Here is a 72,089-nt window from a genome sequence, read left to right on the forward strand (position 1 = left end):
TAGTACTATATATATATATATGCATGTGTATTATTATTTATTTATTTGTTTACGAATGCTTTGTATCTTACATAGTTGTTTTCATACACAGTAGATATTAAGGTTACAATAAATTAGTATATGTATATATTTAATGTCTTACAACCCTTATATATATATACACATATATTTTGTTTCTTTGGATTTGTATTTTCCAAAGACTACATGAGGCTCGTTTTTTTTTTTATTGCTTATTTTTAATGCCTTTTATACTCAAATTCACTTTCAAGAACACTTATTTTGTAGAATGGGAGTAAAAAGCATTGTTTGGTCAAAGTACTGTAATCTGATACGACATTCGAACGAAATATGAACTTGAAATAAATGGAAATTAGTATTTTTAAAGTGCTAATTAATTCGTTTTTATTCAAATGATGTAATACATGTTTTTTTATATAATTTATTTTATGCAATTGCCGATAGTCAATTTATTTTCGATTTGTGCTTTTGACAACACCGAGGAGGAGATATTTCTCATATAAAGGAGAAATAAATGGGATAGCCTTCCCATTGGAGAAAGTACAAATCTCGTGATTTCTTTTCGAATTAAGGATTATTCCCTAATAAATAATTCGAAACAAATTAATCAATGTTCAATAAATGGATCATAATTTAATTTTCTATTCGAATTTTAATTTCCATCATTACGACAACGTGTAAGCGACTAAGTACCAATTTTGGGCGCTCTGGGTACTAATCCTTCCCCACGCGTAATCGACTCTCGAACCCGTTAAATCGGATTTTTGGTAAACGCAGACCAATTTTTGTCTTAAAACAATTTTTTTCTTAAAATTGTTTTAAAAATACATTTTTTGGTATTCGACCTACCTAGCTCAAAGGTTGATGGAGACTCCTATTCAATTTAATTCAAATTAATTCAAATTTGTCATTTTTCAAAATAAAGTCATAATTGTTTTTTAATTTAATTGTTAAAAAATTGTTATGACAGTTTGACGACTCCGCTGGAGACTTTCTTTAGAGAGTCAGGCTGTAAGTCGCTTACACATTGTCGTTGTGGTGGAAATTATGAGTTTCAGTCTATAGTTAAGTTATGATCCATTTATTGAAGCTTTTCTAGTTTTTTTCTTTGAATTATCATACAAATGTTTTAATTTATGTTTTCAGCTTTGTCAAGGTTTTTGTCAAGTTTTTTCATTTTCCTTTTATGTCAAAGGTTTGTGTGTTTCTCCTCACACATATCACAAGCATTTACATGACATGAGCTCTAGACCCGAGCTTTATCCCAAGTAAGTGGGGGTGAACGCTTTACTTGTAAGAATTTATTCTTCGTATGAGTTTTAACAAATAACCCCTGGGGTACACATAACTTATACCTTCGTAGGAATTTATTCCTCGCATGGGTATAAGGAAGTGAATCCCCTTGAATTGAACTCGATCCATTTATGCCTATAATGGGTTAGGATTGAGGGTTTGGCAACCCAATGGGGCTCCAAAATCAAGGACAATTCGAGTACCCTTTCCTCATAGAGCCGAAACCATGCATATAGTGAACCGTAGAACGGTCACCCTAGGTTTAGCCACACCGAACCTCTATTCGTTAGTAGGTGCCAAAATAGGTGTACACGAAGGAGAAACGACTCTAAACCTTTAATTTTTGCTTTAAGTTCGTAGTATATATATTTATTCTTTTTTGAATAAAAGCATACAAACTAGATACCATGTGGCTTGGATCAATTTCTTGAAAACAAATCACTTTGGGTAGAAAACATGTACGTGTAGGATTGCTATCTAATGAAAGCATGCTCGGATATATATCATGATTGGGTAGGTGTTATATTTGTCTTTAAATAGCATATATTAACTCTATTGATTGTCTTTCCTATACTAACTACTTTCTTCTCTTTTGTTTGTGTTATTTTCACCTTTTGTTTACATTGCATTTCATTTGCATGACATAATGTGAAAGTGTTGGTCCGCAAGAGAATATTTAAGTGAAAATTTTCATAATGAGATATTGTAACATCCCAAATTACACGTTAGTGACTAAATTGTAAAACTTAAGAATTTGGTTATTAAAGTAGAATAATTGAATAGTTATATGATTTATTTGAAAATATTCATGAAGGGTTTTTAGTAATTATTAAAGGAATTAAAGGGAAAAATGGTCATTTTACCTAGAAATAAATTAAAAATAGGATATGATAAGGATATATATGTATGTGGGGATAAGGATAAGCAGAGATTTCTCCAGAACTTCTTATTCTTCATACGAGAAAGAGAGCCAAGCAAAGATAAGTTTTCTGATTAGTTGATTATTTGTTGATTTTAAGTATGAGTTTTGATCCTTAGGTGCTAGTTAAGCTTAAGGAAAGCTTAAGTTGTCTTATAATCAAAAGATGAAGAAGTTGTGAGAGATTAAAGATAAGAGGTTTCTAAATGAATTTCTGAAAAAAGAGTTGATAAAGGAATTTGGAGATGGAATTTGACTTGTCATCAACTTAATTAAGAGATATGAAGTGATAAAATTGGATTTATAACATCTTGGAAAATTGGTATGATTATTGATTTCTATATGGAGAATAGGATTTTGAGATTTAAGATGTGATAAATGAATATAAATTGGTTTAAGTATGTGTACTTGAGTTAATAACGTTAAAGGGGAAGAAACATGAAGTGTAGAAGTTGAAAAGAGTGAATTTTCGTGCGTAAATTGGAATTTTGGGCTAGTGTGCATCGGTACACATTCAACATGTACCGATGCATCAAGGGTAAGTTTCCAGAAATTATTCAGTGTGTATCAATGCACAGGAAGTGTAGCGATGCACCTCTTAAAATGAAAACATCGAATGCAATTTGTGTATCGATGCATAGTTAGTGCATCGATACACATGTTAAGGAATGTACCGATGCACTACAGAGTGTACCGATGCCTACCTTAAATAAAAGATGTAATCAACCTTTCTTTTAGTCTAAGGAGTGAACAATTAGAGTATTCAATTAGAATACTGATATGGATCCATGTATTATTGTGTAGATATAGAACGTAATCTTGTTCCGGAACCATCGAAGAATTAGGATCGACCAAAGTAAACAAGGCTAAGGTGAGTGCAATTTAATTTGTACTTATGTTATTGAATAAATATTGGCTTGCGATGAGCCCGTAATGGAGTTACTATAGTAAGAAGTGACTTCTAAAATATTATTTGATTGGTGATCGATGTGATTATTATGTGTGCATGAGTACATGAAAATGAGTATATGTTATTATATGTGACATGATCTACATGAATATGCAATATGTGATACATGTTATATGATATGAGATAGATGTTTACACATACATGTGGTATGTGATAGAACAAAAGAAATATGTGATCATAAGAGTAATGATATGAATCATAATGTTAGTGTCCATGTTATGTGATATGAGAGCTAGGTGTATAGTTGGCATGCCAAGAGTCGAGGGTTACCTATGTTCTTCGGGACATATGGACTGATTACCTATGTTCTTCAGGACATATAAACTGTTTACCTATGTTCTTCGGAACGTATGGACTGATTACCTATGTTCTTCGGAACATATGGACTGATTACCTATGTTCTTCGGAACATATGGACTGGTCCTTTGGGACATCGATTGAGCTGTGATGACAACATAATAGTGCACAACCTCAATGTACTCTCATACCTTAAGTTCTCAGTAATGTAAATGGGCTTACAAGAGGTATTAAAAGTGTTGTTATTGTTATATGTTATCATGTTATTACTCTTTACACTGAAGTACATGTGACATAATTGAATGATTTGATTATATGTTCATATTTATAGGAAACGCATTATTATTATATTTTATGCCTCACTAAGTCTATGACTTAGCGTGTAAGTGATTTACACATAGGTACTGAGAAGCAAGAGGGTAAAAGCTAAGTTCAAAGGAATAACATATCTCTGCTCAAAGATCAGATCAAAAGTAAATTACACAATATGTCTTGTTATGTGATAAATAGGTTGACATGTAAACAAAGTCGGTAAATTAAGTATGTATGCTCTGATCGAGTTTTGTAATGTTTTAAACGTATTTATGTAAATGGTAACTTTATAGTGATGAAAGTTTAAATTTTTATGAGTTTATGTATATTGGGCTGAAGTTACTGTAGCAGTGTATTGGTACACTGTAGCACTGCATCAATACACATTTTAAATTCGATGTTTTGTGCGTCGGTACTATTTACGGTACTATTTAAACAATATTAATACTATTTATACAGTAGAATACTATTCATAAAAACATCTTTTGTCTTAAATTTGTTATAACGAACATAACTCAACAGTATATTATCGTATTTTCTTAATATAAGTCCAAATATTCTGTTATTTTGTAAGAATATTGCTTTAAAAAGTTAATGTGACATCTTAAACTCGTATCCGGGTTGGGTACGGATTGGGGTATTACAGATATAAAAGTTTTCAATCAAGAAGTCGCGTACCCAGACATGCACCGAGGGCTAAAAGGAATTCAGAGAGTAGAAGAAGGAGACTTGATCGAAGATCATGCAATATTCGAGACTGGAAAGATGATCCATTGATTCAAGGAGTAATCCAACAGTAGAGTCTTATCTACGATCATTCCATTGCTAATAAAAAAGGAGTGACGCGTGACTTCAGCACCGCACAGGACATTAAAGGAGTAAGGTTACAGAATGCTTGAGGGGGATCATTTTCAAGGATGAAGATCCAAGACAAAACATTAACCCATTTTAGACTCAACATTTAAGCGAAAGCATGTCTGTAAATTGGACTATCTTCTACTGTGAAGGTTTTTATCTCTGATGAAAATTATTCTATGATATTCATCATTAGGATCAACACTTTTTCCATCTGCATTTCCATATTTACATTTTGCATTACATTTATTTAAACATTTTCACATGCATCATTCATGAAAACATGGGGATTATTTTATCAAGAATTCGATGAAAGTGGTCCTGATCACGTGACACCACATTGAGAATGGAAACAATATTCGAACAATTAAAGGAAGAAGTTGAAATCAGTACGGTGGGAGCCTATTCAACCTGTCATAAGATTGAGCCTTATAGGATGATTAGAGAAAAAAGACAATTTGATCCAATTCCAATGACCTATGAGGAATTACTTCTAACGCGGATTGAAAAGAATCTTATGACTTCGGTTCAGTCCAAGCTAAAAGAGTCCCCATATCCTGAGGGCTACAATGTTGATCCCGTATGAAGTTATCACATAGAAGTTCCAGATATTCCATTGAGAATTGTGGGGCATTGAAGCAAGGTCCAGAACCTGATTCAGAGGCATGGAAATTCGAAGAATAATGGGGCATTATGATGCTAATCAAGAAGAGATCTTTGCACCTACCAGAACGTTTTCTTGCAATTGTATTAAGAGCATTGTTTTGTTTAAACTCGTTTTTGTTATGTCTTTAATATTTGCTTAAATATTTTTAATCTTTTAATGATTAAATTTATGCTACTTTCTAAGGTTGAATAATTGAACAAGTTTTAATCTTGTAGTTCTTCGAATATCGAATGAATTACAGATTCTTTTAGTTCTTCAAGAATTATAGATTTTTGACATATGACACAATTATACCTTTTTTATACCATCTAAAACTAGAAATAAAATCTCTTGATTCTTTACCCGAAATAATTCATGGTCACTACCAAATGACCAAATTTTGACATTACCTTTCTTTGAGACTTTGAAATGTTGCCTTTATCTTTTTTGAGACAGAAAAAAGTCATACCCTTACCTTTCATTGAGCTAATAAAATCACACATCATCTTCTTAGACGCAAAACCGACATTTTTTCTACCAATAAAACCTAAAGGCATTGAGTACAAGATGTTCACTTGAACGTAAACCTTCCTACAAGAAGAAACAACTTGGAGCATCTCGAATCAATTTCCTGAAGATGAGACTGAATAATTAAGACATGCTAGAAGAAAGAAGAAGAAAAAAGAAAATTAATTCGAAATAATTCTATCATGCATTAATTATATTGTTTTCATGTGAATAAAATTAATCCTGAAAATATATCCCCATTGGGATACCTTTTCTGCAAGGACTTCTGTGTATGAAATGATAAACGAATTTATTTCATTATCCATTCACAAAAGGAGAAAATATATATCCCTTATGCCCCCATTTGAGCTTGAATTATATTTTCTTCTTATTCAACCCTAACCAAGGATCACCCTCCACACTGGGGGGCAAGGTGAAGAAAATCTGCTCGCATGAATGAAGACCATCAATCCATATAAGATACCAAAAGGTGAACAAAATGAAAAGTGTAAAGATCAAATCAAAGCAAAGAGAAAAAACAAAGAAATAAAGAAAAAAGCAAAGAAGAAAAAAAAGCAAAGAAAAAATAAAGAAAGAAAATATGACAAGAAGCACATGCAAAGAGTCCCTCGAGTCAAATGACGTATCGAGCTTCAAACCATAAGATCAATCAAGTACAATCATTCCGGAATCAGTTCACCAGAAGATCATAGAACATCAAGAGAAAATAAAAAACGTATACGAGCAAATTCAAAATAAGCAAGACAAGATTGAGAATAACATAACGAATTGATCATTGGTTTAATTACCCTTAAACACTTGTTTTATCCCTTTCTTTTGTAACCATGAACCATAACCTAGATTATGTGCCTTAAAAGTTCCTTCTAATCATACATGGATTTCTAAACAGACTATCTTCAGATTTCATCACGCCCATCAAGATTAATCTTTTATTTACAAAAGGTTTTAAAATCTTTAATGCATGAAAAAATGATAAATGTGGGTTCAAGACGTAAATTTTTGGATAACGTCTTGAAACCAAAGGAGGATTCGAGTTTAAAACTTGAAAAGATAGCTTGAATATGAAGATTGTGTGGCTATTGTACATGAGGCGATCTCACAAATCCCTTAATAAGGCATCACCCAACCCGAATGTGCTCAAGAGAGCTGAGAACCGGAGAATAATTCAAGTAGATGAGCACAGAAGCTACTCCATCAGGTCAATGAAACAAGAATGCCAGACTTTGTCCAAAAATAACATCATGAGACACCTTATTCTTTCCTTACTTAACCCTACCTCAAAGATAGCATTAATCTTGACACTTGTCAAATAGCTATAATTTTTTGAAGGATTAAAAGTGAAATTAATTCTTTGATATCCAATGAACTCTTGTTTTATAATTTGTCTTAATTTTGAAACCTAGAAAAGGGTAATATTTTTTTCAAAATTTTTTATTTAACATTTTTAAAATTCTTTTAATCGATATTTTTTCAAAATTTTGAAAATAAAAAGAAGAAGAAAAACGTTTTCAAACAAGACAATCTTTCTGGAGTGGGTATTAAGAATTGATACATGTCTCCCAAACACATTATCATCCAAAAGTACAACATCATTGAGTTGAGCGGACATCAATGAGTCAGAAAGGTGTGACGAATGAAAATGGTGAAGCATAGATAATGGATCTTATTGTATGTCTGTTTTGTCCATTGTCACAGCATACAATTGCATTGTTCTGGTGATTTCCCATACATTAATGCTGGCAAGACAAAGCGTCCCACTAATATTCCTATTGAGCTTTATTCTTTGATGTCCTTGCAACGCTATACAAAAGCCTTGAACACCATGAAAAGAGCTTCCCTCGTTGAAAAAGCTATATAGAAGCCACATAAAATAATGAATAAGTTGCCAAATGTTTGAGGACATCCAAACTTCCTGGAGCTCCACAGTTTCTCCTTTGTGTTTTACCTGATAAGAAAATTATGATCTCTATGATTCTTGTCGAGTTTAGCATAGTCACACAGTGTATGGCTCCAACTAGGGTCAATGATTATCACCTTACAAATTGGTTTCTAAAATCAATGCAAAGCTTGAAGGACTGAATTCGATGCTAGCAATTGAGTAAACACATTCAATTACAGTTGTTTCTAAGGTTCCAACTATCATCCTTGGCATATATATGTCTCACGGTTTTCTGGGGCAATCTGATATTCCATCAATTACTGTGGTGGTTAGCTCCAGGCAATGGTCTTTGATTTCCCGCTACAAGGCAGCTATGCGCACACAATCTTCGAAGCTTGAAATGATATATTCTCCTTTCAAACCATCTGGCGAGGATGATGAAGGCATCAGGAGCGAAGCTCTGTTGGATTTCTGCACAAATTCAGGCAAAGAAATCCAATTTTTATTAGGGGAAAACTTTGATGGGGAAAGAAGAAATTGCCACGAGTCAAGAATTGCAAGAATGCACGCTGATGCAAACAAAGAATAAAGACAATTGAATTAGGGACAGAACGAAAAATTGCTCCAGCATCCATCCCTGACCAACCATTGAATCAAAAAATATACAACAGCATATACATACATGTTACATGAAATTTGCATCTTTGCATCATACATTAATCATCACATTACAATAAAAAGATTTATCCTTCTCATAAGGATACTTTTATAAAACTAATTTCATGTTTTTCAAGATTCTTTTTCTAAAAACATAAATATAGTCTTTCTTAAGACTGTTTTTCCTAAAATTCTCATTTCATTTTCTCTCAAAGGCCATTTTTATCCTCTCACGAGACATCATCTAATTTTTTCTTTCTCAATATCAGTTTTCTCCTCACGATGACAAATTCAAAACGGTCATTTTTATCAAAATAAAAATCAAATCAAACACATACTTCATCTTAACATCCATAAAAACTTAATCATTCATAAATGCATAATTTTTATTGATATTTCAGGAAATAAAAGTTCGGTGATGACTAAACGTCCTCAACATGAAGGAACAATTTTGACATATTAAAGTCAATGATAAGATCTTTTAAAGGAATTTCCTCAACAGGCAGGAGCGGGTAGTCTATAAGCCTTTGATATTATCTTTCTTAAAACAAATTTCGTCTCGTTTGAGACAGTTTTCCACCAATTTTGAAATTCTTGAAACAAAGTTGATCTCACTTGAGATTGTTTTTCTCAGAACAAATTTTATCTCACTTTAGACATTCTTCCTTAAGACATGAACACTTGAGATTGTTTCTCTTAAAAAAATTTGTCTCACTTGAGACAGTTTCCCCTACGAATACAAATTTTGAAATTGTTTCACTTGAAACAAAATTTTCATCATTTGAGCTTGTTTCTCTCAAAACAAATTTTGTTTCGCTTGAGACAATCCTCCTTCGAAACACAAATTGTGAAATTTTTGCACCTAAAACAAAATTGATCTCACTTGAGATAGTCTTCCTAAAAAAGTGTTGTCTCGCTTGAGGCAGTTTCCCTAGAAACATAAACCTTTGAGATCGTTTCACTTGAAACAAATTTTTGTCTCTCTACAGACAGTTTCTCTTGAAACATAAACCTTTGAGATCATTTATCTTGAAACAAAGTTCTGTCTCCCTTGAGACAATTCTCCTGACACATAAAACCATTGAAATTATTTCTCTTGAAACAAATTTTGTCTCGTTTGAGACAGTTTCTCTTGAAACATAAACCTTTGAAATTGTTTCTATTGAAATAAAATTTGTCTCGCTTGAGACAGTTTCTCTTGAAACATAAACCTTTGAGATTGTTTCTCTCAAAAAAAAAGTTTTGTCTCGCTTGAGACAATTTCTCTTTAAACATAAACCTTTGAGATTGTTTCTCTTGAAACAAAGTTTTGTCTCACTTGAGACATTTTCTTTTGAAACATAAACCTTTGAGATTATTTCTCTCGAAACAAAGTTTTGTCTCGCTTGAGACAGTTTCTCTTAAAACATAAACCTTTGAGATTATTTCTCTCGAAATAAAATTTTGTCTCGTTTGAGACATTTTCTCTTGAAACATAAACCTTTGATATTGTTTCTCTTGAAATAATTTTTGTCTCGCTTGAGACAGTTTCTCTTGAAACATAAACCATTGAGATTGTTTCCTTTGAAACAAATTTTGTCTCGCTTGGGACAGTTTCTGTTGAAACAAAATTAATCTCACTTGAGATTGTTATCTCCAAATTATCCCTAAAGATGGCTAGACGTCCTCATCACATAGGAACAATATCGTCCACCGACCAAATCTCCTCAACGCGTAGGAGCAGTGTCATCCTCAAGCTATCAAACTTCCTCATCACTAGGAACCATGTTGTCTCTAAATTATCTCTAAATACGGCTAGACATCCTCATAACGTATGAACAATGTAGTCGACCGACCATATCTCCTCAACGTGTAGGAGCAGAGTCATCCTAAGATAACCAAAATTCCTCATCACGTAGGAACTGTGTTGTCTCCAAATTATCCCTAAAGACGGCTATACGTCCTCATCACGTAGAAACAATGTCGTCCAACGACCAGATCTCCTCAACGCGTATGAGCAGCTTCATCCTCAGATAACCAGACTTCCTCATCACATAGGAACCGAGTTATCTCCAAATTATCCCTAAAGATGGTTATATATCTTTATCGCGTAAGAACAATGTCATCCACCGACCAGATCTTCTCAACGCGTAGGAGCAGTTTCATTCTCAGACAATCAGACTTCCTCATCACGTAAGAACCGTGTTTTCACCAAATTATCTTCATATTGACCCGATTTCCTCAATGAGAATGAATAGCGTCATCTTCAACAAACAATTTATCTGAAAATAGCCAGATCTCTTCAATATGGATGAGCAGTGTCATCCTTAACATCAAGCTTTAATGCGAATAAGAAAACCGAATAAAATTTGTTATCTTGTTGTCTTTGCCCTATTCTTGTTAACAGAAGAATGTGCAAAGAGGGGCAGTTGTAGACACCCATTTTTGTTCGGGTTTTAACTTATTATTATTATTGTTATTATTATTATTATTTACAGATCCAACAAGGCCCGAACAGGTCAGGGCCCAGCTAATGGCCCAATGACTAAGGCTTACAAACCCACCAACCCGATACAACCGAATTGAAACCCGTTAGGGAGCCCAAACCCGGTTAGGGTTAGATACTTTAATCTAACACCATCTCTTAATCTCAGTTGTCTGATTGGGTTAAGGATCAATAGTCCAAATCATCTAGAATCTAGGGTTTAACCCTAACATATTACACCAGTTGCCGTCGCCAGAAATGAACAACCATCGACCGACGTGTGCGCTTCACTATCTATCACCCCAACCGTATGAGCCGCCACTAAAAGCTCCACGAGCCGCCATCATCATCAACAGTGATAGAAAACTGCACCAAATAATTCAAAAATCAAGCAAATTAGTCTAAAAACTCCATAAAAATGAACAAATCCAACTAAAATCCTGAGGAAATTGGGGTTATCAATCATGTTAAAATAGGGCACTCCAACCCTATCTTCTCAGTAGTAACAAAGCCATCATCAATTCTCACATGCAGGATAAAAGGAGAAAAGGAAAAAGAGATTTAAAGAAGAAAATTGGAACACAAAAGAAAAGAGAGGGAAAACTAGAGAGAAGCATACGAAAAAATAAAAAGGTAAATAAACTAAAAAAATAGAAAACCAAGAGGGAAGAGAGAAGGCTTACATATCTTGGCGCTCAACGGTCATCTCGAAGGTCACCGAAGGCAAGGAAACCGAAGATATTTTCCTATATCTACTTTTCTAGGGACCTTTTTCAGTTAAAAGAAGCCCAAATTCGTAACCACGATGGAGAGATGCTTCGAACTGCACTTTCCTCCCTCTTCCCCGACTCAAACGGTCGGTGGTTATCACCGGTCAATAGCGGCCAATACGACGGAGGTCCACCAGATTCTGGAATCCCATGGCTTCCAGTTGAAACTCATGAGAGTTTTCTCTCTCTCTCTCCCTTTCCTTTAGGTCAGGTGAAGAAGAAACAAATGAGGATGGCCGATATTTTTGCCTGGTTTTCAGCCATATATGGAAAACGAGAAATGACTACATTCCAAGGGGAGATTACGTGACTAGTCTAGGGTATAATCTTATCCGAAGTCCCTCGAGCTTTGTAATAGTTGTAATTTGGTCACTTAATGAAATTTCATCCTTCCATTTCGAGCTTTTTATCTTTTTTTTTGTTTCATTTTAGTCCTATCTATTAGTATTTTATCTATTTAAGTATTTAGATTTTGGTTGTTGATTTTGTGTAGTGTTCATTTTGGTCATCATTTAATGGTTTCTATTTGTTTCATTTTGGATTCAACATTTATTTCCATTTCGTTTTGATCACTAATTGTTCATTAATGTGTTTTAGGTAATTACTTTGTTTTGAGCCCTGATTTGCGATTTAGTTCATTCTAGTCATTCTTTATTTGCCTAAAAGATTATTATGTACTTTATGTTTTAGGTTCCAAATGTAGCTTTATGTCCATTTTAGTCACTATCTTAGTGCTTAATGTTTGGGGCTTATTGCCCACTTAATCCTCACTGTTCTGTTTTTTTATATTTTTTAAATCCTTGAGATTATTGCATGATATGTTTTGTGTTTTATTTTCTTTAATACTATATATATATATATATATATATATATATATATATATATATATTATTATTTATTTATTTGTGTACGAATGCTTTGTATCTTACATAGTTGTTTTCAAACACAGCAGATATTAATGTTACAATATATTAGTATATGTATATATTTAATGTCTTACAACCCTTATATATACACACACACGTATATTTTGTTTCTTTAGATTTGATATTTTCCAAAGACTACAAGAGGCTCGTTTTATTTGCTAATTTTTAGTGCTTTTTATACTCGAATTCACTTTCAATAACACTTATTTTGTAGAATGGGCGTGGAAAGTATTGTTTGGATGAAGTAGTGTGATCCGATACGACATTCGAACGAAATGTGAACTTGAAATAAATCGAAGTTAGGTTTTTTAAAGTGCTAAATAATTTGTTTTTATTCAAATGACGTAATACATGTTTTTTTATATAATTTATTTTATGCAATTACCGATAGTCAATTTATTTTCGATTTGTGCTTTTGACAACACTGAGGAGGGGACATTTCTCATATAAAGGAGATATAAATGGGATAATCTTCCCATTGGAGGATGTGTAAATCTTGTGATTTCTTCTCGAATTAAGGAATGTTTCCTAATAAATAATTCGAAACAAATTAATCAATGTTTAATAAATGGATCATAATTTAATTTTCTATTCGAATTTTAATTTCCACCATTACGACAACGTGTAAGCAACTAAGCACAAATTTTAGGCGCTCTGGGTACTAATCCTTCCCCACGCGTAATTGACTGTCGAACCTATTAAATTGGATTTTTGGTAAACGCAAACCAATTTTTATCTTAAAAATGTTTTTTCTAAATTTGTTTTAAAAAGACATTTTTAGGTATTCAACCTACCTAGCTTAAAGGTCGATGGTGACTCCTATTCAATTTAATTCAAAATTTTCATTTTTCAAAATAAATTCATAACTTTTTAAAAAAAAATTAATTGTTAAAAAAGGGTTATCACATGTGAGTTAAGCTATTTTCTTGGGATTGAAGTGAAGCTATGTAACGAATCTATTGTTCTTAGTCAAAAGAAGTTTATCCTTGAATTGCTGGAGAAAAAGGTATGAATAATGCAACTCCCTGTCCTACTCCTATGGTCATGGCCTCAAAACTGTCCAAGGATGAAGGTGATTTGTTGGAAAATGCAAGTGAATATCGGAGCATAGTTGGGTCCTTGCTCTACTTATTCATACCAGGCCAGACTTGAGTTTTAGTTAGGTAAGGTTGCACAATTTATGCATGCTCCTCGGGCAGTTCATCTTCTTGTTGTTAAACGAATCTTAAGATATCTTGCTGGTACAACGAATTATGGGTTGATGTTTGTTCCGAGTGATATCGGCTTGTCTATTGTTGCATTTTCGGATGTCGATTGGGGGACAAGTTTAGACGATCGAAGGTCAATCACGGGGTATGGAGTGTTTGTTGGTCGATGTCTTGTGGCATGGTGTTCTAAGAAACAGAAGTCCGTTTCGCGATCGACTATGGAAGCAGAGTACAAAAGTTTTGTTGAGAAAGCTTCTGAAGTTACCTAGGTGAATGCTTTACTTGCTGACCTTGGACTTCAACAATGTTCACATCCGGTTATCTGGTGTGATAACATTGGAGTAGCGAGGAGCGCATGTTGGATATATGAACTGCAAAACTACACTGTTAGCACTGATTGAAAATATAAACAGTAATTAAGAAGAACATATTCGTAAACCGTGTCGTGGTAAGAACCACTGCCTTAGAAACGAATTCGCCTCGATGTGTGTAATCGCTGCAGTAGGCGGACCGTCCCCCGAGGTTAACACGGTCGCTCCGAATTCCGTACACCCGAAACCGGAGTGGACTGCTGGTGGTATTGCACTTCTGATCGGAAAGCACTCAGAGAGAACTCACAGAGAGAACTTTAGAAAACACTTTGTAAGTGAATTGTGAATGTTTTGGAGTGAGTTGAGAAGCTGAATATAGCTCTCTATTTATAGGCTAGAAATAGGGTTAAAATCATCCATAAAATTTCAGGATTAAACATCTTATTTGTAACAGCTGAACGTCTAGATGAACCTGACTCAAAAATAGTCCAGGTTCATTGTATCATTATTCAGCTGTTATAACTCCCAAAATTATATCATGTAACCCCTGGAATTAAATCAAATAACTCCTGTAACTCCTGATATTAACAGCTTGTCTCCTCTGTATAAAGCTGTAAATCAGTCCAGGTACATCTTAACGTTTCTGATTTAATTTAGGAATAAACTGTTTAATTTCTGATAAAAAATAATTCAGCTTTTATTATTTGAAATTCAAACAGTCCTCAGCAGCCTATAAATATCAGTTGATATCTTTCACATTTTCCATTTGTTTCTTTCAAAGAGAAATTCCTCAAGAATTTTCTCTAAAAAGATAATATCCGCGCGGACGTGTCGAAGACACGTATTACCACGACCACGACCACGACCTCGACCTCGACCACGACCAGGACCATGAGCCGAGCCGAGCCGAGCCGAGCCGTGCCGTACTGTGCCGAGCCGAGACGAGACGGACGGACGGCAGCGGCGGTGCGCGAGAGCCCCCCCTTGTTCTCTATCACTCAACAATGAAGTGGAATGTCAAGCCTTAAATACCATTCCCAATAGTGTTTCCAACACTATGTGGGATTGAGCATTACCAACATTCCCCCACTAATGCGAAAGAAATCTTCTGAAACTCGAAAACAAGCTTTCCAGAAGAGTAATAGCGAGATTAGTTGCTTAAGCACTAGTGAACATATCTGGAACTAGTACATAGTGATGATGAGCAATCCTTCTCTTAGATAAGTGAAACTAGTCTGGAACTTTCTAAGATCAGGGTAAACTCATAACACACAACTAACCCCTTCATCCACCTGAGTCCTCGATGTGTAAGATATATATATACAAAAGTATATATTTGGCCATCTTACCTCAGGATTCTAGTAAGTGTGCTAGAAAAATAGCCCAACATTTTTCATAGAAGGCGGCTAACCCTTCTCACTTACATAGGTTATTTCATCAAGTTTATCTCAACATAAACCACCCTTTAAAAAGGAATATGAAATAATTAAGAGCTTTTATAATAGCTCAACCTCACAAAGGGTATGGTGACTTTTTTCAAGTTCATTATAAATGAACCACCCAAACTCTGGGCTAAGAAGTCATTAAGAATAAATATTCAACCTCATTTATCGGTAAATTCAATAAGTCCTTCTCACTAGAACCATCCAAATACTTGGATTTGAATTTATTAAGAGTTTAACAAACTCAACCTTTCTGTCGGTAAGTTCATCATTTCCTACCCACTCACTCTGGGTTATGAACTTATTAAGAATAGATATTCAGCCAAAATCGGTATATTCATCAAGTCTTTCTCACTAAGACCACCCAAAGCCTGGGCTATGAATTTATTAAGAGCAATTAAGCTCATCCTGGGCATGCACATTATTCATCATAGGGATAGGCAGTAGGAATGTGCACTATGAGTCTTTCTATGGTTTCGTTTGACCACATGGAACTTAGATAACTAAGTTGGGTATCCACCATGAATTCCTCAACCAATGGGCTTTAGACCCATCCCCCTCGACAAATCTAGGACCAGCTTTCGACTTAACCCCTTGGTAAGTGGATCTGCTAGGTTCCTTTCCGACTTCACATACTCTAAAGAGAGCACTCCATTCTTTATCAAGTGTCTAACTGATTCATGTCTTATGCGAATGTGTCTTTTCTTACCATTGTAAGCTTGGTTCTTAGTCACACATATTGCAGCTTGTGAATCACACAACAATGAAACTGGCGGAGTCGGTCTTCCCCACAACGTAATATCTGCTAACAAGCTTCTGAGCCCCTCGGCTTCTTGTCCAGCTAGGTCAAGAGCTATAAACTCTGACTCCATGGTAGAACGAGCAATACAAGTCTGCTTTGATGATTTCCACGAGATCGCTGCTCCACCCAAAGTAAAAACATACCCGCTCATAGAGCTTACCTCATCATTATCAGAAACCCAGTTGGCATCACAATATCCTTCCAATACCGCAGGAAAGCCAACAAACTCAAGTTTCTAATTCATAGTACCCTTAAGATACTTCAATAAGCGTTTAAGCGCAATCCAGTGCTCACCACTCGGATTATGAGTATATCTACTTAGTCTACTCACAGCATAAGCAATATCAGGCCGAGTATAGTTCATTAAGAACATTAAACTTCCGATTAATTTAGCATATTCAGTTTGGGAAACACTACTTCCTTTATTCTTAACTAGATGTATGCTAGGGTCATAAGGAGTTCGAACAGGGACGACATCAAAACTGTCAAATTTCTTTAGCACTTTCTCTATATAATGTGCTTGACATAAAGAAAATCCCTTCTCAGTTTTGGTAACTTTGACTCCTAAGATTACATCTACTTCTCTCAAATCTGTCATCTCAAACTTAGTGGACAAGAAATTTTTAACTTTGTTAATGGACTCAATGTTAGAACTGAAAATCAACATGTCGTCAACATAAAGACTTATGATAACACATTCAGTTTCAAACATCTTCGAATACACACAAGCATCCAAACCATTCACAACAAAACCAAAACTAAGAATAGTTTTATGAAATTTCTCATACCACTGTTTAGGAGCCTGCTTAAGTCCATAGAGTGACTTTTTGAGTCTACAAACTTTGCCTTCCATACCAGGTGCCTCAAAACCTAGTGGCTGCTCCATGTAAATCTCCTCATCTAGATCCCCATTCAAGAAAGCAGTCTTAACATCCATTTGATGTACCTGCAACTTATGAATAGAGGCTAGTGCAAATAATGCACGAATCGTTGGGATTTTTGTAACGGGAGAGTATGTATCAAAGTAGTCTAAACCAAACCTTTGAGTGAACCCTTTGACGACTAACCTTGCCTTGTACCGCTAAATCGAACCATCTGGCCTTAGTTTCTTCCGGAAGACCCATTTGTTGGAGATTGGTTTGAATCCCTTAGGCAAGTCAACTAATTCCCAAGTATGATTAGACATTATCGATTCTAGTTCATCATTAACAGCGCTTTTCCAAAAACTAGCATCGATAGATCTTATAGCTTCTTCAAAAGTTTTAGGATCCTCATCTAATAGAAAAATTTGAGCTATAGGATCTGAAATAAAGTCTAAATCATTTATCTCAGAAATAAAGGAAGTAATAAAGTCTGGACCAAAAGAGGTTTCAACTCTTTGCCTTTTACTTCTTCTAAGCTCAAAATCAATTTGTTCAGAAGACCTAGCAGGTTTACTAGAAGAAGTTGATGGAATATATTCTATTTGTGTTTCAATATTTATTCTCGGTTCCTTTAAAGGAAAAGTATTTTCAAAGAAAACAACATCTCATGATTCACAAATAGAATAATCTTGTAAAAGCATGAATCTGTATGCAGCACTATTCGTAGCATACCCTATAAACACTGCATCAACGGTTTTAGGTCTGATGATGGACTTCTTAAAGTCTGGCAAGCCCACTTTAGCCAGACACCCCCACACTTTCAGGTATTGTAAATTAGGAGCGTATCCTTTCCACAATTCATATGGGGTAGAATCTAATTTCTTATGAGGAACTCGGTTCAAAATATGAGTTGCCGATAGAATGGCCTCCCCCCACATGTTATCAGATAACCCGGAACTTATTAGTAAAGAATTCATCATCTCTTTTAAAGTTCTATTTTTCCTTTCGGCTATACCATTCTGTTGAGGAAAATAGGGGGCTGATGTTTCATGAATTATGCCATTCTTTTCACAAATATCTTTTAAGAAATTAGATCCATATTCACCACCTCTATCAGATCTAACTCGTTTGATTCTCCTATCTAACTGATTTTCAACTTCTGCCTTATAAATAAGAAAGAAGTTTTCAGCTTCATCTTTAGTTCTTAGGAGATAAACTTTTGTATATCTTGAATAATCATCTACAAAAGTTATGTAGTAGTGTTTTCCTCCTTTACTTTCAGTGTTTCTAAAATCTGCTATATCAGTATGAATGAGTTCTAACAGTTCAGTCTTTCTATTAGAAACAGTCTTAAAGTGAGATCTAGTATGCTTAGCTTCTACACAAATCTCACATTTGTTAAAGCTAGTTGTGTCTAGTTTAGGCAGAACATTCATATTCATTAATTTCTTTAAAGCATGAATATTCACGTGTCCTAATCTAGCATGCCACATATCAATGGATTCAACAATATAAGCAGAAGTGGTAGCTTTATTTTCATTAAATTGAGTTTCTATGACAAATAAACCATTGCTTAAAAATCCTTTCCCCACATAATCACCATTTCGGGAAAGTACAAGTTTATCTGCCTCAAAAACTAACTTAATGCCTGCCTTATTCAGAAGCCCACCACTTATCAAATTTCTACGCAAGGCAGGTACATACAGAACATTATTTAAAGCCAAAGTTTTACCAGAAGTCAGCTTGAGTAAAACCTTGCCTTTGCCTAGCACTTCAGAGCTGCTAGAGTTCCCCATGTACATACATTCACCAGTGTTTCCATCCTCGAACTCGGTGAAAAACTCCTTCCTTGCGCAGAAATGCTTCGAAGCGCCAGTGTCAACTACCCATTCTGAACTGTTCTCCACCAGATTAACTTCTGAGACCACCGCAGCAATGATCTCATCATCTTCTTCTACAACGTGCATATGTGGCTTGTTGTCATTCTGGCGGTCTGAGCGGTGTTGGCATTGGTAAGCCTTGTGGCCAGGTAAACTGCAGACATAACACTTGAACGTCTTTCCTTCCGGTTTGGCCTTTTCTGACTTCTTGAAGTTGGTAGCCTTCTGTGGTTTCGTCTTTTTATCTTGATTCCCACGTTTCATGATCTTCTTAAATTTGGACTCAACCAAGTTAGCTCTAAAAGATAAATTACTCATAGAATTAGTAAGCTTATCTTTTAAACGGTTGGCTTCTTCAATCTTCATATGGCCTACAAGTTCTTCAAGCGAAATGTCTCTCTTCTTATGCTTAAGAGAGTTGCGGTAATCGGACCAGGACTTGGGCAGCTTCTCAATGAGTACATTGGCTTGCAGCACCTCACACATTTGCATCCCTTCAGCGATGATGTCAACGACTAAGTTCTCATAGTCATGGACTTGATCCATTATTGGCTTGTCGTCTGTCATCTGGAATTTGAGCCATTCGCCGACAACATACTTCTTGATCCCCGCATCATCCGCACCATACTTCTTGTCGAGAGTGTCCCATATTGCTTTGGCACTCTTTTCTCTAAAGAACATATCAAATAGTTTATTTGACATGTGGCTGAGCAGATGTCCTCGTACCGTCTTGTTATCCTTCTCGAATTTCTCGTAGGTAGCGAGAGCGGCGGCGGCAGTTGCTAAGGCATCATCATTGAGGATCGCATCCGCATCATTACCGACAGCTGGGGTTGGCAGCATGGTAGGTGGTGGCTTAAGCAACACGTAATCAAGATCAAGTTGCTCGAAGAATATCAGAATTCTTTGGGACCACCTTCTATAGTTCTTTCCATCAAGTGCATCGAGCTTGGAAAGATCGGGAATGAGTTTGCTCAAAGGTGTCGACATGATTGCAGTTTATGGAAATTCGTTTCTAAATTGTTGGATATATGAACTGCAAAACTACACCGTTAGCACTGACTGAAAATATAAACAGTAATTAAGAAAAACAGATTCGTAAATCGTGTCGTGGTAAGAACCACTGCCTTAGAAACGAATTCGCCTCGATGTGTGTAATCGCTGCAGTAGGCGGACCGTCCCCCGAGGTTAACACGGTCGCTCCGAATTCCGTACACCCGAAACCGGAGTGGACTGCTGGTGGTATTGCACTTCTGATCGGAAAGCACTCAGAGAGAACTCACAGAGAGAACTTTAGAAAACACTTTGTAAGTGAATTGTGAATATTTTGGAGTGAGTTGAGAAGCTGAATATAGCTCTCTATTTATAGGCTAGAAATAGGGTTAAAATCGTCCATAAAATTTCAGGATTAAACATCTTATTTGTAACAGCTTAAATACCATTCCCAATAGTGTTTCCAACACTATGTGGGATTGAGCATTACCAACAGCGCAAACCCAATCTATCATGCTCAGTCGAAGCATATTGATCTCGATGTGCATTTCGTCCGGGAAAAGGTAAAGTAATTAATTGTATTCTTCGTGAGGTTTATATCATTTCTCTACACTATCGAACCATATAGATGTAGGTTGTGTTAAGAAGACTATACAAATAATTTTACCTTCTTCTTTAAATCGTGAACTCACCAATTAACAATAAAGATGAACAAAAGCTAAGGAATGGATTAAGATTTTAAAATAAAAAATAATACAAGGACTCAATTTTATAAAAATAAAGTATTAGCATTAAATTTTAAAATAATAAAAGAATATTTGACATCTTTAAACCTAAAAATTCTTATGATAGTATTTTTGTCTTTCATATTGTTATTTATTTTTAAAAGAATAATTGAATTACATGTGTTTGAAAAGTCACTATTATCAGTTAAATGTGTTGAAATTTAAAATTATTTAAATAATATTCTAAGATAATTATAAGGTAGTTATATTATGAAATCTTTCGTTAGCTATTAACAATACATATACACGCCCTATAAATACAGTTGCATAAATTCATAACTTTTAGTTAGTGTTGTTCTCCCTTTTACCACTTAGATGGTTCAATAAATTCAAATAATTTCTAATAAGCTTCTATAAACATAAATTAAGTGCACACCGGTTTTATTTTATCGCACTGATAAATTAATTAACTCTCTTCTCCTTTGATGGAAGATAATAAGTTTTTATTAATTATCTTTGAGGAGGGCTAGGGGTTAGTTAGGTTTAGGCATTTATGTGAACTAAATCACTTCGGACCACTCTTTCACCGATATGTATATCTTATTTTCTCCTTATTATAATCAAGAACAAAAGGCTTTAATTGGTTCTTCCATGTCCATGCGACCTTTTCATCTACATTCAACGGAGTCTGAGGTTTTAGTAGGTGTAGGGAGTGGCAATACTTCCTTTGAATCATTTTTGCTTAATGATTTTAGCAGTCTTCCCTCAACTGAGAGGACTAAATGAAAGGTAATTAGAAGAAAGACAACAAATTTATGCATGGATTTGAATTCCATAAGTAGGAAATCAATAACTTGAACGTCTCTTTTAAGTAATAGATGAGAATGCTTAGAGAAGAAAGATAAACTAAGCACTATGAAGTGAGTTCTGCTTTGAAAACTCTGGGATTTATAATGTGGAGATGAATTAGCAATAATGGATGGTTTTAATTTTTTTTTAAATCCTCTTTTCTCAAAAAAAATTTTGTACAAAGGAGGAAATATAGCATTTCCTCTCTTGAAGATTAATATATAGTACAGAATTTGCATCTCTGTTACAACTATTCTTCTCTCTGTCCCACCAAATGCAATATTTGCTTCTCTTGAACAATATCTTCCCATATATATGTTGCATATCTTGTTTGTATTCTTCTCACTGCCCCACTAGTTGTGCTCTTAGTTTATCTTTTTCCCTAAGAATAATAGTACTCTAATAACTACCTCAGACTGAATTATGCAAATTTAAAGATTTATGGAATATGCGTACATGTATATTTCTTAATTTAATCACTAATATATATGATTTATTAATTCATTCCTTTAAATCAGATGTTGTAAAGATGTTTTATGTAGACACTCTAACCCATTTTCGTACATGCATATTTTAACTGTGTTTCTTGGTATCTGAAGCATCAGACATACTAAACATTAATTTCGAAATATGGATTAGCCAAAAAATGTGAATAGGAACAAAAGCCTCGCTTGAAACTTGAAGTTGGATCCTTGACCTATCATGGTGCTGAAAGTCTGATTTAAGTGAGTAGGGCAATCTACTCAATCAAATAATTAGAAGCTGACGGTGTTGGTCTGTCTGTAAACCCTACTCCTCTCCATCGAAATGCACCGAAAATGCAGAGGAATCTCCTGTTCTTCTCCACTTGCAAGTGCATACATAAATAGTATTAATATTATATAGCGACTGCCGCTAAGTGTGTTCACAGGAAGTCGAACTTGCTATCAGCCAATTCTCCCTCCCAACTGTAAATCAGAACAACTTTCGAACCAACGTCGACTTTTTTATTAAAAAGCGTTTTGATTTTAAAAAGATAGGTCGACTACCAATCTTATTCCTACAGAAAATTGACCAAATAAAAAAATGCAGAATGCGCCCATTTTACTGCTAATTTTGGAAAGTAAAATTTTACATGAAAATAAGCATAATACAACCAAATCAGCAGCAATAAATCCACAAGATCGAAAAATTAATGAGCAAATATTATCGATTTAGAACACTCATCGATGTCTCCGATGGGTTCAATGGTGATAGTTTCTTCACCAAAAAGAGAGTAAATGTTACCCTTGATGAATTAAATTACCTATTTTGGAAACTACAAATACTCCTCACAATTCAAAGCCATAGATTAGAGAAGCTCCTCAGCGGCGGCGTTCATCCTCTCTCTGTCATATTGGTTCATGATGATGGATCCGTTGTCAATAATGATACATATAAAGTGTTTTTTGCTCAAAATCGTTAGCCTCTTCGCTTTTATCCACTATCAGTTCGTCTCTTCTTCCTCATCTCATCGGGGCTGAGATGACATCGAAAATTTGGTCAAAGGCCACTCAGTTGTTTGCCAACAAGTCAACGTCCATAATAATAAACCTTCATTACAAGTTTAAGTTGATTCGAAAAGGTGATTTGTCTATGCGAGCTTACATCGCTCAAGTCAAGGAAGCGTGTGATGCTCTTGCCGCCTATGGTGCTCCGGTGTTCGACTACAAACAGATCATTACAATCTCAAACGGTCTCCATCTGAATATTGTTCATTTTTTGTTGTGGTTACAACTAGCCGAGAACCTTTTTCCATGGAAGGTGTGGTTGTTGCTCTCATTGATGCTGAATAATAGCAATGTAATTTATTGGATCTCTCCTTAATTTGAGAGGTTCTAGAAAATTCTATAGCTTTCTGGAGAAGTGTAGAATTATCTAGAATATTCCGGAGAACTCTAGAGAAGTGTAGAACTCTCTACAAGCTTGTGGAAGAGTATGGAATCCTCTAGAATATTCTGGAGATGTGTAAAAGCTTGTGGAAGAGTACGAAATCCTCTGGATATGTGTAGAAGCTTGTGGAAGAGTGTGGAATCCTCTGGAATGTTCTAGAGATGTGTGGAACCTTATGGAATAATATGGAAGAATATGGAATTGAGTAGAAGAGTGTAGAGTTTCCTAGAATGTGTAGAGCATTCTAGATAATTAATCTCCACCCTTGGATGTAAGTAATCTCCACCATTCATTGTGGAGGTGGAGTAGTATAAATAGGGGTGAGAGACTTCATTCCTAACCATCCAAGAGTTCCAAAAACACTAAGAGAGTTCACTTCTTAGAGTGAGAAACTAGAGAGTTAGATAGCCTCTTTGAGAGAGAAGAGAGATAGCTTGGGAAGTCTTTATCCTCAAGCTTGAGTGAGCCACCGAGTGTGAGTCAAATCTTATGAATACATCCTTGTAATCCTGTTATTCTTTTGTATAGTGGAAGAATCTCCAAATTGGAGATTTATACTCTTGTGCTCTCTTTATTATCCTTAATCTCTAAGTGTTTATCTTAACTTCATGAAGTGGGAAAGACCGTGATTCCCAATAGTGGTATCAGAGCCAGATTCATCTGTTACCGTAATTAGCTCATGCAGTTCAAGATGGAGGATAACATCGCTCATGATTGAGACATGTTCAAGCTCACAGCCAATAACTACTCATATTGGAAGCCGATGATGGAGGGCTACATGTACTGCAAGGATTTGCATGAGCTCATCATCTACAAAGACAAGGAAGAATGAAAGAGTGATGTTGAATGGGAGCTGCTAAATCAGAAGGTAGTTTCTATGATCTGTAAGTACATTGATAAAACTCTCTTTGAGCATATTTCTACCTATACAAATGCTTATGAATTATAGACAAAGCTTGAGTCCATGATTCAAAAGAAAATGCCTCGTAACAAAGCCAATTTAGTTCGACGGTCGGTGAAATTGGAGTATAAGGATGGTCAAAGTATGATTGAGCACTTAAATAATTTCAAGGGGCTCATAAATCAATTAAAAAAAACGGAGATGAAAATTGATGATGAGTTGCAAGCCCTTATACTCCTTAGTTCATTACCGGAAAGTTGGGATACACTCGTTGTTACACTTAGTAATTCAGCTCTGGAAAGAAAGCTCACCATGGATACCGTTAGTGACAGCCTCCTCGGTGACGAAGCAAGGAGAATGGAACGAGGTGAGTCTATTCATCCCGAAGCTAATATTATTAATAATCGGGGTAGGAATGAAACTCGTGGATGCAGCAAAAGCTGAGATCTGCATCAATCTCGAGGTAGATCCAAGTCACGCTTGAAGATTACATGCTACTATTATGGAAGGATGGGCCATAAGAAAATGGAATGTCGATCCTTCAAGAGAGACCAGAAGGCTGGTAATGTTAAGCCATACCAAATCAGTCCAACGAAGAAGCAATAAGAGAATAGTACTACTGTTGTAGTGTCAAAAGAAGATCTGCTATATCTCGTTAATGAAGGTAATATCCTAAACATTTCTTATGATGATAGCTATTGGATTGTCGATTCTGGTGCTTTCTTCCATGTTACTCCACATGGAAGTTTCTTCTCATCTTACCAAAGTGGTGACTTTGGTACGGTGCAAATGGGAAATCAAGACATGAGCAAGATTATCGGGATAGAAGACATCATTCTGAATACAAGCACTGGATGCAAGCTTATTTTAAAAGATGAGAGGCATGTTCTGGCCATGCGCCTCAATCTTATCTCTGTTGGGAAGCTAGATGATGCTGGTCTTATAAATTACTTTGGTGAAAGAAAGTGGAAGCTCACCAAAGAAAGCCAAATAATGGCTCGATGAAAGAAAGAAGGGTCATTGTACGTGATGTAAGCTAAGCTCTACAAAGGAGAGGTAAACATCACCACTGAAGATGTAGAGATATGGCATAAACGACTTGGGGACATCAATGAGAAGGGTCTTCACTTGCTCGCTCGGAAATAACTCCTACCTGACGTGAAAGGTAAAGCACTTGATCCTTGTGTTCACTGTTTAGTTGGAAAACAACACAGAGTTTTTTTCCAAAGATCTTCTCCTCCCACAAGGAGAAAAAACATCCTAGACCTCGTACACACCGACGTGTGTTCGATGTTCGAGAGATCAATAGGTGGTTCATTGTACTTTGTCACATTCATTGATGACCGACCATTCAAGGAAGGTGTGGGTGCACCTGTTAAAATCAAAGGATCAAGTGCTTGACGCATTCAAAGAATTCCATGCCCTAGTGGAGCGTGAGACCGGACGAAGATCAAATGTGTAAGATCTTACAATGGAGGTGAGTATAGAGGTCATTTTGAAGCATATTGCAAGAAATATGACATTAGACTAGAGAGGACTCCACCCAAGACACCACAATTAAATGGACTAGCTAAGATAATGAATAGAACTATTGAAGAAAGAGTTCGATGTGTGCTCTCTCATGATAAGTTACCCAAATCATTTTGGGGAGAAGCTATAATGGCAGTGGTTGACATTGTCAACCTCACACCATCAGTTCCCTTAAACGGGGGTATCCCAAAAGAAGTCTGGATGGGAAAAAGGGCTTCATACAATCATCTCAAGGTATTCGGGTGCAGAGCATTTGTTCACATACCCAAATATGAGATAGCCAAGCTTGACGCAAAGATGAAGGAATGTATATACCTTTGTTCACCCAAGGATGAATTTGGTTATCGGCTTTGGGATCCAGTCAATAAGAAGGTTGTCCACATTAGAGACATTGTATTCTTCGAAGACCAAACAATCGAAGATATCAAAAATTCAGAGAAGCCAAGATTGAGAAGCGGCAAGAACATCGAACTTACTCCAGTTCGACTTGAGGATAATAATACATAAGAAAACAATGATGCTGAAGATAATGAACCTATGTTAGAGCAAAGCAACCAGGAGACTCATGATGAACCAGCACAGGAGGAGCCTCAATCTAGCTCTCCAACAGCACCAGAGCCGAGACGATCCTCGAGATATATAAGACCATCCACTTGGTATAATGCAGATGAGTACGTTATGCTCACTGATGAGGGGGAGCCTCAAAGTTATAAAGAAACAACGAGTGATACTCATAAAGAAGAATGGAGAAGAGCCATGCAAGAAGAGATACAATCCTTGCATGAGAATCATATTTATGAACTTGTGGAGCTACCAAAAGGGATAAGAGCCTTGAAGACTAAGTGGATGTATTGGATCAAGACCGAAGATAGCATCTCAAATCCTTGATATAAAGCTCGGTTGGTCATTAAAGAATTCAGACAAGAACTGGTCAGACATGATGATCAAGGTAATACCGAAAAAGAAGCTCAAAGATCGCTGTCAAGGTTTTGACTTGCTACTACCTTCCAATTACGTCGAGAGGGGGAGATTTGTTGGATCTATCCTTAATTTGAGAGGTTCTAGAAAATTCTATAGCTTTCTGGAGAAGTGTAGAATTATCTAGAACATTCCGGAGAACTCTAGAGAAGTGTAGAACTCTCTAGAAGCTTGTGGAAGAGTTTGGAATATTATGGAGATGTGTAGAAGCTTGTGGAAGAGTATGGAATCCTCTGGAATATTCTGGAGATATGTAGAAGCTTGTGGAAGAGTGTGGAATCCTCTTGAATATTCTGGAGATGTGTGGAACCTTATGGAAAAATATGGAAGAATATGGAATGGAGTGGAAGAGAGTAGAGTTTCCTAGAGTGTGTGGAGCATTCTAGATAATTAATCTCCACCCTTGGATGTAAGTAATCTCCACCATTCATTATGGAGGTGGATTAGTATAAATAGGGGTGAGAGATTTCATTCCTAACCATCCAAGAGTTCCAGAAACACTAAGAGAGACCACTTCTTAGAGTGAGAAACTAGAGAGTTAGAGAGCCTCTTTGAGAGAGAAGAGATATAGCTTGGGAATTCTTTATCCTCAAGCTTGAGTGAGCCACCGAGTGTGAGTCAAATCTTGTGAATACATCCTTGTAATCCTACTATTCTTTTGTATAGTGGAAGAATCTCCAAATTGGAGAATTATACTCTTGTGCTCTCTTTACTATTTTTAATCTCTAAGTGCCTATCTTAACTTGACGAAGCGGGAAATACTGTGATTCCCAACAGAATTTTGACCACGTTGACAATATTCAGTTAACTAAAAATATCGCTTGGTCGAAAGTTAGGGGTTCATATGATTCGATGCAATCTATTGTACATCCGGTTGATGGTTTTGTGCCTCAACCAGTGCAACAGCTTGGGTAAGCACAAGTTTACTATAGTGCATAATAAGGGCGAGGTCGTGGTGGTTGGAAACTGTTTCAATGCCACATATGTGGCAAGCTTGGCCATCTTGTGGATTGTTGCTAGTACAAGTTTGAAAAGACTTTTTTGGGTGTGGGCATGACTGGAGTTGCCACTGAAAGTTCAAATAATCTTTCTCCATCTTCTTTGAATTTGTGTTGTTACACATCTAATGCTACTAGTCATTCATGTTATGGTGGTGGGAGTAATGACTAAGTTGGGGTAGTGTTTATTGATGAGTGTCATCATGAGTCTAATTCCACTCGAGTGAAGGGTGGACAAAAGACATTGTGGTGTGTTGACTCTGATATGACAAATCATATCGCAGTCGATGCAACTCTTGTCGAGGATGCCACTACTTTTGATGGCATGGGAAAACTTATTATCGGTGTCGGTAAAGGGTTACATATTGGTAGCTCTAGCTTATCTACTTCATCTCGTTCTTTACACATGAACAATATACTCCATGTGTCGAATATTACTAAAAATCTTATTTCGATTTCTATGCTTACTAGAGATAATGACATTTTTAGAGTTTTATGTAAATCGATGTGTGGTTTGTGATAAAGGAACTAGGGTTCTTTTGCTTGAAGGAAGGGAAGGTGGTGGTCTTTATCAGTTTGATTCTATGATTGGTCAAGCAAATTTCTAAATGCTACTTGTTTGGTTTTGATTTTTTCATGGACGATTAGGACATTCGTCGTGTGATGTTTACTTAAAGTGAGTAGATCGTGTAATACCCGTCTTACGAATGATTTAAATAAGAATTTGTGTGTTGCTTGCTGATGAGTGTTCAAAATCATTAATCTTTGTTCGTTATTTCTTCGGTTTTGAGGAATTATTACTGCTAAATTGGTCGTGTTTTGTTTGTTTTCATGCAAGTCCTTACTTTCCAGAATTAGTGACAAAACGGGTGCATTCTGTATTTTTTTTATTATTTGGTCACGGCTGGAGACATGGGCACGACTCTGGGCTTGGCACGGTCTGACGTGGCAGTTTCTAGAAGGTCCTGTCAGCGACGGTTTCTAGAAGACTTCCTCTGCACGCCTTCTGGAAAATTAACGAGGAGAGTTACATTAGGAGACTAGTTTAAGTTTGAATTTAAATTAAAAAAACAATTATTTTTAGGATTATTTTATTTGTTTTCTTTGTTTATCCTTTAGGCTTTGAGAGGCTATAAATACCCACTTGGGGTAAGCCTAAACTCATTATTCAGATTACATTCTTCTTTTCTCTTTAGTTTTTATAAAAGTTTTCTCTTTTTACTTTTCAAGTTCTTTTCATTTTTCTTTTATTTTTCAAGCATTGTTTTCAAAATGCTAAGTATGACTTTTGTCATGCTTAGCTAAACTTTTCATAAGCCGAGAGTTGTCACGATGACTCAATTCCATCGGGAGAATTGAAACAGACCCTTAATATCTTCGAAATATCTCTCTCAATCTCTGCGCTTATTTTTCAAAATCAAAACAGTTTTCAAAATCAAAGATTGACTTTGGTTAAGAGGTTGTTGCGATTAAATGTGTGGGAGGAAGATTCGGCTTATAGAAAGTAATTCGACTTCCTGGGAACACACTTGGTGAGATAGCTTCGCCAAGAGGGAATTGAGATCGGAATTGATGGTTATCGAAGCAACAATCCGAGTCGGACGCCATGAACTTAAACGGTAATTGATCTACGACAATTGATGTTGTTACAATCAATTACCAAAGCCGGAATCAAATATTCCTTGGGTATTCTCTATATAAGATAGAGTCACGGGGATAGCCCTTGTAGTCAAAGTAACCGATGTGAATCCCGAAGAGAAAATCTTATTCGATGATCATAAGGAAATTGAGTAAAAACGAAGCTTGAGGCTACTTTTACCGTATTTATTCACAATCTTCATCTTCTTATTTTTACTTTAATTGGTTTTACTTATTTAATCTCTTTTATTATTTTAATATTTTATTACCAAAATTCCCCCCATTTTTACTGTTTCACTCCTGCATAAATAAATCAGACAGAAATTTATAATTTTCTAAGTCCCTGTGGAATCTACCCTTACTTCTCTTTACTACGTATTTCCTTTATTTATTGATTGAGAATAAGGAATTTATTTTGACACCAAAACGACAGTTGTCACTTGCCAAGTGGAAAAGAATCATATTTATCGTTTGTAGATGCTCAGTCGACATATGATGCTCTGTTTCAGTTAGTTTTTACGGATCTTAGGGTCTGCCACATATTTTATCCAATGACTAAAAATATTATGTTTTGTTTGTCGATGTTTATTCTCGACATGTTTGGGTTTATTTGTTGTGAGATAAATCTCAAGCGTTGAATTTGTTTCTTCTATTTTAAAATATGGTAAACACTCAATTTGACATATGTATTAAAATGGTACAAATTGATTAGGGAGGAGATTATCGTCGATTGTCTAAGGTGCTCCAAGATGGTGGTGTGCTTCATCGGGTGATGTGTCCACACACTTTACAACAAAATAGCATTGTTTAACGTAAACATCATCATATTGTTGATATGACTCTAACATTGTTAGCCCAAGCTTCTCTACCATTAAAATTTTGTTTGTATGCAGTAGTAACGGTTGCCCAATTGATTAATCTACTCCCAAATGTTATGTTGGGTGGTGTTTCTCCATTTGAGAAGTTTTGAAAAGAGCCAAATTATGATCAGTTGTGGGTTTTTAGTGCCGTTGTTTTCCTTGTTTGAGATCACTTGTGACACATAAATTTAATTTTTTATCGCAACCGTGTACTTTTCTTGGTTATAATCCTCAATATAAGGATTATTTTTGTTTGGTAGAAGATGAGCGAGTGTTTGAGTCTCAGTATGTTATCTTTGATTATTCAGTTTTTTCATTTACGTCCACTATTATCGATCATGTGTCCACTGTAGTTTCTTCATCATCTTCAAGTGGGGGCATTTTATTATTCCTTGAGTTGTTGAGGTTATAAATTTTGGGAGTGTATGTGAATATCATACTACAAATGTATTTTCGGGTTTTGTGGGTCTTCACTTTGATGATTCTCTGTGTAATGATCATGGTGGACTAACAGTTTGTCCTATGGTGGGTTAGAAGTCCACTACTGCTCCAAATATTAAGCATGATGTGCTTTGGTAGGTGGCCATTTATCTAGGGACTTTGGTTTGTATGAAGAGTGTGTTGGTAAACCTTTGATTGATGCATGTATACAAAGTGAGGCCTGTGTCAATGAAGAGGCAGTCCGCGTGTCATTTGGTCCACATCAAGATGTTATGTTAAATCATATTCTCGTGTTGCTAATTTTGATATTATGGACTTTACTTATGCGTTCTCTATGGATGAATTAGATGAACGTTGTTTGGATTCAATGGGTTTGCTTGCAGACACAGCCATTGTACCATATTTTGTTTCGCCAGGAGTGATGAAATTACATACCGAACAAGTCTTCACTTGCCAAAATATGCCTCCTTGATCTATACAACTGTAAGATGTCAATGATCTCTTCCACTCTATCGAGGCGAACATCACAGAGACTTTTTCTTACCTATGCCTGTGGCCGTGTCCACGATCGCCAATGACCATGGAGAGTATTCTTTACCCTTACCTCTTGAACTTTCAATTTTATTTCAGTATTGGGGCAATACGACTTAAGTGAGGGGGTAGAGATTCCGTTGAATTTTATCTTGCTTGTCTTGTGAAATTGTTTGATTGTATGCTTGATTGAATTGGTTGAAAATTTGATTGAAAAATTTTATTTCCATCGATTATCTTTAGCATGTTATGATTGTTTAAGCTCATGTAAATATTTTGAATGTGAACATTCTTGATAGTTGAATTCTATGAATAGGAATTCAACTTGACTTCATTGTTTCATTCCTTGATTTTTTTTATTGAATTTCGCCTAACTTGATTGATAAACACTCTTTGGTGAGATTTTCAGCCTTGAGCATGTTTCTTAATTTTTATGCTCGTTTTCTTGTTTGAGTGTGTCAGACTAAATCTTGAAAATCTAGAACTTGTGGCTTGATACATTTTGAGACTACACAAGAAATTTTATGCTTCGATATGATTTGGGCATTAGGATTCACCCCATTTTTACCCCGAAAAAAAAAGTCTACCATTTTTCTTCTCCATTTGTTAGCCATGTTGAGTCTTTATCCATTTCTTTGTTTTCTCCTCAATCTAAACCCTAACTTTTTTTCTTTGTCCCTTTCTTCACATATGTCAAGACAAAGAGTATAAGTCGAAGGTTTTACGATCATGTTCCACGAAATGAATAAAAAATCAGTCTCAAAAAAAGAAAAAAAGAAAGAGAAAAAACAACATTTGAAAAAACATAAAAAGAAATAAAAGAAAAAAGAAGAAAAAAGTCGAAAATAATAAAAATAATGGTTGTTGTTTTGTTGGTTGACGTAATTCTTTTTGTTGCTTATTTTATCTTTCTTTGATTATGGACTTGACTTGATTATTTGAAGGATTTTTTGTCTTGAATTTTTAACCACATTTCTAGCCTTTTTCCTACTTTACTTAAGCTCCATTACAACCCTTTTTAAGACCCAATGATCTTTGCATCTTATTTCTATTAAGTTGTGGATATTTGATTATGTTACAAGCATATGAAAATTCTTGTTTTAGTTTCGAATTTGAGCGTATTTGCACCCGAAACACATCTGAGTGGATTGAGTGAATCCTTTTGAGGAATTAAGTTAGGTTGAATTTTTTATTGATGAATGATTAGAAGTTGCAATGTTGTTTGATTTAATCTTATTTGTGTGTATTCAATTGATTGTTGTTTTGATTCAAATGATTATTTGAGCATAACTTTCATAATATGTTTTGATGTGAAATGAAAAAATGAAGTAAATTAAGTTCTTAACAAATTTGATCAAAACATGCTTGAGGATCAGTATGAGATAAATGAGGGGGAATTCGATGAGCATTTTAAATTGTCTTTTTTTATTATTAATTCTCCTATTTTATGACCTTATCACTACTGATTTGGATTGTACTTCATTTATTTTATGTGCAGTGACTTGTTTACTAGAATTGGTAGAAAAAGATGTCTACATGGACATGACGCAGGTCTGACGTGGCAGTTACTAGAATGAGGAAGATTCTGGAAGTTACCTAGTCAGTACAATCTAGAGATATATTTTGTGAATTCATTTTTTAGTTTGAATTTTAAAACATTTGAATTATATTTGGAAATCTATGATTATCTTTATTTTGAATTCTTTGTTATTTAGGATTTAGAAGCCTATAAATACCCTCATTCAGGTAAGGCTTAGGACATCTTTTTCATGTTGAATTTTACTTTGTTATTTTATTTTCATCTTTATAAAATTCCCATTTTATTTTCGTTTCTTTTTTTACTTTAAGTTTCTTTCAATTTCATAAAACATGCTAAGTATGATTTCCACCATGTTTAGCTAATTTCTTTATTAGCTGAGAACTAATGATGACTCAATTTCATATGTGAGAATTGAAAAGCATGAAAACCTTCAGGGAACATTCTCGACTTTCTGGAATCAAAGATCGTCAATCGGTAGTCTTTTTTAAATTAAAACGATTTCATTATCAATGGAAGGTAATGTCTTTTGAATTATGCAATGCACCACAAGTATTTCAAAGATAGATGGATTCAATTTTTAATAAGTATAAATTTTTTTTTGTGTAGTTTATATTAGATGATATTTTAGTATTTTCATAAACACTGAATCACTATTGAAACCACATCAGTTAGAAACCCAAAAAAAGAAGAAATAAAATATTTTTATATTATTGGTTTAGAAAAAAAAAATATAATTTGATTAATGAGGTATGGAAAAATCATATCACTAATCAAAGAGCAAATTTTAGAAGATCTCTTTTTAAACTTTCTGAAACTTAGTTGAAGGAACAATTAAAGAAAATAAGGTTGAAGAATTATTACTAAACATCATAATCTATAGAGATTAGGAAGAAATAGAAATAGAGTTTTTGAAAGATGAGGAGATAAACAAACATGTCAATATTTTCTTGATAAAGGAACAACAAATCTTATTTTAGAAAAATTATATAGATTATTTTTATATAATAAAACTAGAATAATATTACCAAGAGAGATATTTTTCAAAAATTAGATAGAGCAATTTGCAACCAACAAGTTCTATTCAAAAATGTTTTTTCAGAATATTTTCTACAAGTTTATGTCTATACAAATATTATTGGAGTAATTAAATTTAGACTGGATCATGAACCGTTTGATAAAAAAAAGTATTGAATGGGATTTTGTTAGAGAAATAACTAGTGAAAACTTTTCTTTTCATCATTTGAAAGATTTTCTAGCCTTTATAAAATATAAGTTATATACTTGAAAGATTCCTCAAGATGATCATTATTATTATTTTCATCTTAATATAAACAGTCTAATCGGGATAGCTGAAAGAGAAAAATTCTATCAACCATACCAAATTTGGACTTTTACTAAGGCACTTAGAGGACTAAAACTTTATGCAGCAAATAAAGACAAGAACAACTTACAATCCTCTATTGAAAAGCACTATAATAATATGATCTGCTATCAGATCCAAACATGACTCGATCTAAAAGCAGAAGCAAGAAATATACTAAACAAGAAATATACTGAACAATAATACCAAACAATGTTGGACTAATGCCCGAAGAATATTTGTACATCAAAATTATATGGGTAACACAACAGACATTGAAGCCATAAAGCTATTACAGAAAATATATGACATAAAAATTGAGGACTACCCAAACAATATAATAGAGGGAATAAACTGCTCATGGGACAATTGGAACTCACCACCATTATCACTGCAATCTTTACACTTGGACAAAATCGAGACCATATGTATATAGACAACATGCTAGAAGGATAAAAACCATTAGAGCCTTAAAGAGAAGGAAGACAATAATAAAAAAAAGTACAAGACGTGGAAGCCACCACAAGAAGACAAAAATAAAAGCACCAACACGTTGAAGACTACCACGGCGGACTTCAAAATAAAGTGAAAGTAGCTTGGTAATGGAGCCTATAAAAGGAGAGGCAAGAAGACAAAAATAAAAGCACCACAAGGAGAGGGTACAAGTGGCATTTTCAGGTCAAACGTCATCTTGATGGTTTAATTTCTCGATATAAGGTGAGACTTATTGCCAAGGGGTTTTCTCAAGTATCGAGACATGATTTTCATGATATGTTTAGTCCAGTGGTGAAGTCTTCAACTGTGAATATTGTTTTGTCTTTAGTTGTTCAACATAATTGGCAGCTACGCCAAGTTGATGTCAATAATGTGTTTCCCAACGATGAATTAGTTGAAGAAGTTTTTATGGTGCAACCATCGGGCTTTGAACAAGAATCTGGGGATAGTGAACCTTTGGTGTGAAAATTGGAGAATGTTCTTTATGGGTTAAAGAAAGCTCCTCAAAATTGGTATTCTAAACTTAGTACTTTTCTTTTAAGCTTTGTTTTTGTTAGAACTCAGGTTGATGCCTCTCTTTTTGTTCATCGGGAAGGAGATCGATGTCTTTTTTTCCTTGTTTATGTGGACGATATTGTCATCATTGGGAGTGATGATGCATTGATTGATGAAGTTGTGTGTATGTTGGGGTCACAATTTTTGCTAAAAGATCTTGGTGAATTAATTTTTTTCTTGGTCTTGAAGTTGAATGTTCTAATGGCACATTTTTGTTCAATCAACGTAAACATATTCGTGAATTGTTAGAATGTGGATATGATTGATGCTCATTCGGGGCCCACTCTGATGCTTTCTACACCTAAGCTTACTATTGATGGTGGTCGTCCTCTTGATGATCTGTAGTGTTATCATAGTGTGGTGGGTGGTTTGCTTTATCTTAGTCATAATAGGACTAATATGTCCTACAGTGTTGGTTGTGTGGCATAATATATGCAAGACCTTGTGAGTTACATTGGTTGGCTGTCAAAAGAATTTTTCCATATTTATCTGGTACTTTAGATTATGGTTTAGTGTTTCAGGCTTCTACCAGTGCTACTATGATTCGTGCTTTTTCTGATGTTGATTGGGCTAGTAATGTTGATGATAGAAGATATGTTTCTGGCTATTATGTCTATCTTGGTGTCAATCTTGTCTCTTGGTGTTCTCGAAAATAAAAACCATTGTCTCGTTCCACAACTAAAGCGGAATATCGTGGAATAGCTGATGTGGTGTTTGAGATTGTGTGGTTGCGTTGTTCCTTTCTGATATGGGGATCGTTTGCTCCAATGTTTCGGTTGTTTGGTGTGACAATACGAGCGTTGTGGCATGAGTGTTAATCCTGTGTTTCATGCTCGTTCGAAACATATGGAGCTTGACGTTCTTTTTTTTTTGGGGAGAAGGTGGCTAGCGGTGTCGTGTGTATCGACTATGTTCCGGGTCAATATCAAATAGCGGATGGGTTTACCAAGTCACTCTCAAAGGTTTTATTTTCCAATGTTTCGACAACAACTCAATGTTGTTGGTTTTGGTGATTTTGAAGTTTGACAGAGCACAGAGAATATTAACATGTGTTATGTATGTGTAACGTCTCATGCATGCTATATTACATGACGTGTATTAGTGTGTGTGCTGTGAGTGTGAAATCATGCAAAAGACGTGAAAGAGGTTGTTAGGTGGTTACAGTTACAGCTACAACTGGATTTGTTAGTAGGGGTGATCTAAAGAGCCTGTGTATTTAATGATATATTGATTGATAAGTAAAAAGTATCAATAATGAAGAAAAGTTAAATATCAACATGGTTTATTTGCGATGAGTTACCTTGGAACAGTTATGGTTAGCATCTCTGAATTTTATGTTCTAAAATAGAATAATTTAGCTTGGAACATATACACTAATTTAAGCAAAAGTTGTGAAAGCACTATAGTTATGAAAATATTTTAATTGGCAGAACTGTTGAGTTAAGCTTCATATTGGCAAAAAGGAAAAGATGTCATAAAGGATGGTTCATAGGACAGCCGGAATTTGACCAAATATCAGTGTCATAGGTTGATATTGATTTGAATCTTGCTTTTGCTTATTTTATGGAATTTGAAGTACTAAAAGTTTCTCTCCATCTCCCTATGGCGTGGGGAGCTTTTGTCTTTATAGAACTCACGCCATCAAAGACATGTCACATCAACCATTTAGAATTGTCCACTATATGACAAAACGCTTACGTAGATTGCTCAACTAGGTGACTGAAACAAGCAGCTAGATAAGCAAAGTATATCAAAGACAGTTTTCATGTCTGAGACTGTATAATTTAACAGTGGAACCAGCTGCAAACTTGACTTATTTTCTAAACTAGTAATCAACTGAGGAACTTCTTTAACCTAGTTAGCCATGAAATAAAAATTCAAGAGACTGAAGTCCTTGTTGTTTAATTTGCAGTTAAACAGAATCATCAAATACTCTTCAATATTAGTTTACATAATTTTGCATATATATAGTCTCATTCATGCTTGTTTTTTCATTTCATTGGTTTTAGTTATTTTGTGTCTGTGGTAAATAAATCAGGAAGCTCATAATTAATCGAAAGGTGAAGAGCGCCACCACTTACATTTCATTATACTCAAGAAATGGTGAATTTGTCTTGGTCGATCAAGTCAAAACTCAAAACCAAGGCTAGTAGGCGACCAATCCACCGTCCTAAAGCCGCCGTCAAAGTTAAAACCCTTAACTTGGAGAATAATAATTGATTATATAAATGAAGAATCTTTCAAAAGGGCTTTTTTTCATTTAAAAAAATCTGGTTGGTTCCTGCATCTGAGGAAGTCCCCATCCTCTGATAACCCTTGAAAGACTGCTAACATTTTTAACCCTTTGCAAAGTCACAACAAGGGAACAAAACTCATTTCAAAAGTTTGAATTCGGACTTCTTAAGATAACAACACTTTGAGGTGCATTTTGATTCATAAAATTTGACTCAGTTAACTGATTAATTAATTGAAATTTTTTTATTAAACGTAAAGCAAATGCTAACTTGTATTAGTTCTCCCTTTAGAATAGAAAACCTTGAGGAACTGCAAAATTATTACATATAAAAGGAATGGAAATCGGAAGGTGAATTTCTATCAGTTGCTTTCCGATGTTTTCAATCAGGCAGTTACGTATTTTTGTCGTCTGTAATTGTATTTGATAATAAGCAGAAGAGAGTAACAATAAGAGAGAAATATGAAAACCCTCGAATTTCATTAGCTAGTTGACTTGACTAATATTTTTACAAAAGTTTTTCTTTCAAGATTTCAGCTGCAACGTACAAAGTACAAATGATTTATTTCCCAACTTTCAAACCTAAAGCACTCAAACTGAAACTAAAACCAAACACGTACCAAATACATAAACCTAAATGATCAGGAAGAAATCTTTCGAGGATCGAAGTTACTGCCACCATGAATGATAAAATGATATCTGTTTGCAATGCACGGTGATGAAGAACTTTTGGAGCTAGTTTTGAAGGGAATGGCCTGCTCCTGGACTGTGGCCAGGAGCAGTAGGCCTGAAATCGTTCTCATTTTTGGGTGGCGGGGCTTGTCTTCCTCCTACTGGTGTTGTTGGTGAAGGCGGAGACTGCATGTTGGCAACCGCTGATTTGTCGATGGTAGTCCCTGTTTTCTTCTGGTCTAATAACAAATGCCTTCCTACAGTGAACTGATTTTGTAGGAAGAAAACAAGCACAAGAAGAACAAGAAGAGAGAGTTGTTTGACTTGTGACATAATGTGAGTAATTTCTTTTGTAAATGTCGGTATGGTAGCGGGAGAAAAGAGAGGGAAGATAACCAAGCAATAACTCAACAAAGCTTGCTTTCAATATCTGAAAGACTTCAACTAGGGAAGAAGACGCTTGATCAGCAGCTTTGCCTGTAGACCTCTCTCACCCCGGATTGCTATTTATACACGATCCCAAGGAAGAACAAGTAGTAACAATATTTAGCATCTTTAAAATTCATATCAAAATTTGTAATTATGTTGAAATTACAACCAGTAATAATAAATGAAGGATACTTGTAAATATTGTTACAACTAACCACTCCCTACGATATTCATCAAGATATATTTTTTAAAAATATCATTTTTAATAAATAATGTTTTCTTATGTTATTTTATAGTTTATTATCAAAATTAACAATTATCCCTAACAATAATTTATATATATATTTTTATTAATTTAGAGTAAGTACAATGCAATATGTGTTCAAATATGACTCTCAACTACTTAATATTAAACATTCACATGTTCTTGTGTTCGAACCCGAAACCTCAATGAACATTAATTTTTTTACCACCGAAACTATTTGATTCGTGCATCAATTTGTTATATACTTATTAATATAAACATGTTTTAAAAATAGTATTTTCAAACCTTGTGGCATCACACAGGAGTTTTAGTAATAAATAAAAGCCTTAAATTACTAATATCTTTATTCACATGCGCGCACAAAATAAAACTTACTGTCATAATCTCTTTAACAGTGCTTTGCATTGGCCATTCAAATGCTCATTATTTATTTAATCTTCTTTTCTTTTTCTATCATTTTGCTCAATATTTAATCTCCTTTTTGTCTCTTGGTAACATGCAAAGAGTGATATTTTAGTTCAACATCCCCCCCCTCAAATATTTTATGGGGTCAAATTCCTATATTTATCGTTCATTTAGAATTTTCTCATTATATTTTTATTTTTATACATTTAATCAATTTATTTTTATTTAAAAATTTAGATCTAATTATTATAAATGTTAATTTTTTTCTGTTCAATTCATTTTTTATTACAATATAAACTTTTTTTTTGGATAATTAAAATATTTTATTACCCAAGAAAACCAAATACAAAAACAGAGGAAAGAGTGCATCAGGACAAACAACAACCAAAAAACAGCATATCAAACAATGTCCCAATGCTTGCAAAGGTTAGAATTTACATTGTCATATCTATTTAAGTTTCTATCTCTAAGTTGAAAACGAACAATATCCTTGATGAGGCGAAGCATTTCTTGCGTGTTTTTGGATCGACCTTGAAAAAGTTTCTTGTTCCTTTCTTCCCAAATAAAGTAAATCAGAGCATTGAGAGCAAGCTTCATTATGGAAGTAAGTAATGATTTTCCTTTCCAATAAGAGAAAGCCCAAGCAATAAAAGAATCCCAAGGACGAGTACTAAATCGAAGACCTGAGATAGAAAAGATAGAACTCCACAAGAATTTAGCCATAGGACAGTGGAGGAATAAATGATCCCTAGTTTCTAGAGGATCATCGCAAAACATGCATTGGCAATCGTTGATAAGCCCCATACGAAGAAGTCTATCTTTAGTAGGAAGTCGATCTAGTAAAGCCATCCAAGAAATCAATCTATGATTAGGAATATGGAAGGGAAACCAAATAATTTTCTGCCAAATGACAGGGGGTCTCTTAACCCGGATAGCATCCCAAATAGTTCTCACCGAGAATGTAGAAACAGACAAGGAAGTACTAGCCTCATGCCTAAGCTTAAATAATTTTCTTAAACTCCAGCTAGACATAGAGTTAATTTCAGCATTCAGAAATTATTTCCCTTAAGCACATAACAGTTAATCCAGGCGACCCAAAGAGAACCTTCTCCAGCAAGGATTTTTTTTATAAGCATGAGTATACAAGCTTTGTTCCAAGTCTGAAGATCTTTAATACCAAGCCCTCCCTCAGATTTCAACAAGCAGATATTATTCCATCCAACACGGGCTCCAGAAGCAGGTTTGTTAGCTCCTTTCCAAAAGAACCGGGATCATATTTGTTCAATCCTTTTAAGAATAGAGTTAGGCAGAAACATTTGTCTACACCAGTAGTTACTGATGCTAAATATGACGGCTCTGATTAATTCAAACCTACTCGCATAACTAAGGTTTTTTATAGACCATAAATGAAGCCGAGCCTTTATGTTTTCAATGAGGACCACACAATCCTTTTGAGAGATTTTTCTTGTGATTAAAGGAATGCCAAGATACCTAACAGGTAGAGAACCAATTTTAAAACCAGTGAGTAGATTAATGTTCTCTAGAGTAGGTAAGTTCATGCCAGCAGCAAATAACTCGCATTTAGAGGCGTTAACTCTAAGGCCAAACATTTTATAAAACATGTCGAGAACGCTTGTTACCCCAAGAACAGAATCAACAGACACTTTGTAGAAAACAAAGAGATCATCAGCGAAGGATAAATGAGTGAGTCCAATTCTCTTACATTTAGAGTGGTAACCAAAGATGTTTTTAGCAGCAACTAGGTTTAAGAGATTAGAGAGAATATTCATAGAGAGAACAAAAAAAAGAGGGGATAAAGGGTCACCATGTCTAATACCCTTAGCACCTTTGAAATAGCCAATTAGACTGCCATTGAAAGAAACATAATAACGAGCAGTAGAGAAGCAAGTTTCAATCCAGTTAATAAAAGTGCTTGAAAGACCAATGGCTTTCAAAATAGCAAAAATGAAACCCCAATTTAAAAAGTCAAAGGCTTTGTGAAAATTAATTTTCAGGGAGCAAAGAGGGGAAATGGATTTCCTGTTGTAACCTCTAACCAGTTCTTGAGCTAAAAGAGTGTTATCGATAATACTTCTGCCTTTAACAAAAGCAGTTTGGTTGAGAGTAATCAAATCAGGAATGATGGAAGTAAGTCTATTAACCAGAATCTTGGAAATGGCTTTATAGAAAATCGAGCAACAAGAGATAGGCCTAAAGTCTTTAAGAGTACTAGGGTTTGGAATTTTAAGCACAAGAGTAATAATTGTTGCATTGAAAGGTGGAAGGAGGGAAGAATCATGGAAGAATTATTTCATTACAGAAAAAACATCCTCAAAGATGATAGGCCAGGTTTTTTTTTAAGAACAAATGAGAGTAGCCATCAGAGCCTGGAGCTTTGTCATTACCTTGGCAAAAGAAAACATCCTTGATTTCTTCGTTAAAAATTTCCTTAACAAGGTTATCAAATCTATCAGCAGTCAAAGAGACATGAAGAATGTTTTGTAACCTGCTAGGGTCAGAAGCATTCACCTCAGGATCTTTGGAACCCAGCAGCTTAGAAAAATAATTTAGAACCTCATTAGACATGGAGTCGAAAGATTCCAGCCTATTGCCCTGATCGTCAATCAGAATACGAATGGTATCACGTTTATGCTTGCGGGCAATAGTAGAGTGGAAAAACTTGGAACACTTATCACCCTCCTTAAGCCATAAAACCTTAGCTTTTTGTCTAAGGAACATAAGTTTCGCATCTTCCAGGCTCTTAAGCTCAGATTAAATTTGGATTACCTTGTCGATGGTATCCTCACCTCTTAAGGAATTAATCTGATGTAATTCAAGCTCAGACTTCTTTAGTTTCACCCTGGCAGTAAGGTCACTATAGCAAGAATGTTTGAGATTTCTAAGATTATTTTTGAGACGCTTTAATTTAGAGAACAGGATCTGCATATGATTACCTTTTGTAGGGCTGTTCCAAGACTGCTAGACCACAGATAAGAAAGTAGGATTTTGTGTCCAGAAATTAAAGAACTTAAAGGGCTTTGGTCTGTTAATTTGGAGATCTTTGGAAAGCCAGATTAACACCAAGCAGTGATCTGAGACACCAGGGGCAAGGAATTCGACATGAGAAGAGTTGAAGGAATTAACCCAATTCGGATTAATAAGGACTCTATCGAGTTTTCTAGCAAGGAAAGAGGACCTCTGTTTGTTGCTCCAAGTGAAGTTAGGACCAAAGAACGGATGATCAATGAAATCAAGGTCGGAATAAACTTCTTAAAAATCCCTCATATCAGAAGTAACAATATGACCTATAATCTCTGAGTCAGAGCTCTCACGAGGGCAAAGGGTAACATTGAAGTCACCCCCTAGGATCCAGGGGGATTGACCTATAGTGGCATCTAAATCTTTAAGGTTTTGCCAAAGAGACCTTCTCACATACCATCGTTACTGCCATACATTGCAGTAATGACCAGATGAGTGCCAGCGTGAAAACCCTTGATAGAAATACACTGATCAGAGAAATGAATAATAGAGAAATCCAAACCATCTTTCCATAAAATCCAAATTCTACCATTAGTTGCATAGTCGTAATTGGAACAAGCTTTCCAATCGCTGAATTTCCTACTAAGAATATTTACAGCTTTATCACGTTTAACTCTAGTCTCAAGCAAACAAAGGACATCAATTTTATTTTGGAGAGCTCTCTGAAGAACACTTCCTTATTTCTGAGGACAATTCAGCCCTCTAACATTCCAAAATCCGATGATCATTAAGAAGGAGTATCAGGGGTTACCCCTCTGGTACATGCTAAACTGATTTTAGCTGACTCTGCTTTTTCTTTCTTTTTGGATTTTAATTCATTAATAATGGCAGAGATGCCTAAAGAAGAAGAATGGGGTTTTCGAGAATGTCTTGCAGTTGCTTGAATGAATTCATCAGCACCAGTAAGAATTTTGAAACGGTTAGAAGAGGCAGACAAAGAGGTTTTGGCTTTATTTTTGGTGGGTCTACCTCTACCTTTTTTTGTAATCTCAATAGAGTTTTCACCTTTGTCTGTAGAAGGGGAAAAAGAATCAGTAATTTCCATAGAATTAGCAGCATTATCAGTTGTCGAAGTAATAGCTAATTCTGTACTATTTAGAATCCCATCAGGAGGCTTAATAGATTCCAGTTCGACTTTTTTACTGGAAGAATCACTATGAGCAACATTTTCCTTTGCTTCAGACAAGTTGAGGGGAATAGGAATTTCTATTTCTTGCAGTGTTTCTAAACCTACAAAATAGCTGGTTCGACCTCTGAAATATTAGGGGGGACCTTTCTTTTTTCTCTAAATTTGAGGTTTAGCATAGGCTTGAACTTTACGTTCCTTGCAACCCTTGTCAGAGTGACCAAAGGTTTTACACGATCGACAACAGGGTGGGAGCCATAGGACCTCAACTTTGACCGAAACAGAGTGACCATCATTGAGGACTACTTCGATGTAGTTAGGAATAACATCAGTAACCCCTAATTTGATACATACTTTAGCAAATTCGAGCTGTGATTTTGCAGCAGTGATCGAGTCCATAGAAAGGGTGGAACCTATGGCACTCGCAATATAGCTCAGACCAGTACGAGAGAAGAGTTCAAGTGGGACGTTATAGAGGTGAACCCATACTGGGATTTTAGACAAATTGAAATTTAAATGTTTTAGGTTCGGTTTTCACCTTCTGAGAATCAAGGGTTTGTTTAGTATATGGCAATGCCCATTCTATAATATCCAATCTCTATCATAAACAGAAGCAAAAGAAAATACATAGAGATTTAATGTCAAACTTTAAGACTATCTAGTTATTTTTATTTTATTTTAAGAGCTTATATTAATACATGTTAACAAATAGTATACGTGATCTGAGAATTGATTATGTTAAATGGTTAGTCAGCTTTTTGACGGGTGTCAACTGGTTATTGGAGTGCATGGATTGTGTGATCTTATGCTTATATATGATAGGTTATGTTGTTGTGTGTTGTATCCGTTTTCATATGATAAAAGAAAAGCTTTAAAAGTCAACATGGTATCAATCTTTTTTCGATCCCAATAGCTTTCTTATTTCTTCTCCGATGGTTTGGTGTCTGTTTTGGCGACCACTGGTGCTGCTCACAGTGGTGTAGCATGTTCAAAAAAAAAAGAGTGAGTGTCACTCTTGATGAATCCAACTACCTATTGTGGAAGCAATGATAAAACAAGTTTTTGCTTCACCCAAATGAAAACAAGTCGTTGTCGATGAATATGAGGCCATTAAGAATAAGGGCACATGAAAACTGATTTGTTTTCCTGAAAATAGGACATCAATTGGTTGTAAGTGGCTATTTTGTGTAAAACGAAATTCGGATGGTTCAGTGGCTCGTTATAAGGCTATAATTGTTGTAAAAGAATTTTCTCAAGTTCCTAGACAATATTTTCATGACACATTTAGTTCGACTGTGAAATCTTCAGCAGTGAATATGGTGTTGTCTTTGGAGGTGAAAACCAATTGGAAGCTTCGGCATATGGATGTGAATATTGCATTTTTTAATGGTGAATTGATTGAGGATGTATTGTGCAACCACTCGATTTTGACCAAGGGTCGCCTGTTGGGGAACACTAGGTGTGTAAGTTAGAGAAGGCTCTTTATGGGTTGAAACAAGCTCCTCAAGATTGGTGTTCTAAACTTCGAACATTTTAACTTAGTATTGGCATTTTTTACACTCAAGTTGATGTGTCTTTGTTTGTTAAACATAATGGTGATCAATGTGTTTATGGTCCCATCTATGTTGATGTTATTGTTATCATCGATAATTGTGATGACTTGATCAAGGAATTTGTTTGAGTTCTTGGCAATGAATTCTCGTTAAAAGATCTTGAGAATTGAGTTTTTTCTAGGCCTTGAAGTTGATTATTGTGAGGGTGCCTTACTTTTAAACCAACATAAATATATTCGTGACTTTTAAAGCATGCATATATCGGCGATGCTAGACCTGCTCCTACACCAATTCTATCTTCTCCAATGCTCTCTTGTGATTGTGGTCGTCCTATTGATGACCCTCAACTATATAAAAGTGTTATGGGTGGCTTATTGTATCTTAGTCATACTAGGTCTGACATCTCATCTAATGTTGGTTGTGTTGCTCAGAACATGTGATCGCGTGTAAATATATAGTGTTGTGGCACGTAAATCTATGCAAGTAAAAACAATCGATGCAAGTAATATAGTAGTGAGTGAGTATCATCTCCATAGGGATTGTAGGGCATTTAAAAGATGTTATAGCAAAAAGGTGTCACAAACAAAATCTAAGTATCTAACTGTAATAGTATAAACAAAGGAAGAATATGTTGTGGCAAATGGTATGAACAATTGAAAAAATATGCTATGGCAAGAAATTTTAGTGAAATGAAGTGAACAGGAACTTTGTGTCATGGCAAGAAAATTTTGCAAAAGCAAACAATAAAAAGTTACAAAGGTAAGAAATTTCTGAATTTTGGAAATAGACTGGCAACCTTAGACAATCAAGCTTTTAACAGAGTAATTGATTGGATTTGCTAAGGCGAGAAATTATTCTATGCCTAGGATGATCTAAGTACACTATATCTATGCTTCCCAATAGGATTTACTAGAAGTGTTCCTAGGTTATCTCTAGTAAGGAACCTAATAAAACCCATGACAATACCTCTCAGCGTAAACTGTGGCCCTATCATATCGATTAAGTGTTATCCCTTCTAGTCATTTAAAACCCTCTCCTTATCTCTAAGGCATATTAGAACCTCACTATCTCATATTAGTTCCCTTGTTTAAGTAGATCTAACATACTTTCTCAATATTAGGTATCTACTCTTAGAAAAATGGCTATCTCTCAATAGCTCTTACAAAGACTAAGAATTTTATGTCATGGCATAAGACAATCTCTCAAAAGCTCTTACAATGCTACGACATAATGTTAAAACAGTAAACAAAACAACATTAACCATAAATATACTTAATCATCCATTAAACACAAAATAAACATCAATCTAACAAATCCAACACCAAATAGATCAGTTCATGGTGTGGCTAAAATCATCCCAAATCATCATTAAGTACAAGCCAATTAAAAAGACAATAAATAAAGAACAATGAGAAAATAAACTCCCAAAACAGGGGTTGTTGTCGTGACGTCATACCACCACCATGGACTACTCTAGTGGCATAGCCTCTCTCGAGGGCCTAGCCACTACTCCAACGAAGCTCGACTATGGATGATGCCAAGAAAGGAGGAAAAGGAAGAAGATAGAGAGGAATGATGTTGTTGTTGCCTTTTTAAAGCTTTTAGGGTATGTAAGAGTGGGGATCTCTGAAATAGTGGGCATAATATGCTGTTTATAGTGGGAAATTTCTAGGGTTTAGTGCCCTTGATATTCCCCCAACTACCCTTGAATTCATGCCCAATTTGTGAAAAATATGGTAGCTAGCAGTGGTCCCAAATCATTGGCAGGGGCAGGGAATTCACGTGAGGTTCCTTGGACAACTAGTCACGCGAAGCCAACTAATTTATCTTATACTGCATCCAGACATGCAAGAAAAACTTGTCGCGGCGAAAAATTCCTCACGGTCATCATCGTCAGTTTCTTTGGTCCTTGCTCTAAAATTGTCATGGAAAATAATTCTCTCATTGGTCATTTTCCATCTGTTGTACGATTACAGGCAACACACAACCCTTCTCATCAGTAGCATTAGTTTTATCAAGAAAAACTAGCCGAGACAAAACTTTTCCACCACATGCAATAAATGTCCTAAATGCAACTAAAATGTTATGGCAATGACTTTTAGATAATCAATAACTTAAGTAAAAATACCCGAAATATAGTCTTTTTGCGGAGTTATCAACATGCATCAAATCATGTGAGCATTGGTTAGCATAAAACATATTCTACTTTATTTGAATGGTACGATAGATTATGAGTTATTGTTTCATGCTTCTAGGAGTAATTTTGTGTTAAGTGTGTTTTTAGATGAAGATTGAAAAAGTAATACAAATGATAGAAGGTCAATGTCAGGATACTGTGTATATTCATGATAATTTGGCTTCTTGGTGTTCGAGGAAACAAAGATCTGTTTCTCGATCTATGACGGAGATTGAGTATATTGAGTAGTTGATGCAGTGTTTGAGCTAATGTGGCTGAAATCTTTGCTTGGTGATATAGGGATTGAATGTACTGAAGCTCTAGTTGTTTAGAGTGATAGTATCAGTGTTGTATCTATGAGTGTCAATCATATTTTTCATGTTTGTTCTAAACATGTTGAGTTTGATGTTTATTTTGCTATGGAGAAAATTGTGAATTGGTAAGTTTGTGTTAATTATGTTTTCGGTCGATTTCAGCTAACGGATGGTTTCACCAAGCCACTTTCTAAGTCATATTTTCCTACTTTTCGACAAAGTCTTAATGTTGTTATTAGTATTGATTCTTGAATTTTGATTAAGTAGGGTAAATGTTAACAAATAGTATACGATAGCTGAGAGTTGATTATGCTGAGTGGTTAGTCAACTGTTGATAGCTGTGAGTTGGTTATGGGGGTTCATGGGTTACGTGAGTTGATTATTGGGGTGCATGAATTGCGTGATCTCATACCTATACTATATATATATAATAGGTTATGTTGTTGTGTGTTGTAGTCTTTTTTTAATATAATATAAGAAAAGCTTTAAAAGTCGACAATACGTTTTCAACAAAATTATCATTACAACATTTCAGTTTTTAAAAAATTAAAATCATTTTTTTACATAAAATATACTTATTTTATACCATTTCTTCCAAAACTATTTTTAATATAAAAATTAATTTTACAAAACAAAACATGAGGAAGTCTTAAAATAAAATTTAAACTGCAACTTGTTAATGTAAAGTAAAGAAACGAAAAAAATCAATTGCTATCGAAAGTGTTATTAAGATCGTAATTTTTAAGTTAGACATGATAATGTTTTTAGATTAAACTGAAAATACTACATTCTCTATAATATTTTTTTATTATAACTAAAATTATTACAAATTGTATAAACTTTTTTTTAACTATAAACACTAAAAATGCCGCAATATAATTTTTTATTATAACCAATAATATTTTAAATTTATATAACATTGTAAATTGAACAAGATAACCTATTAAATTTAAAATTGAAATTAAATTTAAATTAATTGCAGCGCAACATAACCACCCAAATATTAAGCTTTGTTGACGAAAACGGGTAAAGAAAACGAAAGAACACGAGAATTTTACGAGGTTCGGCAATGTGCTTACGTCCTCGGTGCCTAGGCGGCGCTAGAATTTTATTCAATGATATTTTAGGTCTAGGTTACATCTCTATTTATAATAGAAAACCCTGGTACATAATTATAAAATTAACCCTGTACCGTACCGCGGGGGCTACGCCCCCGCACCCCCAACCCACATAATTTGTAACCCCACAACAAGACTTTCTTTGTAAGGACAGTTGATGTTCGCTTCGCTCACTCCGCTCCATCTCCTGTCCTCTTTACTGGTATATTTATGAACCATACCTAACAAATCTCCACCTTGGCGAATATCCTGCCCCTTGGAAACTTCAATGTGGGTTGGGTTACCTTGCTTCTTTAACAACTCGAAACATTCGACAAGTCCAAGCAATGCTTGAACTTGTCTGTCGTAACTGGCTTGGTGAACATATCAGCAGCATTCTCATCAGTATGTACCTTCTGAAACAAAACCTCTCCAGATGCAACCAACTCTCTGATCTTGTGGAACCTTACATCAATATGTTTAGTTCTAGCACGATACACCTGATTCTTAGCCAAGTGAATAGCACTTTGATTATCACAAAGCAACTGAACTCCACCTTGTTGAACACCCAACTCCTTCACTAAACCAGTAAGCCATAAAGCTTCTTTTGCAGCTTCAGCCGCTGCCATGTATTCAGCTTCAGTTGTAGATAGTGCCACGACAGATTGAACAGTAGACTTCCAGCAAATAGGCCCTCCACCAAGAGTAAACACATACCCTGTCGTAGATCTTCTATTATCCAAGTCACCTGCATAATCTGAATCCACATATCCTACAACCAAAGGATTATCCCGCTGACTCCCAAAAACAATTCCATGTCCCACAGTACCCTTTAAGTACCGAAAGATCCACTTGACTGCATCCCAATGTTGCTTACCAGGTTTAGACATGTACTTACAAACTTGACTAACAGCATGAGCTAAATCAGGACGAGTACATACCATCGCATACATCAAGCAGCCAACAGCATTAGAATACGGAACCTTTGCCATATTTTCAGCTTCCTTATCTGTCTTAGGGCACTGTTCTGATGAGAGCTTAAAGTGATTCGCCAATGGAGTGCTAACTGGTTTCGCGCTGCTCATCGCAAACCTTTCTAGCATTTTCTCAATATAACCCCGTTGAGATAGCCGCAGTTTCCTTGAGTCTCTGTCCCTGCAAATTTCTATCCAAGAATTTTCTTTGCAGCACCTAAATCTTTCATATCAAATTCCTGACTCAATAAAGTTTTCAAACCGATAACATCATCCATGTTCTTCGCAGCAATCAACATATCATCAACATACAGTAATAGAAAAATAAAAGAACCATCATCAAGGCTCTTAACATAGACACAACAATCATACTCACATCGGTTGTAGCCAATCTTGATCATATAGGAGTCAAACCGTTTATACCACTGTCTCGGAGACTGTTTTAACCCATACAAAGATTTCATCAATCTGCAAACTAAATGCTCGTTTCCAGGTTGAGTGAAACCTTCAGGTTGCCGCATGTAGATCTGCTCCTCTAAATCACCATGCAAAAAAGCAGTTTTAACATCCATCTGCTCTAAATGCAAATCCCAATTAGCCACCAATGCAAGTACTGCTCGGATTGAAGTGTGCCTGACCACAGGAGAAAAGATTTCATCATAATCAACTCCTTTCTGCTGTGAAAAACCCTTCGCTACCAAACGAGCCTTGAACTTCTCCCCCTCTTTTTCTGTTACTGCTGGTTTCTTCTTATACACCCATTTGCAACCAATCGGCTTCTTACCCTCAGGAAGGGGAACTAACTCCCATGTGCGATTGTGATTCAAAGACTCCATCTCCTCAACCATGGCTGCCATCCACTTGTCGTTTTCCTGACTAGTAACGGCATCATGAAAAGTAACTGGATCATCACTGCTAACAGTAAGTGCAAAAGATACCAAGTCTTCAAAACCCAATCTGTTCGGAGGCTTTATATTCGTCCGTCTCACCCTGTCTCTGGCGAGACTATAATCCTGCAAATCATCCGTAGTGGAACCACCAGAAGTCGGTTGAGAAGTTTCTGGTTTCTCAACTGGAAACTGCTCGAAATCTACCACTGTCGTGTCTTGCTTCTGCTGCAACATAGACTGTTCATCAAAAATGACATCTCTACTAATCACAACTTTCTTCGCAACTGGATCCCAGAACTTGAATCCTTTGACACCTTTCTTGTAACCTAGAAAAATGCACTCCTTCGATTTTGCATCAAGTTTGGATCTCTCATCAGCAGGTACATGCACATAAGCAGGACAACCAAAAATCCGTAAGTTATCAAAACTAACATCATGACCAGTCCATACCTCTTCTGCAACTTTCCCAGCCAACGATGCCCTTGGCGATCTGTTGATAAGGTAACACGCCATGTTAACAGCCTCAGCCCAGAAGTCTTTGGGAAGCCCCGCATTCAACCGCAAACATCTGGCTCTTTCATTCAACGACCTGTTCATTCGTTCCGCAACACCATTCTTTTGTGGTGTCTTGCGCACTGTAAAATGCCTCTGAATCCCATGCTCCTTACAGAATTGTAGGAACTGTGAATCTGTGTACTCCGTACCATTGTCAGACCGCAAACACTTGATTTTTCGTCCTGTTTGGTTTTCTACCTCAGCTTTCCACAGCTTGAACTTCTCAAAAACTTCAGATTTCTGTTTCAAAAAATACACCCAAACTTTCCGTGAAAAATCATCAATAAAAGTAACATAGTACCTAGATCCACCCAAAGACGATGTCGTGGAAGGCCCCCATACATCAGAATGCACATAATCAAGAATCCCTTGAGTTGTGTGCTTCGTAGTCTTGAAACGGACTTTAGTCTGTTTACCAAGAACACAATACTTGCAAAAATCGAGCTTACAGCTTTTGACACCATGCAACAAGTTTCTCTTGTGTAATTCTGCCATACCACGTTCACTAAGATGAGCAAGGCGCATATGCCACAATTTTGTCGTATCATCACAGGACTCAACAGAGTGAACTCCACCTGCAACGGTACTCCCTAACAATCTGTAGATATTCCCTGCAGTCATCTTGCCTTTCATCACAGTCAATGCTCCTTTAACAATCCGAATGGTTTCCCTATCCTCGTCAGCCTTAGGGATAAAACCATTCTTGTGCAAAGTGCCCAAGGAAATCAAATTCTTCTTCAAGTCTGGGATATGTCGAACACCACTCAACGTCCGAACGGAGCCATCGTGCATCTTAATTCTGACATCACCAATACCAACAATATTGCAACATCGATCATCACCCAAATAAACCGAACCAGAATTAACCGGCCTGTATGTCGAAAACCATTCCCTATTTGGCGTGATGTGATAAGAACATCCAGAATCAAGAATCCAAGCATCCGTCAATTGTGTCGTTGAAATAGAAAGCATATCACCCTCACTGCAATCAGAAGTATCATCCTCGACCACGTTCACAGACTTGGATGAGCCATCACGCTTCTCATCTGTCTGCTTTTTCAACTTCGGACAGTCTCGCTTCATATGTCCCGCCTCCTTGCACTTGTAACAGTGAATCGTCTTCTTATCCCTGGATTTGGATCTGGAATTCCGCTTCCCGGACCCTGCCTTCTCTGGCTTCCGTCCACGATCTCGATTACCCTTGACATATAAGCTATCGGCTTGAGAGCTTTCCCCTGCATTCTGCTTCCGCTGGTTGTGAGCCAACAAGGCTGCAGTAATCTCCTCAACGTTGATAGTCTCTTTCCCATATGTAAGAGTAGTCACCATGTGTTCGTAAGAGGAAGGCAACGAACACAACAGAATCATCGCTCTGTCTTCATCCTCAATTTTCACATCAAGCCGAGCCAGATCAGAAACGATTTGATTGAAGACATTCACGTGTTGCGCCAAATCGTGATCGTCCTGCATCTTCAGCCCATACAGCCGCTGCTTCAAATACAGTTTTGTCGTTAAGGATTTGGACATAAACTGACTTTCCAACTTCCTCCAAATTTCGTCTGGAGACGATAGATGCATGACGTGATACATGACCTCGTCCGCCAAGCATAATCGTATGGTTCCTGCCGCTCGCTGCTGCAATTCTTCCCAATCTTCCTCATCCATCGACGCCGGCTTTGTAGGTCACAAAGCCTTCAAGATCCCTTGCTGCGCCAATAGATCCTTCACCCTCGTTTGCCATAATCCGAAGTTACCCTGACCATCGAATTTCGCGACTTCGAATTTTGCTCCTGACATCTGATACCAATTGTTGACGAAAACAGGTAAAGAAAACGAAAGAACACGAGAATTTTACGAGGTTCGGCAATGTGCTTACGTCCTCGGTGCCTAGGCGGCGCTAGAATTTTATTCAATGATATTTTAGGTCTAGGTTACATCTCTATTTATAATAGAAAACCCTGGTACATAATTACAAAATTAACCATGTACCGTACCGCGGGGCTACGCCCCCGCACCCCCAACCCACATAGTTTGTAACCCCACAACAAGACTTTCTTTGTAAGGACAGTTGATGTTCGCTTCGCTCACTCCGCTCCATCTCCTGTCCTCTTTACTAGTATATTTATAAGCCATACCTAACAAGCTTCCACTCAAAGAAAAAGAAAAGTAGGATCAGCGTGTCTGGTTCATAGGACGGCCGGAATTTCGACCAAATATCAGTCATAATTGATTCACTTACTAAAATTCGACTCGAAAAATTATTTTTTTAATTTCGAGTTATTTAAATTAACTCAAATTATTGATTTGAATTTTGAGTTTGAATCAAGTAAAAATTTAAAAAATTGGTGTCACTCAAAAATCTAAAATTCTAATGGATTATTTTGACATTTTTACAATTTAATTCCTCATTTCTTTATTCTTTCAATTTTTCCTTTTAAGTTCATTTTTACTAAATTTGAATTATATGTTCTTAAACCATAGTAGAATACCTATGTTCTTTCAATTCCTCTTTTTAATAATAATTTTTTATTTTTCAATTTAGTCCCTCAACTTTTCATATTTCTTTATTTATTCAATTCATCATTCATTTCAGGTCCTTTTTTTTACCAAAAATGAACCACATGCTTCTATATCACTATAGAATACTTATGTAACTTCAATTCCTTTTTTACTAAAAATATACTCTCTCTCTTTTTAGTTAGTCTCTTAACTTTGTATTTTACTCAATTTGGTCTTTTGATTGCAATTGTTTGCAAATTCTTTCTTCTCATCAATTTTTTAACTCCTTTATACTCTCGTCAATACTTTGCCCTCAAAATATATTCTTTAAAATATAGTATTGTAAATATATTTTATAATTTTATATTGCATTTGATATATTAAATAATAATATAATGTGAAAAGAATACGAAGATATATGTATATCTTATATGGTTATAGAAAATCGAAAAATTGTCATCAATTCTTACCATAATACTATAAACAATTATAATGAAATTTATATAGAAACTAAAATAACTCAACTCGGTTTGAAAAAAAAATTAAGTTTAAGTTACAAAATATGACTCAACAACTTGAATAACTCAAAAATATTTAACTCGACTCGACACAATTGAATGTTCACTCCTATATTAGTTGATATTAATATGAATTTGATATGAATCTTGCTTTTACTTTTTGGAGGTTTCCAAATGCCAAAAAATACCGTCCAATACTATTTTATGGAATATGAAAATTGTCGCTCTTCTTAATTTAGGGTTTAAACGAGTCAAGTCGAGCTTGAGTATTGTTGAACTCAACTCGAAACGAAAACATTGAAATGGAGCTCAATTCGAAAACTCGTAAGTCTAAAATTATCATGCTAAACTCGAACTCGAAACCATGAATTGAAGCTCGTAAAAGCTCGAAATGAAAAAAATATTAAAGTTAACACGATTAAAGCTCAAACTCAAACCTGAAATACATAAAACATTATACCATATTTTTTAAAATAATCAACACATAAATATTAATATTATTAATATTTTTTTAAAAAAAATAAAATTTTAATATATTATATTTTCAAGTTACTCAAGAGCTTTTTGAGGCGAGTATCATGTAGCTCGTTAAGAACTCGAGCTCAAGGTGAATCCATTCAAATCGAGTATTTATTGAGCTTTGACCGAGTTAATCTCGAGTAACTCACGATTTGACTTGTTTCATTTATAGTGTGGGAGTTTTAAGAAACTCACCCCATCAAAAAAGTTAAAGGCATGTCACATCAACCATCGAGATTCGTCCACGGCATGGAAACAGTTGGCATAGATTGCTCTACTTGGCGACTTAAAAAAATAGATTAACTATATGATTGCTCACTTATGTTTGTGTTTTTTCTATTTATTCTCATTAATTTGAAATATATATTTATATATGCTTTCGTTTTTATTTAATTAATTATCATTAAATATTTTGGTATAATCATTCATTTGGTCTCTATTATTTATATATTATCTCAGTTTAGTTCGACTATTAATAAATTAAAATAAATTTAATCCTCCAATCGAACGATGTCATATGTTATTAATGTCATGTGTCACCATTTGATTGAAGAAGTAACTTTATTTTAATTTATTTTAATTTGATATATTTCTTTTAATATATTTTATGTTAAAATAAATTAAAATAAACCTAAACCCTCCAACCGAATGGTGGCATGTGGCATCATTCGATTTTAGGATTACATTTATTTTAATTTATTAAAAGTATGATAAAATTGAGAGAATATGTAAATAACAATGACCAAATATTTGATTATACCAAAATACCACGTCACCTAATATGTTAACTATTAACGACAGTTAACCCATGGTGACTAGGGGTGAGCAAAACTTGACTCGACTCGAAAAATTGAATTTTTTATTCGACTTGAATTGACTTTTGAGTTGTAATTTCATAAACTCGACTTGAAAAAATTCATGTTCAAATCGAGCTGTAAAATACAACTCAAATAACTTAAAATTTTTAGTAATTAGTAGATTAATTTTCAAGTTTGAGTCGAGTTCCTCAACTTTTGTATGGTGTATGTAAATTAAATGTGAAAAAAAATACAAAAAACATATGTGTTGTATATGATTATAAAATACCATACAAATTGGAATCAAATAATGTCGTAATATTGTAAATATTTACAATTAAATTTAAATAGAAACTCAAAAATTCGACTCGACTCGACTTGAATTTTATAAACTCGACTTGACTCGAATTTCATAAACTCGACTCGAATTTCATAAACTCAACTCGACTCGAAAAAATTTCAAGTCAACTCTGAGTTATAAAATATGACTCATCAACTCAAATAACTCGAAATTTTTTTACTCTACTCGACTCAACTCGATCAAACGCTCACCCCTAGTGGTAATAATATCTTAATTAAATAAAAAATAAAAGTGACAATATATTGTGTTTTTTGAAAACACTTGGAAAAAATAGACAATTGTCATAACTAAGAGTGCAGAGTTTTCTTATTGTTTAATTACATTAATTTAATGCTCCACTCTAGTGGAGATTGCTGCAATTAGTCCTATATAACTATTTGGCATTAACTGTAAATATATAATACAACTTGTTTTTGTTAACCTAGTTAGCCGTGCAATCAAAATGCAAGAATTCGAAGTCATTGCTCTGTAATTTGCAGAAACACCGACTCATTCAATGTTAATTTACATAAATTTGCATATACAGTAGATTTGTTACTTAACATGGGTATAGTTACTATAGTCAAAACATTAAAACGGGATAGAGCAAGTCTGGTTGGTTAATCAACTCTGGTTTTTCAGAGTCTTTGGCGGTTCGTTTTGAATTGGAGGCTGTACTTTCCTTGGTCAATAGAGAGCCTCCATTGGTTGAACTCCTTTTGATCGTGTCCTTGATTTGGAAGGTGTGAAGAAATGTCCATAGTTGTTTCTGTTGGCAGCAGCTCTAAGGACGTGCTGGATTGTTTTTTATCCAAGATTTAGTAGAACTTCCTGTAAAGGAGTATGAAGAAATCTATTTACGACCTCTGAATTGCTAAGAGAAGGAGCTTTGTTTATTTATATAGAAGGATGTTGCTCGAATTGATTCTTGTTGTGGTCGAGGTGGCGCATGGGAATAAGGTAATCTGTTGGATGGTTTGTTTAGTGTGACAGTGGTTGGTTTGGTAGGTGATAAGAGGTAGAATGATGTTCAGATTCTGTTGTATGCAGTAAGCTGATGTTTTCTATAGCTATAAATGTTTCCAGCAGGGTGGATTCAACACCAAAACTTTGGTTAGTTGGAAGTTGAGTGATCTTGTTTAGTATAGTGCTATGTTTTTCATTCTTGGGTCTAGTTTTGTCTTGTGTATAGGCGTGGTTTTGTGTGGCTGCAGTGTAGGTTTAAGAAGGGTTTTAATAAGGCCTCTAACTTAAGCTTTTATTTATTTTAATAATAATAATAATATGTTCAAAAAAATATTTATTTTAATAAAATTTCTCTTTGCCGAGAAAAAAAAAACATTAATTAAGTAAAAGATGAGCACCAATTCGCCGTCCTAAACTCGCCCTTCAAAGTTCAAACCCTTGGCTTAGAGAATAATTAATTTTATGTCTGAAGAATCTTGAAAAAGTGCTTTGTTTTAATGGTTGGCTCCTGCATCCGTGGAGGGCCCCATCAACTGGCAACCCTTAAAAGACTGCTAATAACTTTTTAATCCTTTCCAAAGGTCACAAAACTCATTTGATTCCCTGTCATGCCATGCCATGCTAGGCTGTAAAATACAACTGCGCCGTTCGTAATAGTTTAAAATAATTAAATCAGTTCGAGAATAAGGAATCTTCCATACATTCTTTTAGTTCCTTACTGGTACTGGGATACTTCACAATCGGAGCTTAGATTTATAAAACAGATTATTGCAGTATATAAATACGGAGAGTATGCACTATACTATACATATTCTTTTTCCTACATAGTTTACTATTTGTTTTGTTTATTAATGATGTCCAGGAATAAATGCATATGATGTAACTATTTATACTAGATTTATACACTGTAAATATAAAATAAAACCGCCGAGCTTGACATCTGAAGTGGAATAAGTAAATTAATAAATGCCTAGATTCGTCCATCCATATGGACAGATTCATCCTAATTGAACCATACTCGACTTATGGGGCACGAGCTTACTTCAGGTTTTACCTTTCATCTTTAAAAAATAGCATACAAGTTAGTCGTTGCTTATTATTGTTTTAGTTATATTTAAGATGTTTTATTAATAAAGTAACGTCTTTGAGAAAGTTTAATTGTATTTCTAGGATGTATTAATATTAATTGTTTAAAATAATACAAACATCTTTTTCGTTTTATAGGAGTTCATTTTTAAATTTTTACTTAGAATTTTAAAGATCCAAAATTGACATTAAATTGGCTTCTCTTATTCCTTCCGAGTCAAATTGGTCTCATCCAGTGGTTGACTTTATTAAGTTAATGGTGGTGGCTTCGGCTAATAATAATAGAGTAGGATGTGGAGGAGTTTTGAGGCTAGAAGATGGTGCGATTAGAACGATGTTCTCCTGTCCGGCGACTGGCTCAGAATTCACTTTTGCAGGACTATTTGCAGTTAAATTGGCGTTAAAAATTTTTGCGGAGACTGATTGGATCGACAAAGCTGCCTTAGTTGTGGAATCTGACTTGAGATTGGCTTTATATTGGACTCAAAATAGCTTGCATAACCTTGGAAGTGGTGATAGATTTTTGTGGCTATCGATTATTTGACGAAGAAATCCGGGTACAAGACATTATTTGTTCAAAGATAATTTTTAATCATTTGATATTGAATGTTCATACATATGACATTCTTGATGCTTGAATCAGGTACGTCAAAGAAAAACAATTCTTTCACCTCCGAAGTCACTTAATTCGTGCAGGAGGAATATATCTTCTGGTGACAAAATGGTTACTAATAGTATTTGCTTGAGATCATATAGAACAGTTGATATCATCTTGGGCGGAATCAGGGGAGGGCAAGGGGAGCCTTAGCCCCGCCAATTATATTTTTAATTATTAATTAATATAAAAAATATAAATTTTAAAAATAAATAAATAAAAATTTATCAAGTTCCCTTAATTAAAAAAATGTGTGCATTTTGATTCATGCAATTTAACTCAGTTAAGTAACTAATTACGAACGTTGATTAAGCGTCAAGTAAATGATAACTTGTGTTATTTCTCCCTTTAGAATAGAAAACCGTCATGAACTGCAATTACAAATGGAGGGTAAATTTCTATCACCTTTTCTTTGATCTTTTCAATGATGCAATTAGGTATTCTTATCGTCTGTAGCTGTACTGACAATAAGCTGAGGAAAGTAACAATACTGAAGGCAGAGATATGAAAACCCTTGAATTTCGTTGGCTAATTGACTTGACCTTGACTACTATTTTTATTATTATTTTCAATAATTCAGTACATCATACATAGTACAAATGATTTATTTTCACAACTTCCAAATAACACTCAAACCTAAGGTATATCAAATTGAAACCAAACACGTGTGAAATACGGAAACCTAATTTAACCAGGAACAAATCTTTCAAAGCTACTGTCACCATTCATGATAAAATAGTATCTGTTTTAAGGGCGCGTTTAAGATGGTGATCAGGCTTTTGGAGCTAGTTTTGAAGGAAATGGCCCGCTCCTGGATTGTGGCCAGGAGCAGCAGTAGGCCTGAAATCGTTTTCGTTTTTGGGGGGCGGGGCTTGGCTTCCTCCTACTGCTGTTGGTGGTGAAGGCATAGACCATGGTATTAAATTGCAGCCGTAATGCAGTGTAACGACCGCATCGTAACGGTTTGAAGGTCACCGCGACGCAATATTAGCATAACGCAACCGCCCACGACAGCCGCAACATGTTACGTAACGTCCGCAGCATCCGCAACTACGACACCGCAATCGCTACAGATGCCGCAACCGCTATTTTATACTATGGCATAGACTGCGTGTTGGCAATCGCTGCGGTATTCCCTGTTTCCTTCTGCTCCAATAACAAATGCCTTCCCCAGTGAACTGATTTTGTAGGAAGAAAACAAGTACTGTTAAGTAGTTAGCTACACGTGGTCATTCTTAACAAGTGTTATTCATACGGCTAAGTGTTGTAATAGGTGTATAGTAGTTAAGCAAGCTATCTCTAATTCCTTAAATAGCTGGCCCTCTTGTATGATTCATACAGTTCTTGAAATACTATCTGATGCATTTCCAGTGTATCTTTTATACACGTATTATTCATACGGTTAAGTGGTTGTAACAGCTGTATCGCAGTTAAGCAAGCTATCTCTAGCTCCTTAAGTAGCTAGCCCTCTTGTATGATTCGCAGTGAATATTTTGATTTCGCAACCTTTTACATGCAAGTGGCAGATAAGGCAGGTGGATGTGAACAATGCCATCTTAAAAGGAGACTCAAGCAAGGATGTTTATATGCAACAAATACCTGATTTTGAGGAATCTACAATTGATGGAACAGTGTTAGTTTGTAAGTTGAAAATGGTGTTGTACGGGCAAGACAGGCACCAATGAATGGGTTTCTTAAGCTGCAAGAATTTTTGCATGGTTTAGGATTCAAATCTTCAAGGGATGACTCTTCTTTGTTTATTCATAAAATGATAATGATGTCACTTTTTTTTGCTCGGCAAAAAACAATTTATTAAATTAAAGCAGAAGACAAAGTTCACCTTATGAGCCTCATTAAAAGCCTCCCTAAAACATATTGGAGGAAAAGAGTGATACATAAGAGAACAACAACAAGCACTGCTGACCAAAAAACAGAGACCAGAACATTCATCTCAGAACAATACACCATTACATCCAACAAGACCAAAAAAAATTAAAAACCAATAAAGCTAAACCAATCGAAAGGGATTCCTCGACATCATCATCTCATGCAGAGACAGCAGTAACATAACCAGTAGTACCATAGTGTGGAACCAGACAAAAAATGCTCGAAGAAGATTCAAGTATCGCAATATTACACCGGAAAATCCAGCATTAAACTGAACTTAGAACCAAAGCCGACTATCTCCACAAAAAGAACCAAATCTTTAAAGCCTCCAAAGAAGAATCCAAATCAAGCTAGAAGCTAATGTTGAGTTTAATTTTAGAAATCAAAGAAAACACAAACAACCTGCTACTGAATTATCAAAGACAATGCTCACTAAAAATGTCTAAGAAACCTCCACTTAAGATTCAACATAACAGAAACTAAATAAACACCAACATCCCTCCCTTACAACGATCATCGCTTTGCAATTCTTTGGAAAAAACAGTGCTCTTTGAAACTATATCATGATTAATACCCCTAAAAGAAACCAATTTGATCAAACTTTACCTCCACGGATCCTCCTACACACTATAATTCACCCTCCAAACTGACAAATAAACCTTGAAAACCCTATGGTTCAGCTTATCAAGACCGTCCACAACAATCCATCTTCCAGAAGAACAAGGATCCTTAATTTCAGAGCAAAGATCTTACTATTAAAGAAAACTACCATAACCAGCTCGGTTGACGTACGAACTATACATCAAACCACCATCACCAAACATCCTTCTCAACAATAGAAACCATAATAGAAACTTGGACACACAGCAATACAATATAAAAAATAATCGATGCACTAAATCTATCACTAAGAACATTTATAAATAACTTCACCAACTTCTCTAGAAAACAACGACTAATCCTCATATATCAAACATTATGACATCCGCTTCCCCTTACAATTTCACACCAACCTCAACACATATCTAAAGATTCAAGATCCTTAATAATCTCACTTTCAGAACCAACAAACTTAATACCAAGAATCTTACCTAATTCCAACGTCTTCTCTGCTTCAACAAATGCATCTGCCTTTCATCTCTTTAAATCAGAATCCGAAAGAGATCTCCCTGATAATTCAAAGGTTATAAGATCAAAATTCTTCAAATTTAATCTCTTCAACACCCGATCTCTTCTTTTTCTCTCCGCTTTCGATAGGACTTTGTCCTGAATATCCATAAAAGAACCGAATTTCTTCGATTTCTTTTTTTTTTCTCCAGGATGTTTCTGGCACGCCCGATTCTTCTCCACAATCTTCCCCAAAATGCTCGCTATTTTTTTTCTCCTTTATATTTGACTTTCCCGTATCACTTGGATTAGAATTGCCCACTTTGATTCCTTCGTTATTCTCTCCTAATGCCAACCGACTTGCACAATTAAAATCCATTAAGCCTTCAATCGATAAGCCCATCACTGATGACTCCTCAATAGTCTTATTTCCATAACTAGAAAGCCCATTTTCTACAACACCTACAATAGCCCCTACATCCCTATCTCTATCATTCAACATTGAAACCCCATCGTTGAAAATAATAACCTCGTCAGCACCTAATACCTTGGACTCTACCCTAACATCACCCGCTCCCTGAACACCCTCATTAATATAAAGATTTTGAATTTGAAAACCTTCACTCTCTCTTCCTTCTTCGAGACTACAACCACCCTCGCTCGGCTTCCCAACACAATCCTGACTACAATCTCCTAGGCTATCTTCAGTACACGAGACATTAAATGCGCCGCCACTAATTTTTGTAATCCCTTTCATTTCTGCTGAACACCCCGACGAGGACACCTCCGACTTATCATCGGAAAGATATTCCGATGCAACTCCATCTTTTACAGCCCCAATCTCTTCTCCAACCTTCTCAACCCCATTCTATTTATTCTTACTATTTTTTAAAAATAGGCAATTTCGCTACTGAGTTATCCACCATCCCTACTTCGAGAACTCGGACACCAAACTTCTGATTCTCCACCACCACATCAAAGACTTCATCAATCCGGGCTTCAATCGTAGTTGATATCATCATATTAACTTTTTCGCAATCTATATGATGTTTAACATTTTCGCCATAAGCTTCAAACTTACCCCACAAACCAACCAACATTTTAATGTGATTTCATTCCAGCATTACAGTGGTAAACCATCTATCTCCAGCCATACAACTCTTTCCTTATGGCATAAAGTCTCTGTCCACAGCTTAACATCCACAAAAATCTCCTTCAAATACGACCACTGGAGGTCTTCCAACATGAAAAACAAGTCTTCATCCTCAATGGTAAGCAGGAAGAAATTCCCACGTAATCTTTGAACTCTAATTTCCCATAATCCCCAGTTATGTAATCTACCAACGATACTCCCCACACTACAAATACCAGCCATTTCACCCACCAAGCATCTCCTCAACTTTCTTACTTCCTCCTCATCAACATGACCCAATACTTCCTTTCTTAAAGCACCCTCTTGACCAGCCAACATACTTTTAGATTCATCACATAAGGGGGATCTCACAATTTTTGATTTCTAGGCCAGCTTACTTTGCAAACTATTATTCTTAAGATCCTTCGATATATACTTTACAAAACTCACTAATAATCGACTTCCATACACCATAAGACCATCCATTCGATCCCTAACTCTCTCCGCTTCAACCAAATTACTAACTTTAAGGAAACCAAACGTTGTTCCTGCTCGACTCTTCTTCTTTAGAATATAGACGCTGAGAACCTCACCATATCGACCCACTACCTTCCATAAACCTTTCCAGTGAATAGATTTTGGTAAAAAGTCCACAAACAAAACAATTATTTCCGCTTCATCCAAACCTTGCGCCATACAGGAGGAGATTGATCAAATAATCCACAAGCTTCATGAGAAATTCTCCTTGAAGAATCTTGGGCAGCTGAAGTTTTTTTTCTCGGCTTAGAAGTTCATAAGTCTGAACATGGTTTGAAATCAAAAGAAATTTATCACAGAGTTGCTGCAAAAGAATCAATGGATGATTTGAATGCTACTACTACACCTATGACTACCACAACTAAGCTTAGCAAGAATGATGAGATTTGTTAATCGATCCTCGACAGTATCAAAGTGTGGTGAGGAAACTTCAATACATGTCCCACAGTCGCCCAGATATTTGATTTGTTGTTAACAAAGTTACCCATATTGTGTTTAGAGAACTAGGGGTTGCAAAATGAACTAGGGATTGCCCCTTTGTCAGGACAAAACTTTAGGAGAAGCAAAATTAACACTATTCAGAGAAATTTGAGGGGTTGCCCGGGCTACCCCGGGCTACTCATAGGTCCGCCCCTGGTGACCCTTAGTGCCTTTTCTGATTCCGATTGGGGTAGAGATGTTGATGACAGAAGATCAATATCAGGTCATTGTAATTATAATGGAAATCAACTTATTTCTTGGAACTCCTAGAAACAACGTTCAATGTGTAGATCTACTACGAAAGCTGAATATAGGAGCTTTGTTGATGTTACATCTGAAGTAATGTGGATAAAGGTTGCTCTACATGAGATGACGATGTCGAAATTTTGGTACAACAACATCAGTGCAGTTTTTATGGCGGCAAATCCTATCTTACATGAAAAATGTAAACATATTGAACTAGATTTACACTTCGTGCGGGAAAAAGTTGACTCACGTGAAGTTTAAATCAATTATGTTTCGACTAAAAGTCAGATTGCAAATGTCTTAACGAAACCTCTTGCGCTGAATAGATTTGAAGGTTTAGGAACAAACCGGGTGTATTTGAGTTGAGAGAAGTCATGTAAAGTAGTAGGTAGGGATGGACATGGGATCCGAATTCGACGGGTTACAATCCGACCCGATCCGAACCAATTTGGTCGAATTTTTAAAAAACAAAACGGGTTCGGGTCAAATTTTTTTTTAAATTATGTTCAGATTGGGTTGAGTTCGAGTTTAGGGTGAAAAATACCCGACCTGACAAAAATTGTAATTTTACCTTATATATTTAGGGATAATTGCAATAATACTCCTTTATATATTATTTTCTTTCAATTAAATCTTTATTTTTATTGAATAAAAATAATATTTTTAATGAATATATTATTTGGGGTCGGGTCGGGTTAAGATTTTAAATAAAAATAATTGTAGAAGGGGTATATTTTTCAGGTCGAGTTCGGGTTAGGTGGACCGAAAATCTGACCCGACCCGACCCGACCCAATCCCTTCCCTAGTAGCAGGGTGATTTTAAGTAGTTAGTTACACGTGGTCATTCTTAACACATGTTATTCATACGGTTAAGTGGTTCTAACAGCTAAATAGCAGTTAAGCAAGCTATCTCTAGCTCCTTAAATAGCTAGCCCTCTTATATGATTCATACAGTTTTTGAAATACTATCTGATGCATTTTCAGTGTACCTTTTATTGTTGTTTGTTTTGTTGTGCCATAATTGTAGAGGGAGAGAAGGGACCAAGCAATAACTCATCAAAGCTTGCTTGGAATATCTGAAAGACTTAAACCAGTGAAGAAGACGCTTGATTAGTAGCTTTGCCCATAGACTTCTTGCTCCCCGGATTGCAATTTATACAGGATCTCAAGCAAGAATTTGTAATAATCTAGAACATAATTTGTAACCATGTTATGTTCGCAAATTGTTGTAAAAAATAGTATATATAAAACTATTATTATATTAAAATTCTTTTAAATTTTATCTCCTTATATTTTCCGTAAATTATACACCTTAATTTTTGTGAAATTAAATTAACATTATATCTAATTGTCAAATCTATTTAATTATATGAATAAATAAATAATAAAAATAATCTATATTATTATAAAATCTATTATTAAGTCGCTGTTACTAAAATGTCTTTCTTTTAAATGATATATAATATTATTTTAAGAGCATTTTTTATCTTTTCATTATATATATATATATATAAAGATAAGTAACATTTTAATGTCTGAATTTGTTTATTTTTTTCGTGTTGACGTCTATATTTTTAGTCTATAATGGTACCTAAACTTATTTATTATTTCCATTTTAATATCTAAGTTTTTTTATCTTTTTAATACATGAGCTTGTCTATTTTCCCTACTTAAGTATCTATTTCAACGAGTTTAATTTCTATAAATTTTATATTTTATAAATTTATCATCTTTTAATTATTATAATTTTCTATAACGTGTTATATTTTTTTTATATTTTCCATTTCACACTTTTAATAACAATAAAAAAACCGATATCACTATAAAAATAAATAAATTTATGTACCAATGTGAACTAGAAAGATATTTAGACACTAATGTGGGTAAAATGGATACCTTCATATATATTAATACAGACAAAAAATTAAGCATACATGTTTAACTGTTAAAATGTGATTTATCCTTAACTTTATAAATTAAATAACTAAAATTAGTATTCAATATTGAAACAGGAGTCATAAATCTATATTCAGTTTCGCCTATGATAATTTATTAAATAAATTGTTACTAATATACTTTTATATGAAGTAATTTCTTTCACGATAAAACCTAAGAATAAATAAAAGCCTTAAAATACTCGTTATCTTTATTGGCATTGCACAACATAAAACTTAGCAAGGGCCATGCTACTGTTGATTTTATATTTAATCACCTTTTCGTCTACCGGTAACATGCAAAGAGTGAACGGTGGTGGGTCCACTTTTCTTAATGACGTCTAATAATTTTTATTTTTGATGTAATTTTAGTAATTGAAAGTTAAATTGATAAAAATATAAATCTAAAGAATTAAAAAAATATTTTATTTTTTCTATAATTGCTATGTCAATAGTTTAAAATAAAATAGATGCAATTTTATTGGAGAACTCATTTTATTTTCTCAAAATGTACAAATATTGATTTATTTATTTTTCTAATAAAAAGTTAAAATATAATACTGAGGTTACTATGATATTTTTACTGTTTAACGACGACATTATTATGATCACTAAAGGGAAATTAATTAAAAACATAAATGATTGTAATTAATTACTGAGGATCTATCGTGATCCCGACTCCCGATGTATATCACGAGTTATTAATCATATTTTATTTAAATTCCTTGACTATGTAGAAGCACTGGGGCTCTTGATTAACTTGGCTTCCAGTCTCCCACCATTAAAAGATTCTGTTTAGAATAATGCTTTGATCTTAATATCACTGGAAACCTTAGCTGTTTTTAACCTTATTGTACCTCATAATCTTTCTAGACTTTAAAAATGAACTGATCACTGGGTAAGTTTTTACTTTTTAGAAGCTAAAATACGAACTTGCAGGTGAAGTTTTTTGTCCTTATATTGGGCTTGAAAAGCCTGTTGGGCCGTGCCTAAACTGAAAATAGACATTAAATTGGAAATGTAAATTGGATACAGGTACATCAATTTTTTTTATAACATTTGTATAATCGACACCTAATATTTATTTATTTTTAAATAAATACGTTGATTGCATTAACCATAAAGGATATCATGTAGAACAATGTGATACATTGTTGAATATTCAAAGACTATTTTCAAGGTATTAACAAATGGTACAAATAGTCGTGCTTTACAAAGCTAGCAACCCTAGCTATTTAACATAGAAAGCATGTAGTTACTAAACCCATAGTATCAAATTGTGGCTGCGGATTTTATTACGGATGCGGTTGCGGTGTCGCGGTTTCGGATGTTACGGACGTTACGTAACGTGTTGCGACTGTCGCGAGCGTGATCTCTTCCTCAAAAATCAATATACGTCTAAAATATTATATTTATACATTTTACAGTTATCTTTTAATATACTAATATTAATATACACTTTTAATATTTTATTTTGAAAATAAAAATTTAATTTCATAGATAAAATTTATTAAAAACAAATATAAACCATAGAGGTGCTATCATACTCGATAATGGGTAATAGCAATTATAATGTTAATGGATAACATATAAACAATATCACTAAAATCATATCAAATTTTTTACATTGTAACATAAAAATGTTCATTTTACATAACTTAGAAAGGAAAACAAATACATAGCTACAAATATAAAAATTTTATATCTTAAAGTTCACTGCTAAAATGAATGGCGTGGCGGATCTAAAGCATTTTCATCTTCGTCATTGTCTTGGTTTTGATTCCTTCCTATTCCATGTGAAGAATACATCACATTATGTGCATCATAAGATGCATCATTGGTGGGAAACATGTTGTATGATAAATGATGACAAAAAAATCCAAAACTTGGATTTTGTTCAAGGTAAGGTGGATAACATGAATTTGGTTGGTAAGAATGAGAACTATGAGACGATTCACTAATTTCATTATCATTTGTAGTTGAACTATATGATGATGAACCTGCAAATGAATCATAAAAGTGTTCTCTCATCCTCCTATGAGTTCTATCACCATTATCTCTTATATTTTGTGATGCATTTGTTCTATACAAACCTGAATTATAATCGTAAGGATATCTGGATGTACCTTGATCTCCATGAAAAGCAGTAGAATAAATGTGGATATATTCTAGTTGGTATGTACCTTCATTATCACCACCATGATCATCACAACCACCATCACCATCGTCATCGTCATCATCATCATTTGACGTCGATAGTTGAACATTTTCCTCATTAGATAGAGTAGGTGAACTGTTCATATATTTACCTTGATTTTCTTCATCAGTTTCATTAAGTAACTCCTTAGGCAACCATGAGAAATTTTGTTCACTATCAAGTGTAGCATTCTCTCTTTCTTCAATCCATGCATTTAATAGGTCATCTTCTTTAAAAATATTTTCAAGATTAATCGGATTAAAACCCATTTCTAATTCTTGTGCACTTTTTCTTTGTATGTGTCTCAGCTTCAACCTCATATTATAATGGACATAAACCAATTTTTGAAGTTTTTTATGCTTGAGTCTATTTCTCTTCTTTGTATGGATCAAACTAAAAGTACTCCAATTACGCTAACAATTTGAAGATGAAGTTGTTTGACTCAAAACTTTGACAGCGATGCGTTGAAGTTACGGTGCACAAATTCCATAATTAATCTATCATTCATCTACAAAAAACATAAATATTAAGATATAATTCATAAAGTATTTATACAAATATCTTTATTATATACAAAACTGTAGCGGATAAATTCTTTTTGTTTACCAGTTTTAGTCTTCAAAATTGCAGCTTGAGCTCATGGTGTTCCAAAAGAATCCATTTTGTCTCGATATAGCAACAACTAAAAAATAAATGAATTAGTAGTTTAAACATGATAATTTATGAGTTTTTCAAACAATTTAGGAATATAAAATACTTACATGGTTCATTGCATGAATTTGATCATTCAAGTTGGGTTCTATCTTCTGTATGACATTTCTAACTCCATTCATAGTTTCACGAATCACTTCACTTGTGGAATTGCCTCCGTATAGAAATTGTGGATTTAGAAAATATCCTATATAAAAAATAGCATAATAAATATCTAAATAAGATATCACAATTTAAATTTAAAAGTTTCATAATGTACCAGTAGAATTTAAATCATTATGAAGTTGTTTACTCCATTGTATATCAATTATTTCCCAATATAATAATAAATAAACATATAATTATGATACTTAATGTTAATATAAAAATTTAATTTAAAATTAATCACGTCAATTTTAGATATGACACAAATTTAATTTAATTTAAATTAATTTAATTTTAAAATAACATTAATAAATAATTTAATTAATTCAAATTTAAGTACCTAATTTTAAACATAACTATTACAATATTATTAATGATATATATTTATAATCGAGTTTTAAGAATGAAATTAGAACAATTCATCTATGTAATTTTATATTTTAGATAATTTAAAGTTTGTTGCGGCGTTGTGGCGCAATTTAGTGTATTGCGATATTACGTAACGATTTTTGACTACAACAATCATGATGCGGTTCCCTTCTCGCGTTGCGCTGATATTACATCGCGATAAATTTAAAAAACGTTACCATGCTGGCGTTAATCTCCATTTAGGCCGCAATTGAGTACTATAACTAAACCACGTAACTACCTAACAGACTCCTCCAGTTGTACACACACTTCTAGAAACACCTTAAAACTAACCATTTCTTATACTGCAATATTCTCCCTACTCCTTCAACGACTTTGACCTTCTCACGAAAGATATAGAAAAATAAGCCTTAGACAATGGCTTTGTAAACCCCAACAACGTTGACCACCTAGTTGCCTTCTACAACCTTCTTTCATACGAAGTGTATGTCGAGCTTAACGTGCTTGGACTTAGCGTGAAAAATCGGGTTTGCACATATAGAGACGGCATTTGTGTTGTCCTCAAAGAGCAACCCCCATGTCAGCAAGCAAGGCTTGCAACCAAACTACTTCAGACGCCACATCTGCAACACCTCGATACTCGGCTTCGGTTGTAGACCGAGATACCGAACGCTGCCGTTTAGAGCTCCAAGCTACCAAGATGCCACCAAAATAAACACAAAACCCTGTGACACTCCGCCTATCATCCACGTTGCTACCCCAATCAGCATCAGCAAAGGAAATCAAAAGAGAAGGATCATAAGACATCTCAAACAACAAACTGTATTCCAAAGTATCATTCAAGTACCTAAGAATATGCTTCACGGTTGCCTAGTGAAGCTCGCATTGCTGATTCAAATACTGAGCGACTCGACTCGGTTGAAACTGAAAGCAATGTAACTATGCTCATATATTGCTGGGCATCATCAAGCGGTCTTGCCCTATCTTGAATGAGTTTATGGGAGACAAGCATAGGTTTAGTCTTGTAGAAACAAGTTTGACACCAACCATATTTGCCTTTTCAAGTAAATCACAAATGTATTTCTTCTGACTGAGAAGAAGTGAACCACTTCCCCACTTCATTTCAAGACCAAGAAAGAAGTCCAAGCTCCCTAAGTCCTTTAGTGAGAAATATTTCCCGATTGATTCCACAACAGATTCAACATCATCACTCACCTACCCCGTGATAATTATATCATCCATGTAAACCAAAACATACGTGTAGCATCAATCGTTGTTTTTTATAAATAAGGATGCATCAGCTTGTGTTCCTTTGAAGACAACACAAAGAAGGAACTTGTAGAGCCTTGAGTACCAGTTACGTGGGGCCTGTTTAAGGCCATACAAAGCCTTCTCCAGCCTACAAACAAGTCGAGTACCATCTAACGATTGTTGTTCAAACCCCGACGGTAGAGTCATAAAGAGTTCCTCATGTAAATCACCATTGAGGAAAGCGTTGTTGATGTCTATTTGACGCAGGCTCCATCCATTGTTGACTGCCAACAAAAAAACCACATTCACCATAAAGGATTTCAATACTTGGTTAAATTTGTCAAGAAAGTCCTGCCCTGGAACTTGGGAGTAGCCTTTGGCTACAAGACGAGCCTTGTGCTTGTTTATCGATCCGTCAACATTGCACTTAACCTTGAAAAGCCATTTGCAACCAATGGCTTTACATCCTTCAGGTAAGGCCACAATCGTCCACATTCCATTTCGAAGCGACACCTCATAGGCTCATACTCAGCACACACAACGTCATGCCACTCAGGTACTTGGGTAACCTGACTGATCATTGCTGGAACAGCCACATCAACATCTTCAGTTGATTGGTATTGGATTGCACAGGAGCAACTTCCTCACTTTTCTCCTAGTCACCATATGATAACGATTGGTGTTGGATTGCACAGGAGTAACTTCCTCACCAACAACAGACTCATCTTGATAGTCCTTGGGAGTATTATCCACTAGTACATGCTCCTCCAACACGGGACTAACCACACGCTCCCCTGGAGAAGTCCTGGGAGTATTAGCCATTGGTTCATGCACCTCACTCATAGTACCAGTTGCTATAGAAGAAGCCTTATTATCCCTGCCAGCTATATGTGACATGTGATCACGAGTAGCATTATCTTCAGCAACCCTAGGCCGAGATAAGGAACTAGCTACTGCAGCATCAAAACCAGCTGAACCAAAAACATCACTAGACTGAACAAGAGCTGAGGACCTGCAACCTGCTGTACAGGAACACTCACAGGCAGGAATTTAAATAACGTTCACAGTCGCGTTTTCAGTCGCATCGTTTTTATCGCGGTTACGGATATAACGGATGCTATCGCGGTCACTGAAGGTGTTGCGATCGTGAATTATTTTAAATTTCGACAACTTATCATAAAACATAATAATTATAATTATAATGAGTCATTTTTAATGATTTTTAAAATATTTTCTAAGCTAAAATGACATATATATAATATAGTTTAACCATATAGAAGACTTTAAAATTCTAATAATAGGATAAGATAATTAATTCATGATAACATTGTGAACACATTATTATTTAAATTACTGAAATTATGACTAAATTAAACAAAAATTAAAGTACATTCTAAACTATAAATTAAATTATAAATTTTAAAAAGTGGAAGGATGACAAATTAACATATTCCTTAAAGATATATTTTATAACTTACGTAAAAATGGGCCCAAAATGTTTTGTTTTAAACTTAATAAACCCTAAAATATTTTAATCCTAAATTCTATCCCTTCCCCCCGCACATTCTCTCCTTTCTTCCTCATTTATTCATACTCTCTTCTCTCAACACTCAACATGCATCTATTAAAAACAGGTAAAAA

The sequence above is a fragment of the Hibiscus syriacus genome, unplaced genomic scaffold, assembly GCF_006381635.1.
Source record: "Hibiscus syriacus cultivar Baekdansim isolate YM2019G1 unplaced genomic scaffold, ASM638163v2 tig00110377_pilon, whole genome shotgun sequence".
NCBI lineage: Eukaryota > Viridiplantae > Streptophyta > Magnoliopsida > Malvales > Malvaceae > Hibiscus > Hibiscus syriacus.